Here is a 53,054-nt window from a genome sequence, read left to right on the forward strand (position 1 = left end):
CCATAATTCCACTGGTTTATTGACACACTCATGGACAGAACATTTCTGAACACTCCTGCATCAGGACACAGTGCATGACAAATTCAATCAGTATCAAAAACACACAGCAAGCTCGGCCCGCAAAATCACCAACATGATTTGCATAGGAAAGTATTTAGCACACTTTTGAACAAAAAATACAGACATGTATACTTTGTTTTTTTTTTGCAGTCGCTGGTTTTCATTTGATGCATTTTTTTTAAACAATCAACCTTTCTTGACATTTCATAATTACTGTAATTACCCCCAAAAATGATTTTTAGGATTGTAATAAATGCTTAAGAAATTTCGGAAAAGTTAGAAATAATAGTTAAGCTATGGCAAGCAATAAAAGAAAAACTAAAAACAAAAATGGATGGATGGTTTTTGTAATACATTAAAAGCACAATCACTGGTTCGCCCTCGTTGATCTGAGGTTAATGTGGCATTCAACAGGTACATCTACATATTCTAATATTCCAGTCATAAACAGTCCTGTACTGTCAAACTACTCACATACAACATGCCGTCAGAACTAGCTGTGTAAAAATAAATGCCTCTTCGGTGTAAACGTTCATCTTCATGCATGAACACAAACACACTCACATTTGAAGAGTCTCTACTACACGTCCAACACTCTTTGTCCAGCACACAAAGTGATGATTATTCTACATTTTACTTACTTTTCAACAGTGTTCATCACGGGCGAATCACACAAAAACTGTCAAGGGGGATTTTTTTTTTTACCCCAAAACCAAAAGGAAAAAAAAAATTACAGAAATGATGAAAGAATAAATTATATTTGTCTTAAAGAAATTTTTTTTTTTATTATTCCCCAAAGTGTTATTAATAATTACTGTAATGGAAAACAAATCTTCCATATTATTATGATCAGGTTACTATGTGTTATGCTGACTTTAGTTAATGATTAAAATGGACTTAATTGTCATAAAACAAATCTTAATAGGCTTTACTATATGCATAAAAAATTCAATAATTATTATAATAACTCAATATAATTATATAAAAAAATAATTATATATATATATATATATATATATATATATATATATATATATATATATACACACACACACAATTATTATTATTATTATAATAACCATCAATATAATAATATATATATATATATATATATATATATATATATATATAATTATTTTATATATAATTATACAGTATAAATTATATATATATATGTGTATGTGTGTGTGTGTATATACACATACACATGTATTATTAGTACAACGCTATAATTCTAATTCTGTTTTTGTCTTCTGTTTTTGGGGTGAAATGTGTCTTGACTTTTTCATGATATTACCCTTATAAGCTTATTCTTGGAAGAACAGGATTAGCCTCAAACAAATTCATGTCTTTTTAAATTATGGCAAAACAAAAAAGTATCATTACTCAATGTATTTGTGCAGTTACAGAACCAGATCCATTGCAGAAACCATGAACTGATATCCAGTTTCCTGGAATGAAGTGAAATACTGAAGCTTTTCTTTTGTATTGGTCTGTGTAACTAGCGGTTAGCTGTGTTAGCATGATTCTGTTGTAAAACAGGCAGGAACACACAAACCCAAAACCAACAAAACAAAAATAGTTTTTGGACCGAACAAACTTCCTAGAATTCTTCACATTCTCCCGTGGAGGTAAAATCCTCTTCCTGTGCTTCTGACACAGTGTTTGTGGCGTCCCAAGAGTTTGGTCACTTAAAGTGCGTATCCTGTCCCAGCTCACAGTATTAGACACTAGAGAGACAGAAAGAGCGGGACAACGAGCGAGTGTCGGGTCGGATCGGGTCAGGTCAGGTCGACGCCACGGGCCGCAGCAACTCCAGCTGGGATTCCAGAGTAACTCGCTGCCGATGCACAACCTTATGAAGAGGAGAAAGAATCAGAGCTGTGATGATCTGAGATAAGCTAAGCTGACTCGATTCAATTAAACTCGACTTCATTTCACCATTTCCTTCAGGCCTGTATAATATCCTCCGCTCTTTAACAGTGAAAAACCTGAAGCCAAAACGTAAGCGATCTGACCGACAAATCCAGATCCACATCTCCTCAAGCTTTTCTGAGAGCAACAACTTGATATTTACATGATTTGAGTGTTGTGTGCACATGCAGAACTCACTGTCACCATGACAAGGTGTAGCTGTGCGGTTGCTATGGCGTCCTGGGATTTTTTGGGTGGTTTTAGTGTGCTGCTATGTGGTTGCTAATGTATTCTGACTGGATTCAATGTGTTGCTTTGCACTTGCTAGGGTGTTCTGAGTGGGATTAGGGTGTTGCTATGAGGTTGCTAAGGTGTTTTGAGTAGATTTGTGTGTTGCTATGTGGTTGCTAGGGTGTTATGAGTGGATTTAGTGTGTTGCCATGGGGTTGCTAAGGTATTCTGAGTGGGTTTAGGGTGTTGCTATGTGGTTCCTAGGGTGTTCTGAGTGGGTTTAGGGTGTTGCTATGTGGTTGCTAAGGTATTCTGAGTGATTAAATGTGTTGCTTTGTGGTTGCTAGAGTGTTCTGAGTGAATTTACTGTGTTACTGTGCAGTTGGTAGGGTGGGTTTAATGAGTTGCTATGCAGCTGCTAAGGTTTTCTCAGTGAATTTGTTTGTTGCTGTGAGGTTATTAGGGTGTTTTGAGTGGTTGCAAATCGCAATAGTACAAGCGTTGCTTGGGTTAGCACTAATAAGCTGATCCTCATTTGACAAATGTTTTGAGCACACAGACATCTGTCAGATGAGGAATGCCACTGACTGCTGGTCAGCATGACCTGAGGTCATGACCTTCAGATGACATCAAACAAAAGGATGAAAGTGCCTGGTCTGACGCTAACTGATGTTTCTGGAACATTTACTGCTACCTGTCTTCATTTGTCATTAAAGTCCCTTATCACGTATCTTCTAGAACAATCCAGACAGACACAGACACACAGTCTGATCTGACACCCATCAGGAGCATCTTCTCAAATATCTGCACTCGTCTGACTGCTTCTTGAAATACATGTCAGATTCTTGCTGTATTAGTGAATCTGATACTCCATACATGGTGTCATTGCTCAATCTCACCAAACTTCATGCATTTCCACTATGAAAGTTAGAGGCAATATTGGATATTCTATTGTGCATGCTCATTTCTCCTGTTTTTACATTTATATTACCCACTAGGGCTGTGCAATTAATCGAAATTCAGTTTCGATTTCGGCCTCCGATGATTATGAAAATACAGTAATCGAATTAAAACGATTATTGTGCCCATTCCACCCCCTTTCCAGCAGTGCGCTTTCACTCCTAAAAAAAAAACTAATTTCACGTACGAATCAGTAAAATCATGTAACGAGACTTTTGCAAAATGGGACGTGCTTGATTTATTTTAGTTGATTAGATTTATTAATGTTTTTAAAAGCGTGAAAGAGAACTTGCGCTTCCTCGGGAATTGTCATTGTGCCTAAACGGTCAAATACATGTAAAAATTTGTCAAAATGCGGCGCTCGGTGACTATTCACATAAACCCTCGTCGGTTATGTTATAAATGAACGTAAAGAGTTGAGAATGAAAATGCTTGTGTAACAGTGATCAGTGTGGCTCTTAAAGTGACAGCGGGCTAATATTCCTACTGCAACTGTGTGCTTTATATTAATCAAACAACAAAAGACAAAGACTCACTGCTTTTGACTGAAGGACTTTTGAAGCTTTAATAAGAAACAAAGGAAGTTTAATTGTTAAGGTCATTGCACACTGGGTCCGAAATTTTCATCCTCATAAAAAAAAATTTGGATCAGGTTCGATTTTCTGCGTTTTCTCATCGGTAGCATGCAGTTGGATAGGAAAGGATGAGGAATACAAAAAAAAACAAAAAAAAACGGAACAACGCAATGACCTTTACAGTGAAGACTATGCTGTTTTATTTTGCATTAGGTTATTCAATTTCTCTAGGCTGCAAACTGAATACTTTAGACTTACAAAACTTAAAGCACAGTTTGTTTCATTTGTAACTTTTTTTTATTCTATTGTATTCTTTTGCTTTTTTTATTACTGGCATTGTAATTACATCTTACAATTTCTTACAAAATCTCTCTCATAAAATTAGACAAGTTTCACTAGACAATTGATTATATATAAATTATTATATTTTGTCAATTATATTTAAATAATGTTTAACCCTTACATCAAAGCAAACTTTGATGAAATAAAGGTGCTAAATTACATTTTTAAAACTTAAAAATAAAAGTTTAATTTGATATTTACATTCAATTTTTACATTTATATTTACATTTAATTATTTACTGTATGCTGAGTAAATAAATGTAAAAAAATCAAATAAATAAAATTGGAAATAAATTGAATAAAACAAGAATGTTCTCAAAACTAGGAGTAAAGGTGCTTGCACACTGAGTTTGTTTTCTTGTGTGTTCGCCATCCTAAAAATTTGTCATGCACAGAAACCTTGCACACCGAGTCCGATACGTATCAATTAAACTGTTGCAGGGGGGAAAAAATACAAAATTGAGTCTTCCAGCAGTGAGGATGATTTTGTTGTCCTCTCTCTTCTTAAAAAGAGAAAAAGAAAGAGGAAATATTGGGTCCATCCAATCTTGAGAGTTCTACCTAATTGTAAAAAAAAAAAACTCTCAGAATGCTTGCTACGGGTGCGAAAAATGCAGTAAACTGAACCCGATCCAATTTTTTTCAGAGGCAGCGTGTAAACGTGATTGACACACCATGATGTATTTATTTTTTAACGTACGAAAATATCAGACGAGAATTTCGGACTTGGTGTGCAAGGACCTTAAGTCTAGAAAACAATCACTTCGTGTTGTGAGAGTCGTAACATAGCGTACAGTGGTTCACAGGTTAACAGTTCCCAGCATGCAGTGCAACCTGATCTGCACATGGCGTTTATGAGCAGCAGTCTAGCATCTTTCTTTTTCATTTCCCTCACTCTCTCTTTCTGCTCTCATTGTTGGTGGTAAAATGCATTTCCAAGCACATTTTGATGCTCACGAGAAACATCTCAGCCTCATTTCAAACACAACAGCTGCTGCAGGATGCACTATTTTAAAGAAGACAACTGCTTGAACCGGAGTCCAACCTTGCATTTTCAGAAAGCCAGCATGTGTGTGTGTGTGTTCACTGAGCGGATCTCTGAATGATTTGAGGACTGCAACTCTAGACCATCTCCAGTCACTCAATAACTCTTCAGGGAAACACTAGCTGCCTGTGTTTATATATAAGAGTGGCATGCATCCAATACCAGATTAGAAGAGAGATTTGATCGGTCTGACTATAGAGGTGTCGGAAATAGTATGTGCTGCCCATCTAGAAAACTAACCATGTTTGAACAGACAGCTTTAATCTCCAGATCCGATCATATGAGACTGCTAACATTTTAGGCATCAATGGATGCCATTTATTTATTAATGTCTTGGCTTCTTGGAATAACCATGTGTAAGAGCAGAAAAATTAAAGGGATAGTTCGCCCAAAAATAACATCTGTCATCGTGTACGCACCCTCATGTCATTGCAAACCTGTATGACTTTCTTTCTTCCATGGAACGCAAAAGAGGGTGAGAAAATGATGACAGAATGTTCATTTTTTTTGAGTGAACTAAGGATAAGTGGTCATAAATGGCACCTTTAGCTGTTGCTGTAGTTCACTGTTGAGACGTGTCAGGACTGCGTTGGTTTCTCGGTTCTTCCTTATGGCCATCTGGATCTCTCTCTTCTGCTTGGGTGGAGGCCTGGAACACAAGAGCAGATAATCATCACCTGTGTATGCATGTGTAGATAAGCTTTCAATGGTGTTCAATTCATGACCCCACTTGTTTAGCATTTATAAATCACTGATACATGCTGTTTGTTCTCTGATGTGTTGTGTAAGAGGGGTGTTTACTGATATATTCATTTTAGGATTTATATTTAGTATTAATGTTTCTTAAATGTATTATATTATATAGTTAATACATTTTATTACTATTATTAATAAATATTATTTTTTTCTAAATTACGTATTTGCTTATTTTTTAGAAGTAATATTTAACATACAATATGTTATTGTCAATAGTTATTGTAAATACTGGCATTCTTGTATTTTAATCTTTCATATTATAAATGTAACACATTTTTTATTGTAATTTTTTTTATTTAAATATTTGCTTATTTTAAGTAATCTCTACGCTATAGCATGTTTACTGTAAACAGTGCTATTCTTTTATATGTAATATTTTATATTATATATATTAAATACATTTTATATTATTAATATTAGATCTTTGTTTTTTTTTCTAATTTACAAATTTGCTTAATCTTTTATTTGTACAAGTAATCTTTAAGCAAATATATGTTATTGGCAATAGTTACTGAAAACACTGCCATTCTTGTATTGATTTGATAGATTTAATACATTTTAGATTATTATCATTTATTTTTATTATTATTATTATATAATCTAGAATATGTTATTGTCAATACTTGTTGTAAATATTGCCGTTCCCTATATAATATTTTATATTTAACACATTTGAAATTGTTACTATTATTATTGCATTTTCTAATATATTTGTTTAACTCTTTTACTTTTGTAAGTGATCTTTAAGCTATAATATGCTATTGTAAACACTGCCATCACAAAAAAATAAATAGAAATATATGGACCTCTGTGTAGATTTGGTCAATGTTGCAGCAGAGTAGGGCGTGGCCGAGGGGGGCGTGGCACTCTGACTTTCAGGGTGGAGCTTTCTTCGTACTGGCTTCTGAGGGGCGTGGCCTTGATTTATCACTGTAGAATCCTGAGAAGAGGTTTAAATGTTAAAGATAGACTTCGAGAGAAAATCATCAAACATGCCCTAAATGTCAGTACACTGAAGATGAATAGAAGATGCTCAAGTTGATGATAAGCATCTGTGAGATATGGGCTCCTTTTAAAGGGACTCAGATGAGGTGTTGGGTGTTTGTTAATGGGACGGGGTCAGCTCTTACCGATTTGGGAGGCGCCAGGTCCTCTGTGCTCAGACCTCCTCTCACGCTGCTCGCCTCCTGTAAGAGGATGAGGAGTTTGAGATCAGAAAGCCTTCGATGTTAGTTTATAACATTAACCAAGACATCAACACTTTGTGAGGATCTTTCATCATGAGGGGCTTCAATAATTCCTCATTTTTTTTATTTACACTATACTGTTCAAAATTACTTTTTTTAAATGTTTTTTAAAAATAAAAATCTTATTCTGATCAAGGCTGAATTTATTTGATCAAAATGGCAGCAAAAATAGTGAAATAAAAATATTGTGAAATATTATCATTTAAAATAACTGTTAAAATGTAATTTATTCCTGTGATCAAAGCTGAATTTTCAGCATCATTACTCCAGTCTTCAGTGTCACATGATCCTTCAGAAATCATTCTAATGTGCTGATTTGCTGCTCAAGAAACATTTCTTTATTCATTTTTTTGGAACAACTTAAGGGTGAGTAAATGATGACAGAATGTGCATTTTTGGATGAACTACTTTAAGTCTGCATTTTCCCTTAGTCGTTTCTTTCCAAAAGCCACAATTTCTGAGTCTCTCACACAGAGGATGTGGGCAAAGAAAAAGTAGAGACGTAGAAGTGAAGGCCACATTAAATTCTTCCCTCGCTCTTTAAAGTGAATTACACAGCTCTCCCTCAATGCTGCACCGTGTGCGTTCATGGATCACTCTGAGGGCATAACATCCATCTGGACCTTTCAGTAAAGACTCTCCAGCTTACAGCATCCCACTTACGCTGCTGTATTTCACACAAATCTGACTACTGATCATTTAACCACTCGCGACTGGAACACTATCGTACTCTGTTGGTGTTGTGCAAACATTCAATCACTTCATAAAAAAATGCAATGCATTGGTTAAAACCCGCCGGCTGTGGTCGATGTGGCACAGGGAGTCTGTTCTTTATGGCACAATGAAAAGTAATAGCAGAAACAGGCCAATTGCGAGGCTATAAATTTGTCTGAAAAGTCATAAAGCGGTTTGATTTGCTGCGTCACGCAACGAGTTATTTCACTCAGTCAGCCGTACCCTCGGGAAAACACGCAAGAGTTACGAGCGTAATACAGCCGCGTGAAGGTAACGGTGCCCATCGTCGCCTATAAAACTCAGAAGGACTGTTACATGGCAAAGGAGCATTAAATAAAAACAAGTGTTTCTTCGAACAGTACAAAACTTTGGAAAAATGTGCCCGAGCCGAAAACCTGCCTAGCATAACCGTGAGAGAGAAAAATAGGAAAAATTAAGTTTGGTTAGATGGATAGGGTCACATAGTCCAACCTGGTCAGTTAAAGCTCTTGACTTACAATAGCGCCACCTATTGTTTGCACAATGTAATGAGCTGTGAATTAATTTCACAGAATAATACAACAAAAAAAATATAGAGGAATCAGCATGCAGAATTAGTTCTATTAACTAATCTAATGCAGAGAGGACTGCAAAGCACAAGATCCAAAGCACAACTTCCGTTTTCCTTTATTTTACACTGGTCTTTATGTTCTTTTATAAATAATCAATTGATTTAAAAAAAATAATAATAATAATTTGATATTAAATTACATTAAAAGGAGACATAATTCATAATTAATTCTGTTAGATTTTGCTAAGCCAATGACACATTATTAAAAAAAAAACATAAAAAAAAACATACAGAAAAATTAAGGTTAAACAATTTTTAAAAACATTTTTAAACTAATTGTTTTTAGATTTAGATTTATTTTTAAATACTTTTAATTCTATATATAGTCATTCAATAATATGTTATTGAAGACAAAAGCATTTACTATTTTGGTCTCACAATCTTAGATTTATTTTAATAACTGCAAAAACAGAGAAAACTGAAGGTAAAACAATTTAATAAATGTTAAAAAGTTATCAATAATTGTATAATTACAATTATAAAAATTACAATATTATAATTATATGTACTTAAAATGATACTTAAAGTTATAATTTAGATTTTATTTTATTTATTATTATTTTTTTTTTATTACATAAATTGAAGAAAAAAAAACAACAAAATGTAATAAAATTTAATTTAGTTCTTTGTCCCTGGAACAACATTTCTGTCAAATGGAAAAGGAAGGAAAGAAAAAGTACTTGGAATATACTTGGCTCTGCATTTAACTCATCCAAGTGCACACACCCAGCAGTGAGAAGGGAACAAACACACACACCCACACACCGTGAACACACACCCAGAGCGGTGGGCAGCCAATGGTGCGGCACTCGGGGAGCAGTTGGGGGTTCGGTGCCTTGCTCAAGGGTCTCACCTCAGTCGTGGTATTGCGGGTGGAGAGAGCGCTGGACATTCACTCCCCCCCACCTACAATCCCTGCCGGACCTCAGACTTGAACCCGCAACTTTCGGGTTACAAGCCCGACTCTCTAACCATTAGGCCACGACGACCCCCCTAGGCCACAACTGCCCTCCTCTAGGCCACGGCTGCCCCCCCTAAATCAGCACAGTCCTAAACCTAACCCTACTACCTCTGAGACAGGACAGAAATAATAATAGCCTGATGTTACTAAAACATTTTACTACCCCTAAGTCTAAATTCTGATTGGTTTGTGGAAACATTATGATTCAGGAACACTACACAGGATTATACTAAATGAATAAATTATAATAAAGTGTTTCGGGCTCAAACAAATCATGACTGTACCCATATTATCACATCATAATACTGAATACTGCATAAATATGCTCTCTGATCCATCAGCACTCAGGAGAGATGATGATGATGATGATGATGATGATGATGTGATTCCAGGTCAAACACAAATCTCTTGGCTCCTGCTCAGAAACATCTAAGCTCAGTGTTTAATTAAGCTTGAGCTCTTCCCCCTGAAGGAAACTGAGGGATCTGAGATGTAAACGAGTGGAAAGTAAGTGATGGAGGCTGTTTTCTGAGACTGTGTTTCCATGACATGTGCCCTGAGCTCGGGATGAAACTCAGTAATGAATACCTTAGGGCTGCTGCGTTGTCATTATTCAACAAGGGACATCATTTCTTTTTTTTTTCTTTTTTTTTAAAGCACAGATATAATTAATCACAGACTGTCAGGTCTAGTCCTAAAATGAATGTAGAATCAGATGGTAGGTGAAGTCATGCGGGTAGATCTGTGTCAGAACTTGCCACTTACTGGAGGGAAAACATGTCTCAGCAAACACAGATGCTGGATTTATGGCAACCGTGACATAGCATGATAAATAACGTCACAGAAATAGTGCTCAATAAACCAAATGCACATTAGACACGATTCATAATTGATTCCAATAAAGTTCACTAATGCAAAAATGCAAAAAGCAAAAAAATACAAAACATACAGAAAATTTAAGGAAAAATCTTTTCAAAAACAAGTTTTTTATTATTATAATTTTTTATTCAATATAATATAAATATTATATTAAATAGTAATAATAATATTATAATTATAATGTAATAAATTACAAAACATACAGAAGATTAAGTTTGATTTATTTTATTTAGATTTATTTTCATTTAATTTTTATATTAAGTTTTATTTAATACAATATAAATATTATATAAAAAATAATAGCAATAATAATAATGCTATTATAATATAATAAATTAAAATAATAATTTTACTATTATACTCTCGCAATCTTAGATTTATTTTAATAACAAGAAAATACTAATAAATATATATATTTCAAAATCTTGGACTTTCGAAAGTCCATTATTATTTAGATTATTTTTTATAATTCTTTTAAATAAAATAAATTAATTATATATAAAAATAAAATAAAATAATTCCAATTTATTACTATTATCTCACAAAATTAGTTTATTTTAGAATATAAAAAAACATACAAAAAAAACTTTAATTCCAAAAACAAGTCCATTATTATTTATTTATTTTTATTCAATACTCCTACACTATAAATAAATAAATACATGAATGAATAAATACATAATCTATTAGTAAATAAGTATAAAAGCATACAGAAATATGAAGACAAAAGTCCATTATTATTAAACTATTATTGTTATTATCATCATTATTATAAAATAAAATATATTCAGTTACTATTATTATCTCATATCTTGAATTTAGTTTAGAAATGAATGAAATATCAATACCAAATCAATTATTGAGATTAAATATATCTGTGATGTCTTCAACATGCAGTCTAGAAAGGTGACTTGCTGGGTTTTAGAGACACACTTGTCAGATCGCACCTGATTAAGACACTGTTTCTTGCTCCAATAACGACCTCATGAAACCCATAACTCACACGACTATGACAAATGAATTTCACACAGCGATCATATTCCCTCTCACCGCTTTACAGAAGCCAAAAGTTAAAAGCACGAAGGGGTAAAAAGGCCATAAAGATGAAGGAAAGTTTGTGGTACGAGCTTTTAGGGACTTCAGCTGAGTTATGAGTATTTGATCAGACCAGAATCCCTTCATATAGAGTCTACGGTCATATCTTCATATCTTATGAAAGTATTAGCTTTCATAGACAGGGCTTGAGCACAGATATTTGCAGGTGCCTGTGCTGTCAAAACAGTGTGTGTAATGTAAGCTGAGGTAAGAACGGCCCGCAGCGGTGAGCGCATGAGCTTGTGTAACGCTGATGAGTGTGTGTGTGTGTTTTCACTGTGCTCCTGTGGCTTTATACTCTTATTAAACTGTGGGAAACTGCTGTCTCTTCCCAGCCTGCAGCCACAGAAACATGAGAACACGCACGTCACGGACAGTAACACGGCTGAAGAGCTGCAGACACGTTCACACACGCCGAAAAGAGGAAGTTCAGACACTTCAATGAGGATACATAATTAATAACCGAGAGACAAGGGATGACAGACACTAGGAAAAGTATGTGTGCACAATTTCAATGAGCCTAACCTTATTAAACAGTCAGATTCGAGTTCATAGTTTGAACTATTTTTTTTTTTTTTTACAAAAATGTAGAATTACATACAGTTGAGGTCAAAAATTTACATTCCCCTATCGGTATCTGCAAAATTTCCAAAATAAGAGGGATCATACAAAATGCATGTTATTGTTTATTTAGTACTGACCTGAATATGATGTTTACTTATAGTCCACAAGAGAAATTTATAAAGATGACCCCGTTCAAAAGTTTACATTCCCTTGATTCGTAATACTGTGTTCTTACCTGAATGATCCACAGCTGTGTTTTTTTGTTTGTTTTGTCTAGTGATAGTTGTTGACGAGTCCCTTGTTTGTCCTGAACAGTTAAACTGCCTGCTGTTCTTCAGAAAAATCCTTCAGGTCCCACAAATTCTTTGGTTTTGCAGCATTTTTGTGTATTTGAACCCTTTCTAAAACTGACTGTATGACTTTGAGATCCATCTTTCCACACTGAGGACAACTGAGGGACTCATATGCAACTATTACAGAAGGTCCGAACGCTCACTGATGCTCCAGAAGGATAAACCATGCATTAAGAGCTGGGGCGTGAAAACTTTTTGAATTTGAATATCAGGGTAAATTGAACTTAATTTGTCTTCTGGGAAACATGTAACTATCCTCTATAGCCTCTGAAAAGCAGTACTTTTAATAAACTAAAAAAAAAAAAAAAAAAGATATTTAGGCAAAATAAGAAATATTTATCCCTATTCTGTTCATAAGTTTTCACCCCCCGGCTCTTAATGCATTATTTATTAAGTCCCACGCTAGATTATTCCAGACAAACATTCTGTTTCAGTTTGGAAAAGTCCCATCAGAAGTTACATTCGGTTCATGCTGATCCAATGCCAGTTTAGTGATCCCACATCTGAGGTTAATAAATTGTGTGTGTGTTTTTTAGGAGTGCTCGTAATGCCTTACTTGTAAGTAGGATCAATGTGAACATTTACTCACCTCTTCCCTAAACTTGCTGAAATCTGCAAAGTTTGGCTGCTGAACAGCCTTCTGGGAACTCTTCTCTGAGCCAGGGAGGAAGCTGAAAATCTGAGACATTGAATTAAGACACAAGTTATTATACAACACAGTAACAGAAGAGTGTACCAAAACCATTAACCATTACATGAAACAGACCTATAATCTAATTGGACGAGCCATGTTTGAAACCATTGTAAACCAGCTGATAGAAACTGCACATAAATTACATTCTATATTATTGCACCAAAAAAAAAGATAATGTTTGACCAGTCACAAACCAGCATAAGGTAAAGTTGGGTTTTGGAAGATGAAAGCAGGTCAAACAGCTAATGACAAGCTAGAAACCAGCTACCATGATTTAAAACACACATTCCAGGCATCAGGAAACGCTCTAAATGAGCAGATGCTGAGCGGTTCACCTGTGTAGCTGGTGGTCGTGGAGGGAGAGCTGGAGGAGGTGGCAACCAGCCACTTTTAGCACCTAAGAGAAGAGAAGATATTCAGAAAGCTACAAGAAAACCTTCTCAGCCACTCTAAAACTGCTAATGCAGGCTGATTACAAATATTCAGCACAACAAGATTAATTAACACAATTCAATACTATAAATGACTTCACATCTGCTATGTACTGCAATAATCATAATTTCTTTTGTGCAACTTATTTACTAAAATATTACAAGTACAGACAACTGAAAAGTAATAATGAGTAATGATGCTAAAAATTCAGCTTTGCATCACAGGAATAAGAAATCAAGCCTAGGTCATTTTTATAATTGTTTGCCTGCCATGAAACTCACTGAGAATCTAAAATATGATGAGAATCATTTGGACATTCCCTTAGTAATAATGTCCTTCAAATTAAGACTAACTAAGGGTTTTCTTAACTTGCATGGTTTCTCACAACTGGGACCAGAACTTTATTTGACATCAGACAAGGCACAACTACAACCACAAAGATCATTTGTTTTCCAATCAAATACTCATCTTATCAAAGCTCTTCTCAAAAATTGGCATGGTAGCGTATTATTCTTACTTTGTGAACTTGCAGCTTCATACATTTTAAGAATAAACTTTCAATATTTTCTCAGAGAATCCTGTTACTGCATTTGCAAAAGCAGCAGTCAAAGTATCCACACAGTTAGCGATGCTTCACCGTCAAATGCGCCTATACAACTCTAGAACAGCCAATACCGCATTGAAACTCAAGTCAAATATTTACTTAAATTAAAATGAATGTAATAAATGTTAGATATTTCAATGTCTGTACTTTGCATTCTCAGCATAAGAAAATGTGTAAGCGGTTAAATACTCAAGGAATGTTGGGATGGGCGAGAACCTTGACCGCTCAGTTGGAAGAGCTTGTTGAGGTCGAGAGAGGAGGCGCGGGAGTGAGTCTTCTGGGGTCGAGGAGGAGGAGTGGGCGGCTCCTCCACCTTCTTCATGGCATCGTCTATGGAGGTGCTGGAATACGACCTGTGGGTAAAACACACATACAGACCTCTTTTACACTGTATACCAAGAAATAAGTAGAAATATGTAGTTGTACCATGGTACAGTGAGATGATACTTTGGTATTCAAGATTCAAGAGTTTTATTCGTCACATACACAATCATACAGAGTATAACCAGCAGTGAAATGTAGGTCAGGTCCGCTCCAAGGACAGTGCAATTGTATAGAATACAAATATTAAGAAAAAGAAAAGTAGAAAAAAATAAAAAGAATAAAATAAAATAAAAGATAAAAAAATATAAATATAAATGTGTAGGTCAGTTGTTGACATAAATAGTAATATAACAGGAATGTGCAAAAAAGTTGTATTTAAATAGCAGCAATATGAGGTAGAAAAAAATATGAATAGCTTATTGATATAGTGATATTTACATGGAGTCAAGTGATGTTATGACACAGAGTTAGAGTTTAGGAGCCTGATGGCCTGGGGGAAGAAGCTCCTCCTAAGTCTCTCAGTTTTTGTCATCAGGCTACGGAAGGGCTTACCAGATGGAAGCAAAGTGAATAGTCGGTTACCAGGGTGATTTGAGTCCTTGATGATTTTAACAGCTCTATTTTTGCAGCGTTTGAGGTAGATCTCCTGCAGAGAGGGGAGAGCAGACCCGGAGATGCGCTCGGCTAAGCGCCCAACTCTCTGTAGTGCTTTGCAGTCCTGATTGGAGCTGTTTCCATACCACACTGAGATGCACTGAGTCAATACACTTTCTATGGTCCCTCAATAGAAAGTTTTCAGGATTGCTGGTGAGACCCTGAATTTCCTCAGCTGTCGCAGATGGTACAGTCTTTGCCTGGCTTTCTTAACCTGTGTTTGGATGTGTGTAGTCCAAGTCAGGTTCTCTGAGATGTTTACACCGAGGTACTTGAAGCTACTCACCCTCTCCACAGGGGTCCCACTGATCATAAGAGGAGTGTAGGACTGCTGCTGTCTCTTCCTAAAGTCCATGATCAGCTCTTTAGTTTTGCTCACATTCAGAGAGAGACAGTTGTCCTGGCACCATGATGTGAGTCTCCCTACCTCATCTAAGTATGCGGTCTCATCATTGTTGGAGATGAGGCCCAGAACCACAGTATCATCAGCGAATTTGATAATAGATGTGGAGCTGTGAGAGGACATGCAGTCATGCGTGTAGAGAGAGTAGAGCAGGGGACTCGGGACACAGCCCTGTGGGGCTCCTATGTTCAGAGTGATGGAGTTTGAGGTGAACTGGCCAACTTTCACCACTTGAAGAAGGTGTTTAACTCATCGGCCAGCAACGGATCTGCTCTCACCTCCGCGGAGGATTCATTCCCGAAGGCACAGATGGTCCTCAGTCCCTGCCACATCCGTCGAGAGTCATTGAACTGGAAACGAGACTCAATTCTCTCTCTGTATCTGTGTTTAGCGGCTCTTACTGTGCGTCGAAGAACATAGCACGATGCTTTGTACTCGCTCATATTCCCGGTCAGAAGAGCCTCATTGTAAGCGGCAATGCGTGTGTTAACCGCAGCACGGATAGTTCTGTCCACCCACGGTTTCTGATTGGAGAATGTCCTTATCATTATTGTTTCTGTAGCTTGCTCGGTTAGCGTGTTTACAAAGCTTAATGCTACATCCGTGGTATATACCATTACCAAGCACCATAGTATTTACATGGTACTTTAGGTACTTAAAAAAAAGGCCATGGAACTACCATGGTAAAATCCCCCCAAAAATATGGTACTTTTCTGTTGGAAAAGTTATATACTGTAGTACAGACAAAGTAACAGATTTTACATAGCAAATCCATGCAAAACTCATCACTTTCAGGGTGCCACACTGTTGCTATGAGGTTGTTTACTTGTTAAAGTGGAAATCTATGGGATTATTTTTTGTATTATTTTACTTTTAGTTTTTTGGTTTTTGTATTATTGTATTTGTTTTTAGTCCAGAAGATACGTTTTTGACGACAGTGAAATGCAGTAGGACAACAAACCACATAAACTGACAAATCATGGCAGTTTATGTTTAATACTTAGGTTGTATAAATGTAATAATAATAATAATATTTTTTATTACAGAAATAATAATAAAATTGAATAGTAATACTAATAAATAAATATAAAATTATTATTATTATTATACAATTTTAGAATTACTATATTTATTAAACAATGAATAATAATAACAATAATAATAATAATAATAATAATAGTGGTATACATTTAATAATAATAATAATAATACATTTCTTAATAAATGTACATTTAAATAAACCCTGAATCTTTTAGTCAAATACCTTAATTAGTAATTCATAAAATACATAAACTACAGTTTAAAAGTTTAAGGTAAGTACATGTTTTAATTGTTTTTGAAAGAACTGTCTTATGCTCATCAAGTCTTCATTTATTTGATCAAAATGCATTAAAAACTGTAAAATTGTGACATATTACAATTTAAAAGAACTGCTTCTATTTAAACACATTTGAGTTTTTCCTGTTATTCCTGTGATGCAAAGCTGAATTTTCAGCATCATTACTCCAGTCTTCAGTGTCACACAATCCTTCAGAAATCTTCCAAAAATCAATTTTTTGCTTAAATTATTATTATTATTATTTTAAAAAATCTTTGTGTAGCAGTAGTGAGCATTTAAAAAGGTTTTACCTGGGCCGTGTTCTTGACTTCATGTTTGGATCAAGCTCTTGTGGAGAATCTGTAAAACATTTGTATGTTATTGCACAGTAAAAGTATTATTTCTGCAATAAAACTGACCAAACTCTAAAGAGAAACCTTATTTCATTTGAAGGCCAAACAAAGGCATTGCACTTTACTAAGAACGCCGCAAAAATGAAACAAGTATTCTTCTTTTATTTACCTGTCATCTACAAGAGAATAAAGCCACAAGCTGAAGTTTTAAGCCGGTCCTAAACTGAACTGCTCTCTCTAGCCAAAAGATTCCACTTCTCAACAGAAACACTGAATCGTAACACTAAAACATCAAACACAATCGAGAGCATCGATACTATCCAAACAACACCTCCAGCTGCAGTTAACACCTCAAACGGGCCTCTGTCTCCTCTCCCATCATGCACCGGGGCATTGACGAAAACTCAGTATCAACTATAATTCTCTTTTCTACCAACTGGGGAAAAAGCATTTCATAAGAACCATATTGAAGCAATGTTGCATTCAAACTGAAGTAATAAAGCGCAGGATTATTTGTGAACGCCCAGGGATCTGGGCACTTTAATAAATATGAGCTGTTATTGGATCAGAGCAGACTGCATGACATATTGGAACAAAAGGTCAGTGCTGTGGATATAACGGGCTTTGTGTCCACACCCAGAGGCGCTGAGAGGTTTTACTTCATAACATCACACCCATCATGAGGGAAAATAACAAACAGGCCTCTGCTAGAATTTATACACTGGCTATACATGACTTCAACCTGATCTGATGATGACAAGAGCTGATTTTCCAAGAGAGAGCAGTGATTGTTTTGCAGATTATTCATGCTTCCCTTTTCAATACAGTGGAAATAGATGGGAACACTCTTGGGCTCTAAAAAGCACCCACAAGTATCTTGACTCAATATGACTCATACACTTTGTTGCAAGTCTTCTGAACTCATATGATACAGATTATCTCTGTAATTATCAAATTTGCATTCATTCATTTAGCAGACTTTCAAATAAGGAATATAACAAGCTATTAAGCAATCCTGTTTCAGATTATATTGTTCGGACTGTATTGATGTTATTGACTGGAGGAAGCATTATTATCGATTATGGACTCATATTTTGCAGTGGTTTAAAGTTAAAAAGCTTTAATGACAGATTAGTTTCTTACAAACTTCACAAGAAATTAATAGATGAATTGGAGTCGTGTGGATTATCGTGATGTTTTTATCAGCTGTTTGGACTCTCATTCTGACGGCACCCATTCACTGCAGAGGATCCACTGGTGAGCAAGTGATGTAATGCTAAATTTCTCCAAATCTGTTCCCATGAAGAAACACACTCATCTACATCTTGGATGCACTGAGAGTAAGTACATTTTCAGCAAATTAGAATTTGTGGGTCAATTATTCCTTTAAGGAGGCAATAAATTGAAGTACTAAAATTGTGAAAATAAATGAAAGCTGAATATAAATATTCATAAACCCTTAAAACTAAAACTCAAATTAAAAAAGCTAAAAAAAAGCCACTAAAATATTAATAAATACTATGATAATATACATATAATACTAAAATAACACATGTAATAAACTAAATCAATCTTGTTTATTTGTTTGTATTGCTGTATTGGCTTTTCCTGCAGGTCTAGAATTCTCTATCAGGCTCAATTCTGCTAGCAGAAATACAAGTGTACAGTAAGAGCAATAAAGAAATAACAATATCAATAAGTTTACATTGCATTTGGAAGAATGGAAGAGTGGTCCCAAAAATATTTGTGCACACGAGGCATTAAAGAAACTTAAGAAACCATCTAAATTGCACAGCACTGGATAGAAAAAATAAAATAAAAAATCAAATTAAAGCAAGTGGCATTTGTCATTTGCACTTTCATGTATACAAAATACTGTGTAATGTTAGTTACATGAGACACAACAAAACAATGTTTCTGGTGTGATTTATTTTAAACCTGATAGAGCATATCTTCATGTGCTGTAAGTTTGAAAATAAACAACCTCGAGCTTCAGAGGTACAGAAGATTTTCAGCAAATAACAAACTTTGGTCTGTTTTGACATAAAACTACCTTACATGGGCTACTTTCATGAGACTTTTATTGAGCATTTTTGTCATTTTTTGAACTAGACAGCATCGACTCACTTGAACTTAGTGCCCTCCAAAAGTACTGGAACAGTAAAGACAAAATTGCTCTGTTGGCTGTGGAGTCAAGACATTTACAAATATGATTAAAAGATGAATATGAGACAAAACTACAGATGTCACATTTTATTATTGGGCGATTCAACACATAGATGTTTTACCAGCTAAGAAGATCAGCACTTTTTGAGTTTCATCCCCTTATCTGATGTGAGCATAAGTATTGGAACAGTTGCCTCACAGATCTCTCTAAGTGATCAGCTGTGTCCTGTTGCATTAATTCTTCAGATATTAAAAGCAGGGAATGTGTCGTATCAGTTATATCCATTACTTCTGTTTTCTGAATCTTGCATTCGATGATGACACACACAAACCAGGATAACGATGAAGGAAATGACTTTGAGAGAAAAGCAAGCAATTTGGATGCTAAAAGAAAAGAGGAAGTCAGTTAGAGCTATAGCAAAAACAAAGGGCATGGAGAAATCAAGAGTTTGAGACACCAGCAACCAACAACTACCTGATCGGCTGAGAAAACAACAGTAGTTGATGATAGACAAATCATAAAAGCTGTGAAAATTAACCCTAAAAGACGTGTCTGTAAAATCACCAACAACTTCCAGAAAGCTGGGGTGATGCTCTGACAATCTACTGTCCTCAGGAGACTTTGACACAGAATTACAGATGCTACACAGCAAGACGCAAACCTCTGACCATCACCAAAAATAGAAAGGCAAGATAAGAGTTTGCAAAAAAGCACAAAGGTGAGCCAGAAGAGTTTTGGAACTGTGTTTATGGACCGATGAGACGAAGATGAACCTTTATCTAAGTGATGGGAAAACAAAAATGTGGAGAAAAAAGGGAACTGCAAATGATCCCAAGCATACAGCCTCATCTGTAAAGCATGGTGGAGGTGGTGTCATGGCATGGGCATGCATGGCTGCCTCTGGAACAGGCCCTCTCTACTTTACTGATGACTTAATGTATGATGACAGTAGCTGAATGAATTTGGAAGGGTATAAGACCATTTTGCTTACCAATATTCAAGAAAATGCCACCAGATTCATTGAGAAGTGCTTCATATTGCATCAGGACAATGACCCAAAACACCCTGCAGTTCAGTCAAGGAATTTATAAGGGCAAATAAATTTCACCAGCTGAAGAGGAGAGTAAAGGCAGAAACTCCCAAAAACAAGCAACTACTGGAACTGGCTGCATTAAAGGCAAAGGATTTCAAAGGATGAGACCAAGAGTCTGGTGATGTCTATGGGTCACAGACTCACTGCTGTGATTGTGCTCAAGGGATCTGCAACTAAATAATAGCTTTTAATCTTTTATATCTGCCTTATGTTCAACTGTCCCAATACTTATGCTCACATCAATGAGTGGGATGAACTCTAAAAGTGCTGTTCTTTTTATTTGGTAAAACATGTATGTGCTGAAACGGCTAACAATAAAATGTGACATTCTGTAGTTTTGTCTAATATTCATCTTTTAATCATTTTTGCAAATGTCTTGACTCCACAGCCAACAGAGCAATTTTGTCTTTACTGTTACAATACTTATGGAGGGGACTGCATATGGAAAAGAGCACCTGGAACTTTCTGCTAAACATCTCTCTCTGTGTTACACAAAAGAAAAGTAATGCAGGTTGAACAAAATGAGAGTGAGTAAATGACCACAGAATTTTCATTGTTTCCTGAACACAGACGGTAAATTAGAGGCTTTGGTTGATTTGGTGTGGGTCAGGGGCGTGTGTGCGGCCCGCTGCGCCTGAGGACAGTGACTCACCTGGTTTTAATGTGCTGACATGCTGTATTGGCTTTTTGTGCGGGTCTGGAATTCTCTTTGGGCTGAATTCTGATGACACAGCAATAAAACACACAATAAGAACAGTGAAATAAGACCGTATGCATAGGAATATCAATACGTTTACAGGTTTTCCCTCTTAAATGTGGAAGAGTGGCCCCAAAAATATTGGCACACTTAAGACTCTGAAAAAATTGAAGAAATATATCTATCGTTGCATTAAATAGTAAAATATCAAAGCAAGAGCAGTTTATTTTAAAGCTCAAACATGCTCACTCAAAAAATAAAAACAAATAAAAAAATCACTTAATTTGTTAAGTTTGGCACTTAATACTTAATGCAATGACATTTACATAAGATACCAAATATCAGATGTCTTAGTTTTGTATTGATTGTATTTTATTGACTTATTTTATTGTCCAAATACTTTTTGGACCACTGTATAAAAACATTAGATATATTTTTTCCTTTAATCAGGTTTATGGTTATTGGCGTCTGACTCTAAAGTCATTACCCGGTTTCCTGCTTTCATCTCTCGCGTCCTGTTTAGCAGTCACACCTGGTCTAGAGGTCATCTGCAGGTCAACAGAACCCATTTCCTGTTTGGGAAAATGAAAAGCCAGCATAAAATGACTGATATGAGGACACTTAGAGGTTTACTCAGATATTAGGGCTGGACTAGATGGATTTTGGCTTATTGAGATCTCATATGAGACTCATTAGCACCCTCTGCCTTCAGACAAACAGATATTCTCAGAGAGAGTGTTATCTTTCTTCAGAGTGTGAGTGCGTGTGTGTGTGTGTGTGTGTGTGTATATTAGGGGTGGCATGGTACACAGATGTCATGGTTCGGTACATACCTCGGTTCGGGGGTCACGGTTCGAAATGACTTCGGTACAACAGGAAAATAAACAACATCTACTGTGCTCGGTTTCATTTAATTTATTTTGAACAGAGAGTAGTACAGTAGTAACACTAAATATTATATTACATTATATATATAATCTGCAGTACATATATACATACAAGGAATAAATTCTTGAAATATATTTGATTTAGTTAACAGATAAACAAGGGGAAAAACAGTGCGACACATAACATAGCCTATATATGCTTTCAGTTCATTTTTGTGACTTAATTTGTTCAAAAAAAGGAAACTCAAACGGTTTTGTTTTCATTGTGAGTGTACACAAATAAAAGCAGACCTTTATATGATGCATTAAGACGATAAGTGTTTAAAGTTGATTCTGCTGGTATAAGAAAGCAGTGGAAGTGATCGTGTCACACGCACACACATCAGTTCCAGCATTGATAAAGCTGGTACTTTATCAAAATAAAATACAAACATCAACATCTGTGTCACTTTCAGAACGCGACTGAAGTACAAAGCCTATAATTTACATAATAAATAATAGTTTAGCATTCAGATACGTTACATCGCAAATATGGAAATATTATGGAATATTTGGATTTGTGCCGAATGAGAGAGTTGTTCGCAAACAGTTGAGTGCACAAGCCTTTAAAGTAGACTCCTTTGTAAGTCTATGTGAGAGACACATTCAGAATCAGCACACGGTCACTGGTTAGTTGGCTTTGTTTTGAAGCGTGCAACTCACGGCATTCGCCGTTTTTCTGCTGGCGGTTATAAAACAGCGTTGCATTGCTGCGGGCGCCCCCTTCTGGATTGAGGGTGAATTGCCTGTATTCGTTGTAAGGCCTCATGCACCGAACCGAGATGCCCGTACCGTGACGGTTCGGTACAAATACATGTACCATGCCACCCCTAGTGTATATATAAAATACAGTGGTGTGAAAAAGTGTTGGCGCCCTTGCTGATTTTTTTATTTTTTTGCATGTTTGTCACACTTTAATGTTTCAGATCAAACTAATTTAAATATTAATCAAAGATAACACAAGTAAACATAACATGCAGTTTTTAAATTAATGTTTTTTTTTTTTATGAAGGGAAAACAAAATCCAAACCCACATGGCCCTGTGTGAAAAAGTGTTTGCTGTAACAGACTCATTGCAAGTTATCGCAAACGCTTGATTGCAGTTGTTGCTGCTAAGTGTGGCCCAACCAGTTATTAGGTTTAGGGGGCAAGCACTTTTTCACACAGGGCCATGTGGGTTTGGATTTTGTTTTCCCTTCATAATAAAAAAAATCATAAAAAAACAGCATGTTGTGTTTACTTGTGTTATCTTTGATTAATATTTAAATTTGTTTGATGATCTGAAACATTAAAGTGTGACATGCAAAAAAATCAGGAAGGGGGCCAACACTTTTTCACACCACTGTAGTTATTCATGTGCAATGTACTTTTTTTTTTTTTTTTTTTTACAACCAGGGACTATCATCGATAGCAAAAGCAGAATTAATGAAGGAAGGAAGGAACAAATAAATAAATAAATCGCAATCAACCAATGATGATATTGTTAACTAAACCAACAACAGATTTTTTTAAAAATGAAATCAAATAAAAAAATATATATATATTTCAGTGGCAACTAACTGAAATAAGTGTTTAAGTTGAACTACTAAAATTATAAAAAAATATATAAACAGAAAATATCTAAATAGAAATATATAAAAAAAAATACTAAAATATCACTCCAATAAACTAAATTAATCTTATTTATTTATTTATTTTCTTTCTTTCAGCCATCAATCTGCAACTGTTCTTGTTATTTGTTTTGATGCTTTGGCAATATTGTGGGTAGATCATCATGCCAGTAAAGCATTTTAATATTGCAAATCGAAAGTGCGAGAGAATGAGAGAGACAAAAAGGATATAACAAAATGTACAGAACATTGAGATCTTGGCATCAATGTTAAATGAAGATCTTCTTACGAGCTGATTGGCTCCAGGCATCATATTGTCTTCTAAAACAATAAGAGGTTCAGTCGCCTGTAAAACAAACCCATTTGGAGCTCAGTTCAAATATGTCAATCTGAACTTTCTCATAATTGCAGAACATGATACTGAATAAGAAATACTAGACAGTTTTAAACTAGACATCATTAAATACTTCAGGTGTAAATATTGTAGGAATTTTGCGAGTTTTAGATCTCATACCTCAGATGGTGGCGCTGTAATCACACCTGGTTCCACAAAGCCGGGTCTCAGGGTGGTGGGGAGTGTTTCAGGAAGAGGGTAACCATTTTTCCGGGCCACGATCAGATGGAAGGCAGTGCAGAACTCTGGGAAAGTGAGAGCACCGTCCTTGTCGACGTCGCTCAGCTCCCTGAAGGACATCAAACAAGATTGTTTGAATACAAAGAGACAATTCACTGTATGTTTAAGAGGAACTGAAGCTTTATGTTCACCATATATGAGACAGCTCTGGAATCGGAAGCTTCGACTTGGTGAAGAAGTTTTTTGCAACAGTTCCTGAAAGCATAACCAATGCAAACTTTAAAAGTGTCCACATGAAGCCATAAATCTAACAGTATGAGATGATCACAGACAGATCTCTCTTACCCATGATGAGAGCGTTGAGGTCAGGCTGGAGACTCCTGAACTGGTTTGTGTAGTATTCACGCTGCTCCTCTGTGATCCTCCAGGGGTCGTCCGAGTAATCGACCTCTGCTCGCTCCACCAGCCGCTCCACAGACGGAACCTGAATCAGAAAAACAACTGTCTGAGGAGACCTGAAGATGAAAATATTTTCCATATTACATATGCCTTTCATTGATGTCAAGGAAGCAGCAGGCTCTTGTTGATCAGTCAATAATGGAAAAATAACTTCTGAATGCTTTTTATATAAAATAAATAGAAGTTGGGCAGTACTTGTCAAAAGCCATGCACATCAAAGCTCAACATTTCTGAAATATCATCTATGAAACATGCCATCAATCTATTTTTTTTTTTTTTTCAAAATACTTTTTCTCAGCATATCTTACTATTGTGTTTTTTCTCAGCATATCTTACTATTAAACTTATCACACAACCATAAGTAAGCCTTTTAGGTTTATTCTACTAAGAGAAATAATAGTAAGATATGCTGAGAAAAAATATATGTATATATATATATATATATATATATATATATATATATATATATATATATATATATACAGTGCCCTCCAAAAGTATTGGAACAGTAAGGCTAATTCCTTTATTTTTGCTGTAGACTGTAAACATTTGGGTTTGACATCAAAAGATGAATATGAGATGAGAGATTAACATTTCAGCTTTTATTTATGGGTATTTTCATCTGGATCTGATACACAACTTAGAAGATAGCACCTTTTGTTTGAACCCACCCATTTTTCATGTTACCAAAAGTATTGGAACATGTGACTGACAGGTGTGTTTTGTTGCCCTGGTGTGTCCTATTAATTGATTATTCAAACAATAAATAGCACTGAATGTCTGCGCTCAGTTTCAGATCCGTGCAGACTGCATTTATAGTTAGTTAGACGTGTAACCAACATGAAAACCAGAGAGGTGTCTATGGGTGAAAAACAAGCAATTGTGAAGCTGAGAGAAGATGAAAAATCAATCAAACCATTGCACAAACACTGGCAATAGCAAGTAGAACCATTTGGAATCTCCTGAGGAAGAAAGAAACCACTGGTGTACTAAGTAACACACCTCAAACAGGTACATCTGCAGTTGATGACAGAAACATTGTGACAGCTGTAAAGTAAGACTCTAAAACATCAGCAACAACCTCCAGAGTGCAGGAGTGAAGGTATCACAATCTACTGTTCGCAGAAGACTTCATGAACAAAAGTACAGCGGCTACACCAGAATAGGACTGTGTATTGGCAAGAATCTGGCGACACGATACGCATCACGATACAGGGGCAAGGCGATATATTGGGATATTTCTTATTTTAGGAATAGGATATATATTTTTTAGGAAAGCTGTCATTAAGAACACCACCATATGCAAACCTTAGAAAAAAAAAAAAAAAAAAAAAAAATAGTTTAACCAGAACACACTGCAGAACACACTGGGATCTGCATTTGCAATAATCAGTCCCTATAACATTCAACATTATTGAACCACATTTTGTGCAGTACGAGTAAAGGGGGAAATATTCAAGTGCTTGCATGATTCTTTAGTTAAATGTATGTATAAAATGTATTTTATCATTTTATCATGTATTTTATCAATCGCTGAGACCGCGACGCGAGCACCGCCCCAACTGCACAAAACGCCCCCGAATTACGAGAGAAAGCTGCAGCTGCACAGTGACTCTACCGCCCGCCGCGCAAAGGCTCTTCAACACGGGATGCGGCAAGCGGCAGAACCGAGGTTGTGCTCGCGCCACGGTCCCGGGCGCGACCACATTACCACAAAAGCCCAAATAGTGCCACACTTCAGCTTTGTACATCGAAACGAGAACTGGAACAATTCTTTCATCCTCCATTACTGGCAGGGAACTATATTAAGGCTAACATTAGTGGAGTGCCCTGATGCTAGTATTTCCTGTCACTGTTTAAGTTCAGAGATGAAGACTAGCGGTCGGGATATGAACTCAAAACTAAACAATTGCCATGAATCTTGTATGATTTTTTAAATTTTTTTATTTAAATATCGATATTCTGTTTTGGAGAATCGATACAGTATCGCCAAACAAAATATTGCGATACTCACGTGTATCAATATTTTCTTACACCCCTACACCAGAAGATGCAAACCACTCATTAGCAAGAAGAATAGGAGACGATCCTCAAAAATTCTGGGACAAGGTTTTATGGATTGATTTTATGGACCAAAGTGATGGAAAGGCTAACGTTTGGCGAAAGAAAGGATCTGCTTATGATCCCAAACATACAAGCTCACCTGAAACACAGTGTACACAGGTGTACATTATAGTACACATTACACAAGTAATGTAATGGCTTGGGCTTGCATTGCTTCTTCTGGGACAGGCTCATTAATCTTCATTAATGATGTAACACATGATGGCAGCAGCAAAATTAACTCAGAAGTCTACAGAAATATTTTGTCTGACAATTTACAGAAAGATGCAACCAACCTGATTGGGAGATCCTTCATCATGCAGCAAGATAATGACCCAAAACATAGCGCCAAAACAACAAAGGAGTTCATCAGGGGCAAGAAGTGGAAGGTTTTAGACTGGCCAAGTCAATCTCCACACTTAAACCCTGTACAGTATGCATTTATGCACTGCTAAAGAAGAGACTGAAGGGAGTAACCCCCCAAAACTGAAAGAGGCTGCGGTGAAAGCCTGGAAAAGCATCACAAAAAAAGAATGCAAAAGTTTGGTGATGTCAATGGGTCACAGGCTTGATGCAGTTATTGAAAGCAAAGGATTTGCAACTAAATATGAAGTCTTTTTCACTTTAATCTATGTTAATTCTATCTGTTCCAATACTTTTGGCAACATGAAAAATGGGTGGGTTCAAACAAAAGGTGCTATCTTCTAAATTGTGTATCAGATCCAGATGAAAATACCTGTAAATAAAAGCTGAAATGTTAATCTCTCATCTCATATTCATCTTTTGATGTCAAACCCAAATGTTTTCAGTCTACAGCAAAAATAAAGGAATTGGCCTCACTGTTCCAATACTTTTGGAGGGCACTGTATATATATATATATATATATATATATATATATATATATATATATATATATATATATATATATATATACAGCCACGCATCACACAGCGCAATCCTATCAACCTGCGCACTTTGCCTATGTCTGCTAATACATTACTTTCTTTTTCTATTGGTCCCTGGAATTGTCAGTCTGCTGTCAACAAAGCTGATTTCATTACTTCCATTACTAGTCATTCAAGGTTAAACCTCATGGCCCTGACAGAGACCTGGATCAAACCAGAAGACAATGTTACACCTGCAGCACTCTCCAATAATTTCTCCTTTTCCCACACCCCCCGTTTGACTGGAAGAGGTGGAGGTACTGGTCTGCTCATCTCTAATAATTGGAAATTTACTCCTTTACCATCTCTGAGTATCAACAGCTCTTTTGAATCACATTCGGTTACTATTACCTACCCTCTAAAAATCCATTTTGTAGTTGTTTATCGTCCTCCAGGATTACTAGGTAACTTTGTGGAAGAATTACATTTATTGCTCTCAACCTTTCCTGAGGATGGTACTCCCTTTGTCTTACTTGGAGACTTCAACATCCACCTAGATAAACCTCAGGCTGCAGACTTCCACACTCTGCTTGCGTCTTTTGATCTCAAGAGAGTGCTAACTACGGCTACTCACAAATCAGGCAACCAACTGGACCTTATTTACACACGACACTGCTCCACTGATCATGTGCTGGTTACTCCACTACACACCTCGGATCACTTCCTCCTCACTCTTAACCTCAACATGATTCCTGACACATCACATACCCCTCCACATGTCACTTTTCGACGTAACTTGCGTTCACTCTCACCCTCCCGGCTATCTGCTATGGTTTCATCTTCACTTCCTCCCCCTAAACAGTTATCCTCTCTTGATACTAATAGTGCTACTGATACTTTCTGTTCCACTCTGACGTCTTGTTTAAATACTTTCTGCCCCTTATCTTCCAAGCCAGCCCGTACCACCCCTTCTGCCCCTTGGCTATCTGATGTCCTCCAAAAACATTGTTCTAAACTCAGGGCTGCGGAAAGGGTATGGCGCAAATCACGTAATCCTTCTGACCTTAATTTATATCGATCACTCCTCTCTACCTCTCATTCCATCCTGATGATCCAACAATAGCTGCTCGCATCTCAGCGTGTCTAACAGACATTTCTTGCTGGATGATGGATCATCACCTTCAACTCAACCTAGCTAAGACAGAACTGCTTGTAGTTTCAGCTAACCCATCGCTTCATCACAATCTCACCTTCCAGTTAGGCTCATCTACCATTACTCCTTCAAAAACAGCCAGAAACCTTGGAGTTGTGATTGATGATAAGCTGAATTTCTCAGACCACATGCCCGGTCCTGCAGATTTGCATTATATAATATTAAGAAGATCAGGCCCTTTCTCTCGGAACATGCAACACAACTCCTTGTTCAGGCTCTTGTTCTGTCCAGACTTGACTATTGCAATGCTCTCTTGGCAGGTCTTCCAGACAATTCTATTAAACCTCTACAATTAATCCAAAATGCCGCTGCAAGATTAATCTTTAATGAGCCGAAAAGATCGCACGTCACGCCTCTGTTCATCAATTTGCACTGGCTACCAATAGCTGCTCGCATTAAATTCAAGGCATTAATGTTTGCCTACAGAACCACCACTGGCTCTGCACCCCTTTACCTAAATTCATTAATTCAGATTTATATGCCCTCTAGAAGCTTGCGTTCTTCAAGTGAACGACGTATTACTGTACCATCCCAAAGACACACAAAAACACTTTCATGGACTTTTTCATTAACTGTTCCCATCTGGTGGAATGACCTGCCCAACTCAATCCGAGTAACCGAATCCTTACCCATCTTCAAGAAACGGCTAAAAACTCATCTGTTCCAGCTTTACTTGACCCTCTAACTCTAGCACTCTCTATTCTAATTTTATTTTATCTATGTTTTTTTATTTAAAAAAATAAAAATAATAATATTAATTAACTGTACTGCGTTAGGTTAACCAAGACTTGTAATAGCGCTTGCACGTTGTTGCTCTTTTGTTGGTTTTGTATATATATACATATATATGTATGGGAGATTCACAGGAAATTCAAGATTTATATTTCAAGATATATATTTATATATAAGGAAATTAAAGATATATATTTAATGCTTTTTAAATACACGTTTAATACGAAAAAAAAAACCCACTACCACACACTACTGTAGCTTGCAAACAATATAATTCATATCTATTATTCAATATACTGTATTACTATTAACATGTCAGTCATGTGATCTTCACCAAGCATTGTGAAATTAGGAAATGCTTGACAAAGGTTACAAGATACAGTATCATATGGGATTTTTTTTTAGATTTTTCTCTTCCCTTCCTATTGTTTTGATGTTTTATGCTCATGTCTGTAATCATTTTGGATGCGATTTATCTAATATTTATCTATTATTTGTAAGCAAGTCTAACAAAATACAGGGCTTAACTTAGTTATGACCTAACTCCTGATTTACAGCCCTTATGTGTTTCCTCACCCAGACACCCAGATTTCTATTTGATCGTTCAATCAGATGCAAAAAGAAGGAGGTGTGAGGAAATGCTCACGCGTGTGATGACAGGCTGCTCCGACTGCAGTTTGAGAGAATAATGACTGGGAGAGGAGTTTTCCTGAGGAACGCTGGGACGACCCGACACTTTACCATCATACGCTGTGAATGACAATGAGATAGAGTGAACATTTCAAGGTGAAGACAGACAAAATGGCTTTACAGTTGACAGCATACAGCGTTTCATTACTGATCACAGTTTTTGTCCTTCTAAACAATTCACAGCACTGTAAATGACACACTGATGCAGATGACAGAGCAAAACAGCATTAAACACTATCAGCAGATGCCTGTGAGATAAAAGACACACTCTCAGATTCAACTAAAACCGAAGAAGAGTAAAAGTTTTGAGCATAGACTTAATGGAATAATAAATGCAAAATCCTGAACGAGCATCAATTATTCAGTATGAGGTCAGTGATGGCTCATGATCTTTGATATAACTGCAATCTGAAAGAATAAAAGAGGCCTGACTGGGTTTTGATCTCATAAGCGTTCTTTACATCTGAAGCCCTTCCAGAGCGTCATTTCTTTTATGTGTAGATTATAAAGTATTAATGGTCCCTGCTGACTAATGAAGAAAGCTGTGCCGCATTCAATAACACTGGCGTTTCTCTGTTCACGGCCGGAGTTAACAATGAGATAAAAGCTCTTTCACAACGCTGAATATCTGCACAGTATACATTCACTGAGTTCATCCCTCGCTGGGAGAATATAAACTTACTATTCACAATCACTGGCTTTAGTTGAGATTAATAAATATTTGTTTATTTGAACACATGATACTGTGTTAATAATAAACACGGATGGATGGATGGATGGAACGAACATTAGAATGAATATTAACGCTAGATAGAATGATAGATAGAACCATAGAACGATAGATAGATACAATAGATCGACAGACAGACAGAGAGACATAGATATAGATAGATAGATAGAATGATAGAACGATAGAACAATAGATAGATACAATAGATCGACAGACAGACAGACAGAGAGACATAGATATAGATAGATAGATAGATAGATAGATAGATAGATAGATAGATAGATAGATAGATAGATAGATAGATAGATAGATAGATAGATAGATAGATAGATAGATAGATAGATAGAATGATAGAACGATAGAACAATAGATCGACAGACAGACAGACATAGATAGATAGATAGATAGATAGATAGATAGATAGATAGATAGATAGATAGATAGATAGATAGATAGATAGATAGATAGATAGATAGGACTTACGTTTGATATATAATTTGTATGTAAAATGTACAGTTTGTCCTCATGCACTGCCTCCTACTGTACTGGAGGGGGCGCTATTGTATATGTAAAAATACCCGTTTCATACGGTCTTCATAGCCGTTTGCATAATGTATTTCATGAATTTATAATATTGCATATACTGCAAATATTTAGCATTTTTACTTAATTTACACTTTATATTTATAATTTATACTTGAAATTTTTGGTGATGTGTACAAGAAGCAGTATTTCTGCTTTCTGACAAGTGCATAATAAAGTAAGTTGAAGTGCATAATTGCTTCATACATCAGCTTCTTTTGACATTTTAGAGTGCAAAGTGCCAGGGGGGACATCCAGCAATACATGAAGCACACTATACAACATTATTACATTAAACATGTGGTTAAATATCCAGGCTCAAGGCATTTTCTCAGGAAAGCACATGTGTGTGTGTGTGTGTTGTGCTGACTGTGGATGAGCTGAAGGTCTTGTGAGTCAACAGGTGTGTGATTAGACGAGCGTGATATCGATATGCCACAGGAGAGCAGCAATTAGCCAGCTGCTTTCTGAGGGCAGACAGCAGCTCAAGGCTGAACACACACACACCCACAGCTGTCTGACAACATAGAGGTATCGAGCGACGTCTACGCTCACAGTCTGTGAAACACAGTGCCTGTGTGATGTGTTCTTGTGTTATCTAATAACAGCATGACTGCGTGTGTGAATGTGGAAATATCTCCTTTCACATTCCCATAGGAATTGCTGGAAAAATAAATTATCAGGATCTTGCTAAATAAAAACTACGGGTCCTTGATGCATCATTTAAGAAGAGGTTTCATCTTCTGTTTTAATGATTTGAATATTTACTAGACAAATTATCATCTAATTCCAAATATTTATTCTCCACAAGGCAAAATGATCTTTAAAAAAACACTGTAAATCTCTGTAGGTACAGTCCAGTATATGATTGAGTCAATAAAGTCTTGTAATTAATTGTATTTCCAGTAGGCAAAACACTGCATTTAATAAAAAAAACAAAAAAACAACAACAGCATAATCGTGCGGTTAGCATAGCAAATTAAAGCCATTTAAAATGTTAAATTATTAGTTAATTAATTCATTTTAATTTAAAATTAACTTTTAAAATGTAGGAGCGTTTGATATCAAATGCTAAGTATTCACTCAAACTTTATTATATTTTCCAAGCAAATCATATATAGCAAATATTGTTCAAAAGTTTGGAGTTGGTGAGATTTTTACGTTTTTGAAAGTAGACTCTTCTGCTCACCAAGGCTGCATTTATTTGATTAAAAATACAATAAAAAACAGTAATATTGGGAAATATTTGTACAATTTAAAAGAACTGTTTTCTATTTGAATATAATTTAAAATGTAATTTATTCCTGTGATGCAAAGCTGAATTTTCAGCATCAGTACTCCAGTCTTCAGTGTCACATGATCCTTCAGAAATCATTCTATGCTGATTTGATGCTCAAGAAAAAAATCTGATTATTATTAATGTTGAAACAGTTTTACTGCTTCATATTTTTGTGGAAAACATAATTCTAAATGTGCATTCAAAATTCTGTCATTTAAAAAAAAAAAAAATTAATTATTTTAATTATTCAGCAAGGATGAGTGGATAAGTGAAGCTTTAGGTTAATTTGTCTGATCTCTCTGAACACAGAATGACTGACAGAGACTCTCACTCAATAGTTTTTCTGTTCCGTTTCTCTGTGCACCATATGGATAGCTCCGATAGGCTGATGGTGAGCGGGGCGGGGAGATGCCAGGTGACCGCGGTGGAGACCACGCCTCCTGTCAGATACAAGTGTGAAACACATTCATTATAATCATCATTAATTACTGGAAAGATATCAAGCTACTGCTGCATGCCATCATTGATAAAGCGACCTGTTTGTCCATGCTGGTGTCAGGGTGTCTGAGGACAGGTCTGTCTGCAGGGGGACGAGGGGCGGAGCCTGTAAGCGAGCCCAGGATGTGAGGCTGACTCTCATTGGTCGAGGGGTGATTGGGGTAACGCATCTCAAGCTCGTTTGCTATCCCGACGAACACAGGGAGAGGAAGTTCTGTAGAGAAGGGTAAATGACAGTATGATCATAACAACGTACACTCATACTATTTTCTGTGTACAGTGGATTAAAGAAGATCCACCAGGATTTCACTTTTTTTTAAATTATTTATTATATATTTATTTTAACTTTATTTTGCTTGTTTATTTTTACATCTTATTAAATTATAACTTTTACACGAGATTTAAAAAAATCATTTTATTAACGGATTACAGAGGATTTTTTTTACGATTAAAGTGACTAATTTTGTCGTGGCAATTTTCAGAATTTTGTGGAAAATTTGCTGTTATTTATATAATTATGTTATGTATTACATTTACCATATTATGTATGGCGCTAGATTTATAATAATCATACATGACAGGGGAAGAAACAAACTGCAAAAAGCTGGTTTATTTTTCTGTCTTATCAAATTCTCACACACAACTTTATCACAATATTAATGAATAATTATAGTGCCGTCAAACGATTAATCGCAATTAATCGCATCCAAACTAAAAGTTTTTGTTTACATAATATATGCGCGTATACTGTGTATATTTATTATGTATATATAAATATAAAAACATGCATGTATATATTTAAGAAAAAAAATGGTTTATATATTACATATATTTACATATAACATAAAATATAAGAATATGAAAATAAATCCAATGATGTATATAAATACATAAATGTAAATATTTATTTTTTTATAAAACATAAATTATATAAATGTATAAACGTAAATATTTTCAAAACATATGCTATATGTGTGTGCATTTATAAATACATAAATATACACAGTAAACGTACTGCACATATATAAATGTAAACAAAAACTTTTATTTTGGATGCGATTAATCACGATTAATTGTTTGGCAGCACTAATAATTTATAAAAATAAATAACAAATTAATTAATAAAAAAGCAAATAAAAAAAGTAATAATAATGGGAATTAAATTTGTGATTTTTTGCAATCAAAATGACTGATTTTGTGGCTGTAAATGATATTTTGTCACACACTACATGTGCAATAGTTTGCTAGTTAAATAGCAACTTGTGAAGGATTGCACAAAAATTGATTTTGCATTGTTTCACGATCACAGAATTGCGAAAAACCCGAGGTACTGATTAAAACAGGCTTTTAAAGCACAACAGCTTGATAAGCTGGTTGAGCAAGAGCTAAACTTTGCACAAAAACAGGAGCAGGACTGAGAAGCGCTGATCTAGATGATCTTCTTTAAAAAGTAAACATAATCTAGCCAATCATCTCTCAAAAGAACCTTTGAGGTCATCTTGATAAATCTGTCTTTTTGGTCCACAAACTTAATCTTTATCCTGGTCTTTCCACGGTAAAAGGAGCAGATAGTGACATTTGTGGGTTAAACAGAAGCGGACGTGAGGTCATCTGAGCTCCTCTCTCCGCTGTGAGGGTCTCACAGACCCAAGGCTTCTTGAGGAACAGTCTGTACCAGGATTAAAGACTAATCCAGGCTCCGTTTGCCATATTTCAGCACGGAAGGGTGACCTGGAGCTGTGTGGAGCTCTGAATTAGCCTAGTGCTCGATATCGCCGTGTTTAAGTAAATAAATTTAGCAAATTAATGTTTTGCCTCTGCGGAGTTGATTTATTTTCTGAGCTCAGGCCCAACAGTTACATTTTGTATAATATTATTGAAACTGGAAACTAGTGGTGCTTGCACAAGCAAAACTCACTGCTACGATCACTATGGAGTTACTAAGATGTTCAACAGTAAACAATGGTGCTCTCAAATAAATTATTTACTTATTTAAAAAATAATATGCATAATTACTAATGTTTTGTTCCATGAGCAACATGTTGCATTTTAAACCAAAAATGCAAAGAAACCTGTGATCATTTAGGTTGAAAAAAATAAAAATAAAATAAAATTTAATAAATAACTACTTTTTACCTTAATAATAATTAAATACATAATTTAAAAAATCAATAAAGATATTGATACAAATATTACTAATATTAATATTGTTATTAATGCTTTATTTTACGGGATTTATTTAGCAGAAATAATGAATAATCAGTTATGCATTCATAAATAACAAATATAATAGATTTAATTAAAAACAACATTAAAATAAATAATAAAACAATGGTCATTATAAAATAGTCAGAATACATATTGCGCTTTTATTTTAACTGATTTCTAATGCAGAAATAATTAATAATCGTCCAAGCAGATGCAATTTATAAATAATTACTTTTACAAATAGTAAGAAATAATGTTATTACCATAATTAAATAAATAATTTAACAGCAACAACAACAATAATAATAATAATGTATATTCTAAGGCCCCGTTTACACTAGTGCGTTTTCGTTTTAAAACAGCGTTTTAGAATGAAAACGATCAACGTTCACACTGCGTTTCATAAACGATCTCCGTTTAAAATACACAATCGAAAATGCATGTCACATGACCATTCATGCAGGTACAATCATAGATATGTATAGGTAGATGCCCTATTATTTAGATGGCGGACGCATCTACATGCTTGGAGCGATCGAATGGGGAATCTACTCATAAATATCTAAAACCATCGTTTTCAAAAGTCTCCGTTTTGGTCTGTTTACACTGAAACGCAACCCCGGAGTTATCAAACTAAAACAGGGTCTGCACCGTTTTCAAAAGTAGTGTAAACGATAGGCGTAACCGTAGCAAAAATTATGTGTTTTAAAACGAAAACGCACTAGTGTAAACGGGGCCTAAAGTAAACTGAAATAAAAATGAATTAATAAAAAATGAATAATGGTCAGAAAATAATATCACAAGTGTCTTAAGCAATAAAGCTTTCAAATGATGCATTGCTTATAAGGTTTCATTCATAATTTATCAGTAAAAACACTACTGTAGCGCCACAGAGGAAAAAGTTAACTTCTGCTTAAATACAGATTTAAAGGGCAACACCTAAAAGGAGGCCGTCACAAGCATTTGTGGTTTAGTTCACACAGCTCATTCTCAGCGAGTTTTGGCTCAGCGTGTGGCGCTCTCTCCGTGCAGCACAGCCTCTGTGTATTATCCCTCTTTAGCGCAAATCCAAGCACACTAGGACAAATCCCTGATCCCGTTTGCTTTTCTAAAGACTTACCGCCTGCGACGCTCTCTAGACGTACCGGCAAACCCGCCTGCGCTGCAGCCATCAGCTTCAGAGCCACATACAACTGTCCACAGCCGAAATAGCCAAGCCGCTTAGCACCGCACACCTCTGTTACCTGTTATGAAGAGAGAAAGAGAGAGAGAGAATTATTAATCAAAGGCCAAATAGAGACATTAAATTCACAGAATGTATATTAGTTAAGCAAATTAAGCTACAATATTTCCAAGGCGTTCATTAATGTGAAGTGGAATTTGTGGATTCTTTCTTAATGGGTGAAATTGCCAACATGGGAAAATGAAAAGATAATAACTAAATCTTGGCTCTACAGTGGAAAGAATAGCCGGGCTGAAGATAAAACGCACTCTGAACAGGCTGAATTTCACTTTTATATGCACTTCTGTAATTGAAAACTGGCATTATAATGGCAGCCGCGGGTGAAGATAAGAAAGCGTGCGTCCTGTAGGAAGTGTTTAACTACAAACACAGACCTTCAGATTAACAGTGTAACTCAGACGGACGCAGATGTTAAAATCATCTACTCCTGCTGGAAACCTGCTGGTCTTAGCTGGTTTAAGATGGGCTTCTGGTGCTGAAAAGTGCCCAGAACCTCTCTAAAACCTTCAACAGACCAGCCAGAACAGGCTCAGACCAGCTAAACTACCTTAAGTTGGTTTAAGATGTCTTAAGGAGAGTTGATAGATCATTGGGAAAGAAACACTTCAAAGCAATGTAAAACACCATTTTTACATAATATGATGTATGAAAAGTTTCGAGGTCAGTAAAAAAATATTCAGCATTAAATTGATCAGAATAATATTATAATACTACAAAATATTTCTATAAATTATGTTCTTTTGAACTTTCTGTTCATGAAAGAATCCTGAAAAAGATAAAAAAAATAGTTCCACAAAATTTATTTATTTACTTACTTGAGTAGCAAATTAGCATATTTGTATGATTTCTGAAGGATCATGTGACACTGAAGACTGGAGTAATGATGCTGAAAATTCAGTTTTGCATCACAGGAATAAATGACAATTTACAATATATATTAAATAGAAAACAGCTTTACTTTAAAATGTAACAATATTTCACAATATTATTGTTTTTATAGTATTTTTTATCCAATAAATGCAGCCTTGGTGAGCAGACGAGACTTCTATAAAAACATCACAAATCATACAGACCAGAAACTTTTAAACAGTAGTGTATTTCTGAGAGAAACAAGATATTAAAAGACAAAAAGTAAGGGAAAGTCTTGATTGTATGCTACAAAATGAAAGGGCTTGATGATGTCAGCTGAAAATGAAAGCTGTTTTAAAGGTGGAGCAGGTTTGTACATATTGATATTCACCAACAACTGATTTCAAATAACAGCACACATATGCGTCAATTTTAATTCCTGTGAATTTCAATACAAACTCTGAACCCAAGTCTAAATCACATCTGTATCACTATCCTGTAGTACTATGAAACATAAACTATGATTTCCTCCTGGAAAAAAGCACACAGTGGCACTACAGTCATTGTTATATCACTCCACACTGCTGAAATCCATCCTTCCATCAATAAGAGTTCAGCTCTGGGATTCTTGTAAACCTCTTCTCACACACACAGGAAAAGATCTGTGTGCTTTAAATAGCAGCACATTGTGTTGTGTGCTGTTAGATATAACAAAAGCCAGCGTGGAGCCAAACTTGTTTCCTTACTGAATAACCAACTTCTCTTCATGTAAAAGTTTCACTCTTCAGAAAAAGCCTAACTGCACAAATATACTGCTAATAGAGAAAACCATTCAAATGTGTCAATGCAAGTAAAGTCATGATTGTTCTTGAAACTGTAATCTCACCTACAGCATTCCCTCTGCCTTTCCAAACATTATCTGAAGACCTTCTCAAACATTGACTCAGCGTTCCTGTTCCACCAGGTGTGATGGGATTATTGATCGCGTTCTCCTCCGATCCCTGCAGTGCTGATGATGGCTCATTATTCAACGCTGCGCTGAAGGTGAACTTTAGCCAAAAAAAACTGCTGCAATGTTCTCATTTAATCAATTGCAAGGGTCCGGCAGATCAGGCTTTCGATGGATATTTGTCTCCAAAACACATTCATACTCATTTCTAAAGGAAGTTCAGACATTATGACCTCCTTGCAAAAATGAAGAGAGTTGATTTCCACAGAGGTAATGAAATATTATCTTAACATAAGACATGAATTTCCAGTATGCCATGAAAAACTACATCCAACATGTGAAACTGTAAAGAAACATGATCAGGGTCACAGGTAACGTTTAAATAAATTATAAAAAGCCTACATTTTGTTTGGATTAAATAGAGAAAAAAAAGATGAGCAGATTAAATAGGATTTATTGATTAGTTATTTAATATTGATAATGCCGTGCAATTAAATAATCCTATTAAATTTAAATGATTAGATTGAAATTTACAGAAAAAAATACTATATATATATATATATATATACTATAAAATTAGTAAATCAGATCCTGCTACATTCCATAAGCACAGCAAACTTAGATTAAATATTACTCTATACTGATATTATTGTAGGACTCGTACATATTTATGAACAAAATAATGCTTTGGTAATAAACAAACCTTATCCCATTGTATAATGTATGTGGACAAGCTGCAGGGGATTCTGGGATATGTTTATATACTCGGCCTCATTCTGAACTAGAGGATAACATGAATTTCTTTCAAAAAGATTACTCTGATTCTAAGAAATTTAATCATATCTTCAGAATGATTAACACATGAAGTGATAGTACACATTTTGGTGGATTTGGATGTGAGGTTTTATCATGTGTGTAGAACAAGCGCTTTGATGCTGCGATGAAGAGCAGCTCTGAGATTCCAGCCACTGAAGTCAGCTGTTACTGTGACTGATGGAAATAACAATGACTTCTGACAAGAGCCTCACGCGCTCGGAGCATGACCCAACTCCTCGTCTTGAGTTCAAGAGTGTGTGTGTGTGTGAGTTATTGAGTGTGTGTGTGTGAGTGTGTGGCGGCTTAAACTCAGTTTAATCATCTGACGGTCAGTGTTACTTAAGCCTGACCTGCATTTGCCTAATCCACACAGGGCACATATAATCTTATTTATACATGTACATGTTGGGGGGAGGATAATAAAATTGGTTAGAAACCTCCCCATGACGGATTATGGGATGCCGGGATACAGAAGGCCAGCTGACTGCAGTTCCTCTCAGGTATCAGTGCTCCTGCTGTCTTAAAGGGTCAAGTCAAGTCACCTTTATTTATATAACGCTTTTTACAATGCAAATTGTGACAAAGCACTGCACAATATCAAAAAAGGAAAATAATGTGTCAATAAGTTTAAATAGTGTCTTTGCAATCAGGTCGACGATATCGCTGGAAATGAAGCGTCCCCAACTAAGCAAGCCAGAGGCGACAGCGGCAAGGAACCAAAACTCCATCGGTGACAGAATGGAGAAAAAACCTTGGGAGAAACCAGGCTCAGTCGGGGGGCCAATTCTCCTCTGGCCAAACAAACCAGCAGTTCAGTTCCAAACTGCAGCAAGTTTGGAACTGAAAAGGGGTCATATAATGCCCATTTTCCACAAGTTGATATTATTCTGTAGGGTCTTAATGAAAAGTCTGTAACATAGTTTGGTTAAAATTTTTCATTGGTAGTGTAAAAAAACACCTTTTTTACCATGTCAAAAACAGCTTTATTGTGTCATTCTCCTTTAAATGCAAATGAGCTCTGTTGACTCCGCCCCTCTCTTCCAAGCCGCTCTCTGAGGGCATTCATCGTGAAACTTGCTAATTAGCACATTATTAGGAAAGGCGATTTGCAAAGATTCATTTAAAAAACCTTGTACACGCTTCTTCTGGATGTGAAGCTGGATCACGAATGATTTACGCAAACATAAGACACATTTAGGTAGATCGAGGGCACATTCCCTTCAGAACCAAACGTAATCCTCTTCAGCCGCTCAGATGATGGGAGTAAATGACGACTGCTATGTTCATTATTACATCCAACAACAAAACACCTCAATCGCTTAGGAGTCATTCTTGTCTATATCTGCTCCGGCGGTGAAATAACTGATGACAGCTCACTCAGGGTGGGTCTGAGTTAGACACCAGTGCAGTCTGTGCTAAAACGCTACTGTCAATCAAACTATCGTGGGAGCGGCCTTCGTCCGTGTGACGTCCCACGACAGGCATCTGAGATCGGCTCGATTTGAGAAAGGGGTAAAGATTTTAGTAGATAAATTTTTTTTTTATCATTATAGGATGGTTGTGTACACACACACTGCCAACGCACATTTATGTTCAAACAACTTGTAAAAGTGCATGTAGCATTATATGACGCATTTAATACATTTGTCCAGCATGTCTTGCCTTCTGACAGGACGTGATTGTATCCGAAAGGCAAGAGCGATATTTATTCAGAGTAATATACAAATGAAAAAAGCAATTACCAATAACTGCAAATGTGAAATGAAGATAAATCTTCTGGGTTTTGTCTTAGCGAAAGATTCAATCAACATGCTGAAATCTATGGAAGCACGTTTCCACTGTGGGATAGAAAATTGCAACTGTTTATCACAATTATGACTTTCTTTCGGTTTATTTGTATATATTTATTTATTTATTGCAATTCTGGAGTTTATATCTTGCAACTATAAGGTTAAATCTTGCAATTCGGACTTTTTTCCTCTCAGTTTATATCACAATTCAGAGTCGTACTACGCAGTGGAAAAGCGCCATTAGACATGAAAAATTACAGAGCAGTAATGTTTAATCAACCTGTAGAACTTGAGTTTACAAGCTCTGGTCACTACTGTGTAAACATAATGGACAACGAAAGTAGCCCTAAATACATGAAGTGCAGTGAGCAGATCTTGGCAACTGCTGAAGAGGATGCGAATGAAATCCTAATAATCTCGGATAAAATGAGCCCAGCAGAAAAAATTAACATCCTGATGAAGCTTCACAAACAATTTGGACATGCTTCTGCTGATAAATTGCAGCGACTTCTTAACAGCTCAGGAAATAAAGATACAGAATGCAGCATCATCTTGCAAAAAATTTTAAGTGAGTGAGTGTGAGGTATGCCAAAAACATAGTAAAGCTAAACCAAAGCCTGCTGTTGACCTGCCAACAGGTGTGTGGTATCTCCATATCATTGATCAGTTTACTCGCTTTAGTGCAGGCAGCATTCTGACCACAAAGAGATCATCTGAAATGGTGAAACATTTTCTCCATGACTGGATAAGTGTACATGGCCCACCCCAGAAACTGTTCAGCGACAATGGGGGAGAATTTAATAATGATGAGGGGAAAGATATGGTGGAAAACTTCAACATTTCTACAAGGAATGGAGCTGGCCCGTGACCTTTATATCAAACATCCTTCTGAGGCCAACAATGAAGGAAAACTATGGAAGCTTAAAAAGTGTGTGTATGGTCTGGCTGATGCTTCACTCTACTGATATATTAGAGTGAAGGAGATTGTCATGAGGTCAGGAGGAATAATGTCCCAAGTAGATCCTGCTGTGTTCTATTGGCTAGATCAGGACTGCACTGTGACTGGGGTACTTGCTTGCCATGTAGATGACTTCATATGGAGAGGCACACAAAATTTCTCCACAACAGTAATATCTCATCTCAGATCCATGTTTCAAGTTGGGCGTGAGGAGTGTGACAGCTTCCATTACGTGGGAATAAACTTTGAGACTGGACAATAAGTGTGTAAACTGAAGTCAAAAAAGGTAGTTCTGAACTTCCAATACCTGGGCAAAGACAGTGCTCTTAAGATGGTTGTATACAGTGATGCCTCATTTGGAAATCTTTCTGATGGGTGAACTCAAGGTGGACATATGATTGTTCTCATGGGAGAAAATGGGAAGTTTTCTCCCCTTTCCTGGCAGTCAAAAAAAGTCAAGAGGATTGTGCGAAGCACTCTTGCTGGTGAAACATTGGCAATGTCAGATGGAATTGACAATGCAATATTTCTGACCACACTGTTCTCTGAGCTGACTACTGGTGACACTGAACATGCTATCTGAGTAAATGACAATCATTCACTTGTTACTGCACTGAAGTCCACAAAATCAGCTGCTGAGAAAAGACTGCGTCTGGAAATTAGCAGCATCAAAGAATTTATTCAAGCACAAAGGGTTGAACGAGTGCTGTGGTATAATACAAAAGAACAACTTGCAGACTGCCTTACAAAAAAGGGGGCATCACCACTGCAATTACTTAAGACACTTAGTGAAGGACAAGGGAAGCTTTATTAAAAACAGGAGTCAAGTAAAAAAAGGAGCCGTTTATAATAAACTGTTAAAACAGGTTATTGTATGCTAATGTTTTGTTGTTTTTCAATGAGAGCTCCTAGGGCATGTGCTGAATATTGTAATATATATATATATAACAGCTGTACAGTTAATGAAGAGTATGGAGTTCATGGATGGTGAAATGCATGAACTGATAAGACAGTCAGTAAGCTGTACAGTCGGCCTCTGCTCTTGAGGTCCTGATCACATCTAGTAGAGCTGCTGCGATCCAAGCGTTTTATTACATTCACGTCACCGTAAGCGCAGCAGTACATGCACATGTCATTGAGAGCAGTGTCATCTCCTCGTCCTTCTGACTCTTCTACCAGAGTCTATATAAATATATATATATATATATATATATATATATATATATATATATATATATATATATATATATATATATATATATATATTTTTTTTTTTTTTTTTAAAGAAGAGATGGAGTTTATTAAGTTTCAGTCATCGTTATTCATTCAAATTTTTGTATACATGTAATATTTCTGTACTATTTGCCTAGGGTTCTGAATGTAAGTTTGCATATAGTACACTTAAAGGAAGTAAGGACTCGTGTGAACGAGATCGCTGCTTCCGGTATTGTTATGTTGTTGTGAACGGCAATGGATGCAGTCGATTAAAAGGGAGTTCAACACAGTTGTCTTTTATTGAGTAACATTAAACTCACAATTCCAAGAAAAAGGTGAGTTTAAAAATTGCATTTCCAATTTTTCTGGAAAGAAAATTGCAAGAATTGCAAGAAACAAAACAAAAGTCAGAATTGTGAGATAAAAATTCACAATTATAGTTTTATTTTTTTTATTCTGTGGCAGAAATGGGCTTCCATAAAAATCTAATTAAAAATTCACTAGACAAGAAAAACTTACCTGAGAATAAATATTTCTATAGATATAAAGAAAATTATATCTAAATTATATCTATAATGATATTGAAGTAGTATTGTCATTGGTCCAATGGCAGATTTTACATATATTATAAATTATTACTTTTATAAAATATTATATTATGTCATTGTAATTTATTATAAAAATGATCAAAAAGTCAGCTGCTGTTTCAATCATCTATGAATGCTATTTAAACTAAATAAATTTCTTCATAGTATAATCTATAGACAAAACATTGATTAAATAAATCTGTGTGGACAGGAAGCTGCATTAAATCCATTCCTGTATAACCGGATCAAACACAGCTCATGTACCGTCTGTTTCCTCCATCTGGAGTTTAGAAGGGATTTCACAGTGTCACAACACAAACGTTCAGATGCCAAAACAGTTTTATGCCCCAGGCAACGGACATCACTTCACATGACACACCCCGTAAAATTATTATTTCTGCCGCTAAATGGTGTTTATTATGTTAAGTAAGGCTAGTGTAACTCATGCAACAGCAGCCAGTGTCGTGAACCATTCAGAACTGAAATTAAAATGTCTTTTAAATTCCAAATCAATCCCTGAATTTAAGCTGAATTTAAATTTAAGGCACAAACAGAATTGCACAATTAATTTATATAGTTACTATAACAATTTATTATATTCTAAAATAATGATTGATAATACATTTTAATCATTAAGTGGAATAATAATAATGATTAAATTAGTATTATTTGTTATTTATACAGTGCCTTTACATAAGCACAGTTGTTAATTTAAAAATAAATCACGATCAGTGCATTATAAACTATTATAAACAGCATTTGAATTCAAATGTGCATTTAAAATGAGTGACAAATGCATTCTATAGCTCCTATTACTATTAGAAAAATATATCAATATAGTCAAGCACATGCTAACACTCTCCATCAACAGACAGATGGAGACTTAAAACTGCTGCAAATCCCACAAAAGACTTATTCTGCTGTTAGCAAGATGCTAAATCTATAAGAAACCTGTGCTGTCAGTCATTTACATGAAGATCTGTCATGTGAACAATTTGAAGTTTAGAATGACCAGAACATATTAGCAACCAGCCTGAAATGTCCTAGCAACATACTTCAGCATCCACAAAGAGCACCTACAGTAGCAACCAGCTCAAAACTATTCAACAAGCTTAGCAACCACAAAGCAATGCCCTGGCAACCACCCAGACATCCCCAAGAAACTGCATAGCAAGATGCTAAAAAACCCTCAGCACACAGAAACTAGGGCCCTCTGATTGCTGCCATGGACAGAATCATGGAATCTAGTAATTTAAATGGTATTTACTGTAGAATGTGGAATTTCGCGGAATTTGTCATATTAGTGAGGGTTCCTATTTCCCCATTCAGCCCAGAGGGGGCTTCCGTTCCCAAGTCCGGCCCGAAGAGGGCTTCTGATCCCGAGGGTGGCCCAGAGAGGGCTCCTGTTCGTGAGCTCGGCCCAGAGAGGGCTTCCGTTCCCAAGTTCGGCCTAGAGAGGGCTTTTGTTCCCAAGTTAATTGACCCAGAGAGGGCTTCCGTTCCCAAGTTAGGCCCAGAGAGGGCTTCCGTTCCTGAGTTTGGCCCAGAGAGGGCTTCCGCTCCCAAGATCGGGCCAGAGAGGGCTTCTGTTCCCGAGTTTAGCCCAGAGAGGGCTCGTGTCCCCGAGTCCAACACAGAGACGGCTTCCGTTCCCAAGTTCAGCCCAGGGATGGCTTTTGTTCCTGACTGCAGCCCTGAGAGCCCAGAGCCACAAAAATGCCCGCCCACCAACCCTCCCACTACTGTCTCCTCCACCGCTGTTGTCTGGCAGTCCCTCAGCAGTTTGCTCACCCTCAGCCCACCATCTCTTTGGTGTCCTGCCAGTCTCTATCACTGGCGTGGCTGGAGAACCCCTTGCCTCCGCCTCCAGCCTCTGAGTCCCGGACTCCGCCTCAGCCCATCAACCCAGCAGCTCCACCATGGCTCTTGGCTCCCTCCTCTCCGCCGTGGCCCATCAGTTCACTGGCTCTGCCGGACTCCCTCGTCCCTCCGGCTCCTCTGGATGTGCCTTGTCCCTCCAGCTCCGTTAGGCTCCTTCTTCCCTTCGGCTCCTCTTTGGTCCTCTGTTGATCTGGCTCCACCACGGCCTTCCGGATCCCCGCCTCGGTCACCTGAGCCACCTGTTCCACCATGGTCCTTCGGATCCTCCTCGCCCTGGCTCACCGGCTCTCCGCCTCGGGCTCCTCCGCCATAGCTCATCCCTTCCTCCACCATAGCTCATCCCTCCGTCGGCTCCACCGTAGGTCGCCGTTATGACTGTGGCCTGGGTCCTGCTTGGCTCCTTCTTTAATTTATCCATTAAAATTGAGCCCAGAAGTCAGCACTGTCTTCACCCAATGCTTTCCTGTCTGCTCTCTACTATCATATCCAATAAAGGCAAAAAAGGCCATAAATATAGCTTTTTGTTTAAATTGAGCCTAGAAAAATTAGACCTGAGGAAGGAAAAAAAATTCAAATCCAGAAAAATCTAGACTAGCACTCAGAGCTCACAGCAGGATCTGAGCGGATGAGAGCAGTCCAGAGCACGCTGACAGACCTCCAGAGACACACAATGACTCGTCTATTCCCATTTGGACACACGTCTCTCTCTCTCTCTCAGCTGTTTCGCTTTAATTATCTCACCATTAACTTGACTGACATTAAATGAGGGTCTGAGGAGACAGCAGAGATGAGCAAGACACTGAGGGCCTTTCTGATGATCTTTTGTCAACCGTGAAACTAAAATTAAAACCATAAGAGTTTCATTACTCGAAACAATAAACATTAAGTGAAAGAAAGCAAAATATAAACATGTAAACATTTCAGCTTGTTGTTTAACTTGAAGCAGTGCTATTTTAGTATAACTGAGATACTATTATAGTTTTTATTAATATTTTGAATAAGTGTTTATTTTTATATTTGCCATTTTCAATTTAATTTTAGTTAAAGTTAAATATAAATAAATATTTATAAATGTCTATATAGTTTTTATTCATTTTTACTTAGATTTGGTTATTTTAGTACATCAAGTTAAACTAAATAAAAATGATAAATGTTGCCTTGGAAACTAACTGAAATTTAAAAAAAATAATAATTTTTATATATTTTATTTCAGTTAAACACTTCTTTTATATCAAGTAACACTAAGTATTAAAATAACTAAAACTCTAAAAAAATAATAAAACTATATAGACATTTAAAACTAATACAAATTACAAAAAAAACAAACAACAAAATGTACTAAAACTGTAAATTTAAAGAACAGAAGAAGAATCATTTAAGGGAATATTTGACAAAATCGCAGATCGAAAACAAACAGTTCAAGAAACAAATGACATCCAAAACTCACTCTAATGAGTATGAAATTCATCACTACAAACCAACACAAAGAAAAACAGCATGACTGTGTGTGACGCTTCCTGCTAATGAGGCCTTCCCAAATTTTTTGTGCATGTGGGTATGTTTGCCCATTCTTTATTGGTTAAGTCAGTATAGGTCGCCAAGCCAGGGCAAATGGACAGGAAACAGAGCAGAAGGACATGCTGGACTTCCTGTCTGTGCAGGAACACAATAAGATGATTCTCCCAGCACACTGCAGCAGCGCTCCCTGCCAAAGCCTGCTGAGACACACTTCATCTAATCGCCTGAGTTTGTTTGTGTTTACACAAGAATCCTTTTGCCTGAAAGTCCATAAAATATGAGCCAGAAAGGAAAGATCTTAGAAATCATCTTCTGTATGTTAAGAGATCATACACAACTGTTCAAAGGTTTGGCGTCTGTAAGATTTGAAAATGTTTTGAAAGTCTCTTCTGCTCAACAAAGCTGCACTTTTTTGAGTCAATTAAATAGTGATTTTTTTTTTTATTTTTTTTTTTATAAATATCCATTTTCTATTTGAATATAATTTAAAATGTAATTTATTCCTGTGATACAAAGCTGAATTTTCAGCATCATTACTCCAGTCTTTAATGTCACATGATCCTTCAAAAATCATTCTAATATATTGATTTTCTACTAAAGAAATTGTAGTGCATACCATAATTTTTTTTTTTTTTTTTATTCATTCATTCATTTAAAAAAATAAATAATAATAATAATAATAAAAGAGTATGATAGATTATGAAAACTATTTCATAGCTTCCCCAATCTAAAAAGACTAGCTATTTATTGAAACTAAGCTGCAAAAACTGACGTCAGATTAATATATTAACACATGAACATCCAATTTAACACATCAACAATGTCAACAGGGTGTTCAGAAACTTGACCCAGTCACAGTGAGGTAATAAGTAGGACAGATAGATTACTACTAATCCTAAACACCAGAAGAACTCACATGTGAGAAAAATGTGAAATGAGCAAAGCAAAGGCAAAGCACATGCAAAATGGTTATTTACATGTTTATTTACAAGTCTTAAAGGTACAGTAGCAAAAAAATGGCCCCTGAAATTCAAAGCGTTCAAAGAGGGTGCAAATTAAAATTATAATTAAAATAAAATAAATAAATAAAATTGTATGAAAAGATAAAAAAATTAAATATATTTTTTATGATATTACTGCAGAGAAACAAGCCTGAATTATTTACTTTTGTAAAGAAAAGACTTAATTTAATTTTCATTTAGTTTAACTTGATACTAAAATAACTAAACCTGAAATAAAATAAAATAATAAATAAAGACATTTAAAAATAATAATGACAAAAATGAAAAAAAAAAAAAAAAAATACTAAAAATTGAAATGGAACATATAAAAATAAAATAATAATTTGAACTGTTAATAAAAGCTGTAATAGTATATCAATAATATGAAAAAAATAATAAAAACACTGTTCCTCATTTAAATCTGGCTAAATGTAAGACTAAAATCAAACTAATATGGTCAATGTAAACTTCTTTCTGGTTTATTAAACAGATTCTGTCAACCAGAGCAACATGCAAACCTTTTCAAGGATTACTGAAGTGAATTAAGGTATTATTTGTATCCCGCCTAACAACCAGTGTGAGCCCGTCCAGCCCAGTGTTATCTGTGTGTGAATGAGGCAGCACCCTTCCTGTCATCCCGATTTCACACGCTCACATGGCTCTTCACCCTCAGCCACAACACACAACTGTAGAGCTGAGTATTTGAACACCACCCACAAAGAATTAAGACCGACTGAACACAGTAAACACCTTTCACCTGACTCATATGACGCATAGTGTTTACTACTGTACAAATGCCTGGTAATACAAACATCAGCAGAAAATCCTCACTGCTGATGTTTGTAAAGAATGAAGCTTCAAATGCTCTTAATAATGAATCACTGACAAACAGAAGTGTTTTTAAACTGATTGAATCAGTGGAACGTATTCAAAACAAGCACATGACCCTAAATTCAGCATTTTATTATCAAATGACTGAGTTACAACAAGATAAATCAATATCAAGTCCGAATATATATGCATATAATATACTACTAAATGAGTGTATACTGACTAAATATAAACACTACACATTTTTGGGGCATGGTACCACAGCAATAACAATATATAAATATGGTAATCATTCAATGCAATGCTAAAAACCATTACCATCAAATGTACTACAAGCTATCAAATTAGTAAAGTATACTTCTACAGTACAAATACTTCATTAATTTATTTGATTAAAGTTATATATTTATTAACTAATTACATGTAATCTGTATTATGTAATCGGATTACAAAAAACCCTGACGTAATGTAATGTGTAATGCAAAATCTCAAAGAAAAAAATAAATAAATAAGAAAAAAAAGGCCCTTATTGTTTTGTTGTCCAGGGTCACATTTGTAAGTAATCTACCCGGCACTGTATGCATATATTTATACACACACACACACACACACACACACACACACTATATATATATATATAGGCTATATATAGATAGATAGATAGATAGATAGATAGATAGATAGATAGATAGATAGATAGATAGATAGATAGATAGATATTCTTCGACTTTATTAATTTATTAATCCCGCGAGGAAGATTACATATACAGTAGGCCTATAATATCTAGAATTATTTTATTATCATATAATATAGTATTGCGCCAAGTATGTATACTTACAGTATAAACTAAATAGTTCACTTTCAACTGCCAAAAAGTACCATGGTCCTGTCATGTGTTTTTGGACAATGCCATGCAATGCCTTTATGCATCTTGTCAATAGTGTATGAATATGATACTCATTAAATTATAGTATACATATCAGAGTACTATAGTATTACCATCTGATCTCATCACTGTACCATAAACGCCCTCAAGGCACAAGCAGGTCCCTCAACTTTACTCTTTCCTGAACACACCGCCACATACTGACTGTACATCCATACACAGCAGATATCTGATACTGGAGCGCGATGAGGGGCGGCGGTAAATTCCGCGTAAACTCACCTGGTGTAGCGTCTCGGCCGGCAGCTGCGACGCCCGGAACAGCTCCGCCACTTTCCCCGCCGCCAGTTTGCCGCTGCTGTCGGGCTGACAGAGAGCGTACAGCGCCGAGTAACATCTCTGCTCAGTGTCACTCAGGGAAATGAAGGTCCCTCCGGTGCTCGCGGCGGATCCCTGATCCATCCCCGAGCGCGAGCCGCAGACGTAGGCTACGGCCTCTCCGTGGCCCTGTGGCGGAGGGAGGGAGGGAGGGAGGGAGGCGCGTCCGCTCTGCGGTGCTCCAGTACAGATTCACACACACATTGAACTCAGATGAAGATAAACTGATTCTCTCTCAATACCACATCCCACCGCAGAGAGGCGCCACAAAACCACACAAACTCTCACTGCACACACCAGGCTAAATATTCAGAGGTGAAATTTGCATTTTGATTAAATATTTACGTTGACATTTCGTTTTTTTGTAATAAAGATATACATCAATAAATATTTAGACTTTAAATGTAACCTAAATGTTTACATTTACATAGTGTTTTAATGATTTAGATCTAAAAATTGCTTTATACATGCTTTAAAGTGTTTTAAAATGATACAGATTTAATAATATAAAGATATTTTTTATAAATATATTTTGAATAATATTTTAAATGTGTTTTATGATTAAAATTTATTTAGACTAAATTAGATTTAATATTTATTTAATATTTAATTGATACAGTATTTTAGTGCATATTCATTGTTAAGACATAACATTTGCATTTTATTTAAATTATTACATTTACCCCCGGTTTCACAGACAAGGCTTAAGTTTAAACCTAGTCCTAGACTAAAATGTAAATCTGAGTTGTTTCAACTGAGAGAAACTTGCAGTGACTAATTTTAAAACATGTCAGTGCCTTTGTTTTGTCTCAAGATGCACACCAGTAATGCTTTTTTCTAAGGCATGTTTATAAAAAAAATGCTTAAATGTTTTTATTGAACTATGGCCTAATCCTGGTTTAGGCTTAGCCCTGTCTATGAAACCAGGCCATAGTAATGACTACATTAAATATTTTTACATTTTATGTTGAAGATTTAAAAACTTCAACATCTGTATTTAAAATGTTACTTTTATTATAAATATTTATGTGTACATTTTATGTTCAAAATTTAAAGACTTAACATTTGCATTTAAAATTTGACCTTCATATTTATATTTAAATTTTGTTCAAGATTTAAAGACTTGGGATTTACATTTACAATTAATTCAAAAATGCTCTTTTTATATTAAAAGTATAAAAAAGTAATGACGTTTTAAAATTGCATGAAAATGAGACTTGTTTATTTATTTATGTTTTATTTATGTTCAGAACTTGAAAGAGAGTGTGCAATTTAAAATGGAAAACTGTATAAATTTTTATGTATTTGATGTGAATTATTGACACAATCAATAACGAACAGATCACAGATATCACTAACTGTGAAGTCTATTAATGATTTCCCTTAGAGTTTGAAAGAGAATACATTAGGTCTTTACTGCCATCTTGTGTCGGGCAAATGAACTCAGAATTGTGGGGTGATGTGACTTAGTGGTTAAGCATCTGCTCTGGTAAGACAAAGGTTGCAGGTTTGAGCTCCACACGAGCTAATTTATGAACTATGATCATTGTGACACTCAGACATATTTTATTTCTATTAACTCTTATATATTTCTCTCCACCTCAGGTCTTGTTTGGCTTGGCTCGAGATAATGTGTCCTATGTACTTCATATTACAGTGAAAAAACTGATCTCTCCCACTATAAATGATGAGTTGATGAGGGTACTGTAGTTCTCGGGTGTTTCCTGTCTCATGTGAACAATAGTTCACTCAGGTAGCACAGCGTGACATTTTACGACATTTATATGTGACAGACACATCTAAAAGCGTCTCATATGACTTTATATCCTGTGTGGAATTTACTGATGTGGAAAAAGTAGTTCAAACAGCACTAAAATCAAATAAGCATAGCATTTGGAAAATTTGTTTTTGCAAATATTAACAGCAGCATATCTTATTAAACCTCTTGAAAACAAGACATTTTTTGAGTAGCAAAATCGTGAAAAGATACTCAGAGGATATATTTTGAATTAGGTTTATTTTTCTTACCCTGTCGGCAAAGTGCTGTTTCTTGTTTTAAGCATAAATTTAACAGAATTTAGTGAAGGTTATGCATAGAAAACTACCAGGGGTGGAAACGAAACACATAATTCAGAATATATTCTCTGAAAACATAATATCTTATGCTACTTTGCTTCTCAAATACATTTATCTTTTCGTAAGGATGCTTATTTTTTACTGGAAAACATGACAAAATACTTTTTTTCAGTGTTCTTACAGCAAGTTATAATATTTGCTTTTATCTAATATCTAAATATTTTATATTTTTATAGAGAGAAAGAGAATCTCTTTACTCACCAAGGCTGCATTTATTTATTTAAAAAAATAAAAAAGTGAAATATTGTTACAATCCAAAATAACTGTTTTCTATATGAATATATTTTAAAATGTAATTTATTTCTGTGATGCAAAGCTGAATTTTCAGAGCCGTCAGTGTCACATGATCTTAAAGAAATCATTCTAATACGCTGATTTGCTGCTCAAGAAATATTTCTTATGATTATCAATGCTAAAAACAGTTGTGCTGATTCATATTTTTGTGGAAACCATGATACACTTT

At 35.8% G+C, this 53,054-nt stretch overlaps 1 protein-coding gene across 2 annotated transcripts; it reads right to left on the reverse strand.

The window, feature by feature from the left end:
* Positions 1–1,299: 1,299 nt before the first annotated feature.
* Positions 1,300–50,539, reverse strand: LOC306860171 (ralBP1-associated Eps domain-containing protein 2-like; the record flags this gene model as incomplete). 2 transcript variants are annotated; one of them, XM_079401735.1, is made up of 19 exons in its annotated part: positions 1,300–1,915; positions 5,671–5,776; positions 6,690–6,823; positions 7,014–7,070; positions 12,917–13,006; positions 13,357–13,418; positions 14,274–14,410; positions 17,068–17,116; positions 21,022–21,090; positions 21,554–21,638; positions 23,892–23,948; positions 24,117–24,285; positions 24,368–24,431; positions 24,522–24,660; positions 30,215–30,318; positions 33,181–33,289; positions 33,386–33,561; positions 36,676–36,799; positions 50,360–50,539. In XM_079401735.1, the coding sequence occupies 19 exons, from the start codon at positions 50,537–50,539 to the stop codon at positions 1,847–1,849; spliced, it is 1,980 nt and encodes a 659-aa protein (XP_079257861.1). In that variant the 3' UTR covers positions 1,300–1,846. The 2 variants fall into 2 exon arrangements, with proteins under 2 accessions (XP_079257861.1, XP_079257860.1); XM_079401734.1 differs by having other exon boundaries at positions 14,247–14,410.
* Positions 50,540–53,054: the final 2,515 nt, after the last annotated feature.

This window comes from Barbus barbus, assembly GCF_936440315.1.
Source record: "Barbus barbus genome assembly, chromosome: 41".
NCBI lineage: Eukaryota > Metazoa > Chordata > Actinopteri > Cypriniformes > Cyprinidae > Barbus > Barbus barbus.